Here is a 54,711-nt window from a genome sequence, read left to right as displayed (position 1 = left end):
AGTATGGATGGATAAACTAGCAGATTAACTGAAAAGGGCAGTGTGGTTTTGATCACACGTGATGGTAGAAACTTTGGAGAACACTCCCTGAAAAAAGCTTTGAAACTGGGATTGTGGAAGGATCTCATTCATTTGTCTGGTTACTATGAAACCAATGACAAGGCTATACATGCTTAAAACAACGTATATTTTTCAGTTTTTCAGATCTTGTCACCTCAAACATGAATATTCTGCATTACATACGCATAATAAATAAGTATTAATCCATTTGAAAACAGACATGGCTTGCTTTAAATGTATTGGTGCACCGAAACCCGGAAATAAAGCGCGTGAATCATGGGGGTTGGACCAACTGTGACAAATTCAAGAGCGGAAAAAAAAGTTCTCCTGCGAAGTGCGAACAAGTTTTAGACACACAAGGGAAACGTACGAGGACATGCTGGTTGACATGAGTGGAAACACACATCTATGTATAAGCTACGAATCTATGGACTTATAATAATTGGAAGAAACGTGCATAATGGAACGTATAATGAAAGCGCGCTCTTGAGAATTTAGGAAGAAATGAGGCCATAATTGTCTGGTATGGTTTGCTTAATTTTCTTTTACCATTACTTTTATGTTATTGATGAATTATTGTTATTATTTTATTTCTGCGACTCGTTGTTTCAAGTGAATTGCCTGAAAAACACAAGCATGGTTTTAGCTTTGAAACGATGCTTTTTTTATTTTTTTGTTTTCAGGCAACACCCGACTGATATTTATACCGAAACCATCCAATGGAAACGACTGGTTTAATTCATCCCTTCTAAACGATTCCTGATGTTGTTAACACCACAGCGTTGGATGTTTACAGCATAAAGGAGCTCTATTGTTCGGACACATCACGTAAGGAACTGTGTGGAATCAATAGAATTCTTCGCATCAATTGTGTTGTTTTAAAATCCCAAAATGACTGTCAAACTGGACTTTGAAGAGTGCCTGAAAGACTCCCCTCGATTCAGGTAAGAAAGCTTCTCTTTTTTTTCCTCCCCAGACTAATTGTAAAAATATTTAACTACACCAAATAATGTTAAAAAATGTATAACGAATGTCCATTTAATTATAGTTTTATAAAAGACAGGTCACGTGCAGCACATTAAAATTATAAACTTGGCTGTCATGTGCAGAATGGATGACGTAGCTCAGGCTTGTTCCAAGTAGTTCTAGGATCATGTCAATGGGTTCAGATGAATGGTTTTGGCCCGGGCGTGCTTGATTAAAACTGTTCTCAGAACAGCGTGAAATGCCGTTGCAAAGGCACTGGAAAGAATTTGCTGAGGTCCATACAAAAGGAATGAATGGGATAATGATTAAGTGGCGTTGTGGAGAGTAGGAGGGCACATTTTTCACCGTGATGGGACGTTTCTAGTACTGTCAAATCAATTAATCGCGATTAATCGCATTTAACATAAAAGCTTATGTTTATATAGTGTGTGTGTGTATATATGTGTGTCTGTGCGTGTCTCTGTGTGTATGCATATATGTATATTATGTGTGTGTACACACAAACGTTTATGTTACATGCGATTAATCGCGATTAATCGAATTGTCAGTACTATTTTTAACCATTCAAGCGAATATATAATGCTATTATATATCGTCTAGAAAATAATTTGTTCTTTCTCTTTGTGGTTTGCCTGTAGTTTTAGTGAGCATGGAAAGTTTGAGTGCCCTGTTTAAGTGGCTGCAGACGGAGCAGACTCAGAGGGTGTAGTTAGTTCAAGAATTAGGTCATTTACTTGCATAAACACACACAATTTCCCTTTTCATCTGTCATATGCGAATCTAAACATAGAGAACACGTGGAACTTGTCTACACCAAGAGTACTGTCATGCATGGACACTTTTGACCTTTAGAGAGCAACTGAAATTAAGTTTCCATGAAGGTGTACAAAGGCCACTGACATAAACACATTCAAGGCCTAGTTTACTTCAGACTGCGGCTGCCTCCGGTTGCTAAGTAGACGATGGGTAGTGGTTGGAGCAGGAAGTGAGACGAGAGATACTGAAATGATAAACAGGAGACAGGAAGTGTGTTTTAGGGGTTGGATTGCTGCGGAAACTACTACTTTTTCTTCAACACACAGATTTCTGCACAAACAAAAACATTTTTGATGAGTACACACATCCATGCAAGCTTTTGAGTATACTTTAATGCTGGAATACACTACTCAACTTTTTGAAATATGAACAGATTTTAAAACACAAGGCATCATACACTTGCCAGCTTTTTAAATGTTTACAGAGAAGAAGAAGAAACCTGGGCATCATACACTCCTCGGAGCTGTTCATGCCCTCAGACTTTGAACACGTCACAATATTCCTCGTTTAAATAATTCCCAACCAAGGCATATGGAAAATAAAGGTGTGAGGCCTGGTTGAGTTGCGTTAGTAGTGTTGTAACTCGTGTCATTTCCCAAACACGCTCGAAGCGGTTGACCAATCACAACATAGCCTACTGATCCAGCCAACCAATCAGAGCACATTGCGCTTTTCAGAAGGAGGGGCTTCAAAGAGAGTCAGAAACTATACAGTGTTACCAAAGTCCCTTTAAGTCATTTTACTCGGCAGCCATCTTTGAAACGCCTTCTGTAATATTGCGCGTTGCACTTTCTGACATTCATAAGTAATATGAGTGCACCATCTTTGGGTACATAAAGTCTTTGGGAGCTGTTCGAAAATTCTGAGTTTACAAGTTGTAATTACGAGTTCAACGAGGACGGGATCGTTTTTACAAGTAGGAATTACAAGTAGGAATTACGGTAATTCCTACATGGCGTGAACACACAACGCACTTAAACTCTCGCAATAACACGTGAGGAGAAGTTTGACAAATTAAAACAATATGTGCTCTTAAATAATCTCAACATATCAAACATGTTTTATATCATCCGACTGGATAGAATCATAGTCCGGAGCTAAAAAAACGGACTTTGTGCCCTTCATACATCACACGATTTTTTTTGTGTGTGAAATTGGTCTACTCCGACTGACCAAAATCTGCAGATAGACTCTGGGCCCTATCTTGCACCCAGCGCAATTGACTTTGTACACTGACGGATGTATCATTCCTATTTTGCACCCGCGCAAAGCGCGATTTTCCCTCCACAGAAGCACGTCGCTAAACTAGGAAATGAACTTGCGCTCCCTGGGCGGTTCAGTGCAAAAAAGGAGGCGTGTTCCGGCGCAAACAATCCCTTTTGCTATTTTGCCGTTCCATAAAACAATTGCGCCACTGACCAGAAAAAAACTAGTCTAAAGTTACTGGCGCGTTGCGCGTTGTTCATAATGCTATTTTAAGGGCGCATGCTTGGCCATAATCAATGTAGCGTGTGCACAACGCGCATACACTTTGATTCTCTCATCTAAGCAGCCGTTTTAATTTTTGCAAATCATACATTATTACGATAGATAGATAGATATAATAAAGTAATAATGATAGATAGATAGATAGACAATTTATTATAAAAGCATACATGTAGCTTACACATTTACCCAAATTATCATACGCCTGTTTAACAGAAGTTAATTTGGGTGGGTTTCTCCATCCCCAATGTCACTTCTCTGTGTTTTACGGCCCTGACGAGAACGTTGCTCTCCTCGGCTGTGAACCGCTCCTGGCGCACGCCTGGCAAATCCGCCGTTATAATAGGAATCCGCTTTAGAACAAGCGCGCCTGCTCTTAATGGGAATGTGAGATGACGCTCTGATTGGTTTATTTCATGTTACGCCCAAACCACACCTATGAATAATGAAGCTACTTCAGACCAACCCCTTTTAGATTTGCGCCTGGCGCAAGAGGCATTTATCCCGCCGGGAAAATAGCAACAGCGCCCAAGACCCGCCCACAAAGTTACTTGCGCTTTGCGCTTGACAGCACTTGCGTTTTAGATCGTTAAAATAGGGCCCTCTGACTCTCAAGTCAAGTCTAGTCCCCTTTATTTGTATAGCGCTTTATACAATACAGATTGTTTCAAAGCAGCTTCACAGTGATAATAGAAAAATGATTGCATTTCAGCTGAAGTAAGTTCAGTGTTGATTCAGTTCGTTGGAAAGATCATCAATTATTAAATTAGTTCATTTCATCTATAAAGCAGTTCTGCGAAAAAAATTATGTCATCATCCAGCTCAGTTCAGTTCTCATACAACAGCGTCAGTGCAGTCAAATCAATATTATTGAACATTTCAGCAACTACCATCGACTCCTTCAGACTATAAATTAGGGCAAATTTGGGCAAAAGCTGTGTAGTGGATTCCAGCCTTTACTTGGATAAGACAGTGTTCGATAAAAAGTCAATTTATTTTATAATCTTTCTCTCAGTTAGGCTACTGTTTAGCATTAATAATACATTTTTAAATGTATAAACATAAGCATTATGTCTGTCTGTATGTGTGAAAAAGCAGGAAACTACTACAAAGAGCTAAGCTATTTATCTGTGTTAATCTGACAACGCAGATAAGCAAACATTCATTGATATAAACACATTTGAATACACGTTAATGCACACAATCACGCGGCCCTAGCGAATGAAATAATAATACTTGGTTAATATGTTTTGTGCAAAATAACTGTAGTGTTTTTAATGGGTTGAGTTCAGATGAATGGGATTACATTCTTTATTGAGTTCGGTGTGTGAAAATGTATGTGCTATATTTCAATAGGGCAGATATCGAGAAGGTGGAGGTCAACGTCAGTGAACTGGAGACAAGACTTGAGAAGGTGAGGATATGCTGAGAGATTTACTATTAGTGCTGCATCATTATGACTAGTTCTCATACATACGAACAAACCACTAACCCTAGTTTTAAACGTCAGCACGTATTGAAACTCATTCCCTTGATACCTCAAATCCTGTGGCTTGTTGAGGAGACATATACTGCTTTTTTTCACCATGCTCATGATAAAACTGGTGAAAATGTATCCCATTGGCTTATATTTAAGTAGAGACCAAATTATCATGGAGACTTGGACCAGTATGCATCTGCCTAGCAGCATGCAATCAACAATTCAGAACGCATGCAACTTTATGGCAACATCCTGCCGTACCGGCGTCGAGTTTTGCATGTACAAGCACCACTCCTACTCACATTTTCTTCAGAAAATGCAAAAAAAAAAACTCTGCTACCGTTTTAAACCATATCAGACACCTAAAATAATATCCCAAATACTGCAGGGTTTATTATTTTGACCGTCAAATGCTCAAATCCTCAATTTAAAAAAACAAAGTCATTGTTCCTCTCTTTTGTGAAGTGATATAGTGTTATGCAGAGGAACTACAAAGAGGAATTGCCAATTGAAAAGGTTTTAACCACAATCCAAGATAATTTCCCCTTAAATGTATTAGACTGAATAGTTTCAAACCACAGAGACCTACAAATTCATCTACATAGTAATTTGTTAAGAGGACCTATTAGTAGGGAGGTTAAGCCCAAAAAATAGGCCTTTGACTTCAAGTCATGATGCAAAGGTCTCCTTTGGTATGGAAGTACCTTAGGGTCATACAAATAAATTTATCCTAAGACACAAGTGAGATCACACTTTGTATCAGAAATAAACATGTTTTTTCAAAAATGGCCGCCAATGCGCCGAAAATACTCTAGAGCCCATATCTTTGCTTCTGTTATCGCTATAATGACAAATTTGGTGTCAAAGTGTACATTCTTGGGGTCAAGGAATCCAATAAAATTGGTTTCAAGTTTAAAAAAATAATAATTTTCCCCATACCATGACAATTGGGGGTAAATATGCACATTTCACATAAAAATTGTCATCAGAGTGACTTTACTTATCTTTTCGTTCAAAAACTTTAATTTTGTATTTAAGCAGTGCAGCTACTTCTGTACATTACATTTGTCCTAAGTAGCATGAGATTTCGACCAGTCAGGAGTAGCCTATAGCATATCAGTTCCTGCAACAACACATCCCATCTGCACCAGGAGCTGTGACAGCTGTTGAAGGTCAGAGGTGACAGGTTAACACTTTGAGGTTCGTATGACTTTCTCATTAAATAATTTTTTTATTTTAATGTTAGATAACTAATAAATAGCTAGCTAGTTGACTATGGAAAAAAAAACCTTAGAGGGAAAACCTCTTTTCTCGAGAATACTGAAGCCAAAAATTATCCTTATAATTTGTATTAATTTAAAACACACTTGCTGCAGCTAGCAGACCTAGGCGAGGCAGCTCGCGCGCCTATTGGATGCTATGCGGCAACTGCTGCAACCTATCGAGGCACTGCTCGTGACGTAAGCACCAATGAGTGGGCGAATGGGCGTGGCTTATGCCTATATAAGCCAGAGCTCGATAAGATGCTCCTTGGTTTTCATCGACTGAAGCGAAACCAGATGGTAGCACAAGCACGGCAGGGTTACGCAACACTCATTCCCTCTTCTAGAGAGAACCGAGGTTACGTTAGTAACCGTGACGTTCTCTTACGAGAGTACTCTCGTGTTGCGTAAGCTAGCTTACGCTACGGGAATCCAATTTAAAACGCTGTGCGTGCTAAATCTACCACAACACTGACCCAAGGGCGAGCGCCCTGAGTTCATATGATATGGGGATATAAAAAGCCGACATTGGGAATGGGCTTAATAAGAATGATATAAGGTAAACGTGGTTACCTTAAATGCATAGAGGGTGCTTAACACGGTATAACAGTCAGGGGAGGCAATAGCCTGCCTGAACTGAAAACTTTGCAGTCCGCGGAACCGAGTCCGGCAGAACTGAGCGGATAAACTAAACTGACAACAGTCTAGCTTGGAGCGCGGGAACTTCCAGGTTATAGAACCCTATAAATGTAGACAGAGAGGCCCAGCCTGCCGCCATACAGATATCGTGAAGGGAAATCCCACTGGACCAGGCCCATGAAGAGGCATGCCTCTAGTGGAATGAGCTCTGACGCCCAGAGGGCAACGAAGGCTCTTAGATGTATAAGCCAGTGAGATAGCGTCCACTTTCCACCTGGAAAGGCTATGTTTCGAGACAGCTAGACCTTTAGATCGGCCACCAAACGAAACAAATAGCTGTCCTGACCGTCTGAAAGCAGCCGAACGTTCCAAGGGCCCTAACCAGGCAAAGGAGATTCACGTCAGACTCGCTGTCAGATCCGAAGAGAGAATGTCAGATTGAAGAGGCGGTGGTACCAGTACCAGTCGGTCGCCTTCCAAGGTTTCAGAGCTGCGACGCATTTCTGATTGACCCTGAGGCGAAACAGATCGGAGGCCCAAGCTTGAGACGGCACTCGTGCTTTCAGCCACCACTGCAGTGGGCGCATGCGAAGCATGCCCAGCTGGAGTACTGATGATGATGAGGCCATGAGGCCCAGCATCTTCTGAAATCTCTTGAGCGGGACTATAGTGCCGCAATGTTCAGTATGCGCTCTGGCGATAGTCGCGCTGTCATTGACAGCGAGTTCAGCTCTGTGCCCAGAAAGGATATTTCCTGGCTCTTCGCCCAATTGACTGTGAGACCAAGATTCTCGAGGTGTTCGAGTAATATGGTCCTGTGTTCTATGAGCTCTGAATGAGATCGAGCTAGAATCAGCCAATCGTCCAAATAGTTCAAAGCTGGCATTCCCTGAAGTTTCAGGGGCGCGAGAGCCGCGTCCATGTACATCATAATATACAGGATGCCAGGGACAGACCGAACGGTAGGACTGTGTATTGATATGCCTGGCCCTCGAAGGTGAATCTCAAAAATCGCCTGTGACGAGAGAATGTCAGACTCGCTGTCAGATCCACAGAGACTTGTGCTCTGAAAGGAGTGGCAAGTACTTTGGGGACATAATCATGTCTTGGTTTGAGGATGACCTTGGAGTCATTAGGCCCAAACTCAAGGCACGACGCACTAACAGAAAGTGCGTGTAAGTCACCCACCAGCTTGACTGAGGCGATAGCCACCAGAAAGGCGGTTTTCAATGAGAGATACTTAAGGTCCACAGACTGTAGAGGTTCGAAAGGGGCACCCTTCATGGCCTCCAGGACCAAGGAAAGGTCCGAGGGGGGGCGAGGAGGGTTCATCCTTCTAGCTCCCCTGAGGAAGCGGACTACAAGGTCGTTCCTACCCAGTGACTGGCCATGCGAATGTTTGACAAACGCAGCAATAGCCGCCACATATACCTTGAGCATGGATGGGGATCTACCCTTATCCAAGAGCTCCTGTAGGAAGGAGAGAACCTCCGACACCCCACAATCTTGTGGATCCAGGTTGCGAGCTGAGCACCAACCTGAGAACACTGACCACTTGGAACCATAAAGCCATCTAGTAGAGGGCGCTCTAGCTTGCGTAATCGTGTTTAACACTCCGTCGGGGAGACTGATGGGTACCCGTTGATGGCCCACACATGCAGAGCCCAAAGCTCGGGTCGTGGGTGCCAAATCGTACCCCCGGCCTGTGAGAGGAGATCTCTCCTCAATGGGACAGGCCACGGAGGCAAGCTCTGAAGCTGCATCAGCTCCAGAAACCAAACTTGGTTCGGCCAGAACGGAGCTACTAGAAGTACACAGGAACCGTTCTCCCTTATAGGCTTGATTACCTGTGGTAACAGCATGATCAGAGGGAAAGCAGGGCCAGTGATGGGCAGCCCAGCCGCCAGTGATGGGCTGGGCCAGTGATGGGCTGGGCCAGTGATGGGTGCTGAACCCATACAAGGATGCGTTCTGCCAGTGCATGAAGGTTCCGTGATCTCAGACTGCCCTGGCGATTTATGTAGGAAACCACCGACATGTTGTCCGTGCGGACAAGGACATGGTGGCCCTTTAGAAGGGGAAGGAAGAACCGCAAGGCGTTCTCGACCGCCTTCATCTCTAGACAGTTTATGTGCAAGCTCTTTTCTTGGCTTGACCACAGGCCAAAAGTCGGTCTGCCCTCATAGAGGGCGCCCCAGCCCGAATTGGAGGCGTCTGTCGAAACCACTATCAGTTTAGAGATTACTCCCAGGTTTACACCTGTCTGATACCAGTCGACCGCCTTCCAGGGCTCCAGAGCTGTGACACAGTTCTGAGTTACCTTGAGACGTAAACGACCGGATGCCCATGCTCGACGCAGGACCCACGTCTTCAGCCAGTGCTGTAAAGGGCGCATGCGAAGCAGACCTAAACGAAGAAATTATTAAGTTGTGAATGGACTGTGTGTTTGGCATGCGTTTTTTAATAAAAAATTGCATACTTCACCTCCAATTGTCATGTTAAGGACAACATTATTGTTTTTTAGTCTTGGAACCTATTTTATTGGACTCCTTGACCACAAAAATGTACCCGTTGATACCAAATTTGTCATTATAGCTATGACAGAAGCAAAGATATGGGCCTCTCAAGTATGGTCGGCGGCCATTTTTAAAAAATGTGTGTATATAAGATACAAAATGTGATCTCACTTGTGTCTTAGGATAAATTTATTTCTATGGCCCTAAGGTACTTCCATACCAAAGGGGACCTTTGCATCATGACTTGAAGTCAAAAGTCACTTAACCTCCCTACTATATTGTGCATTTTTACATTTCCCACTTTCTTTAGTGTGTAATGTTACTGTTTGAGCATGAAAAGGGTCTGCAAAGTTACAAAGCACAAAGTCACTCCAAAGGGAGTTCTTCTCTATGTCAGTGTCACTGTTTCTGAACTCCCTGAAACTCCCTTAAACATTCTTCCGGGAACGAACACTTCACAATATTCCTCATTTTTAAATAATTCCCAGGTCATACACAAAATAAAGGGTACGAGGTCTGGTTGAGTTGCGTTAGTAGTGTTGTAACTTGTTTGGTAAGGGGCGGGACATTTCTGAAACACACTGGAAGCAGTTGAGTTGACCAATCACGATACACCGATCCAGCTGACCAATCAGAGCACACTGCACTAAACAGAGCGATACTGACAGACTGGAAAGAGAGGTGCTGCAACGTTGTCAAATATGTGAAAAATAATGTGTTTTTTGAACATTCAAGCATGAAAACCTCTTCTAGTAGAGCCCAAAAACAACATCAAGACATTAAAAAGGGGCATAATAGGTCCTCTTTAATAATTGATCACAAACTTTGTTTTTTAAAGGTTTTTATGTGTATTTTAATATGTTATGAATAATATGACATTATAACATCCTGAAAAAAATGTGTGTTTGTATAGTTGGTGAAACAGTGCCACACTATGCTGGATGCAGGCCGTTCCTATTGCCTAAACAGTAAGAGCTTTGTAAATGGCCTTAAAGAGCTGGGACACCACTGTTCTGAGGACCAACCTGTGGGGGTGAGTCTATCAACAGTCCTGTAACGGACTTTAAACTAGCATTACTTACTGTACACAAGAACTCAAACAGGGTTAGCCACGTGTGCTAAACGATACATGTGACGGTAAATGAAGTATAGGAAGTGAAACAACAAGATTGTAAATTCCAGAACTGTACGGTAACGTTCAGCTGTACGATAAACTCCAGACCGATATGAGAAACAACGGCAATTACCAGTGTAGTGTAAAATATGGGATGTGAAGATATTAGTACTTTTTCCGATAGAGGTTTACCTCAGGTTGGAAACTTTAAGATTTGAAACAAAGAATTGAAAAATACTAATGTAAGTGCTAACAAAGCAGCACAACTGATTTATACATTGATAATAATCAGAAATGAGGTATCAAATCAACATATTAGAATAATTCCTGAAGGATCATGTGACATGAGCATAAAATTTGACAATATATTAAATAGAAAATAGTTTTACAGGTTAAACGCAGCCTTGGTGAGCATTAGAGACTTCTAGTAAATCTCACTGACCTCAAACTTTTGAACGGTAGTGCAAGTGTTTGCAAAATGGAAAAGGACAGTTCCTGTGTAGTGTGTAGCTATATGAGTTGAAATGATTGAGACTTAACGGAAGCATAATAGAGGCTGCGTTTCTTTCTTTCAGGAGTGTTTAGAAAGGTTTTCTAAAAAGCTTTCAGACATCGTTTGTGCTCAAGAGGTGAGTCAAGTTCTTCCTTTTTACTGTTACTGTTACTACTAGAAACCAGCGTGCCAACAATCTGCCTGGAGATGTGTTCCTGTTTTCACTTTTCCTTCGGCTCGTCTCCCATTCACATGAATTGTGTTTCTCCAAACAGGAGGTGATTGAAACCACACAAAAGTCTGTGAAGTTGAAGCTACAGAATTTTGTGAAAGAGTACGTTTTTCTTCCTCTGTCTTTTTTTTTTACCATGGCACATTTTCTTTCTTTTTTTTTTGTGTATAATATGAAGCTGTCTGTAAACATTTGCATGAACTTGGGAGTCTGAGTAAAGAGTAAGTCATGAATCATGAGAGAATTGATTGTAAAAATGCACTCGTTCTGTATCTCCCCTCTAAGGGATGTGAAGCGTTTCAAGGATGTGCGGAAGGAGTTCGAGCGAAGCAGTGAGAACCTGGAGACGGCACTGAGCAGGAACGCTCAAGCTCCACGCGGGAAACAGCATGAGGTGGAAGAGGCCAGCAATAACCTACTGAACGCACGCAGAGTCTTCAGATCAGGAGCCCTGGACTATGTGCAGCAGGTACAAACATAAATATGTCCGTGTTACAGTGGAATTATAGTTATAAGTACTGAGTGATATTAATTAAGTACTTGTACTTACTATAGGGTTCGGTTTAGGGTTAGTTGCATGTAATTATGCATAATTTATCGGTATTACAACAGTAATTACATGTAATGTGTAACAGAGACACTATAAAATAAAGTGAACGGTATCAAACACACTGTATACTTTCATATACAATGGCCTTAAGATGTATTCAGACACACTTAAAATGTCTAGATGTCTTTGCATTATATATTAAAATATCAAACCTAATGGTATTTATCAGAACATACCTTTAAAGCAAATGTTTTATAAAAACATTGTTAGGTTTCAATTGATAAAACAATATATATTGTTGAGAATGAAGAGAAAAACATCGTGGCACTTTTTGGTTTTCACAGATTTGGTTTGTTATCTAGTGTAATGTAATATATTTTTACTGTATGATTTAGAGACTCATTCTCAAACACACTCACCTAGTTTCATGCATGTGTCCTCAATTTAGTATTGTCTCCTTTGGGATATTTGTTTTTGCTTGTATTATTGTCATTGTAAATCGCCTTCTCTCTCTCTCTTCCTAATCTAGATTAATGTCATTGAGTCCAGGAAGAAAACTGAAATTCTTATGGCGGTATGTGTCATAATACAGAATGTATTTTATTAAAGAATCTTATTAAAGTGCCCCTATTATGCTTTTTTTAAAGGTTCCAAGTTTTGTTTTGGAGGTCTTCTGCAATATGTTTACATGCATCCAAGTTCCAAAAATAATTTTTGCATAATATATATTACACATCACTAGGGCTGCTCGATTGTGAAAAAAATCATAATCATGATTATTTTGGTCAGTATTGAAATCACGATTATGTAACACGATTATTTCACATGACTTTGGGAACGTGTTGCATTTATTAAAAAGACACCTTTCAACAATTCTTATAAAATAGAAATTTGAATACTTTTTGAACTATTAAAATAAATAATATAACATATATTCAAATCAAAGTATAAAAGTATTCAAGTAAAAATTATAACCACAAATAAATTAGATGCACTTCCACAATCTCTTGAAAACAAGTTTCTTTATTAGATTGTCATAGGTCACTCGTTGTTTAAAGGGATACTTCAGGATTTAGCATTAATATTTGTATTGGTAGAAAACCTGTAGTATTTTCAAATTACTGTGCTTCCCACCCTCATATCCCCCTGAGACGAGAGATTTATGTATTTTTTGTCTGGAAAAAATCCTCCGATGACGCAAAAATCGTCATTTTGCGTCATCGGAGGATTTTTTGGCCAGAGGCTGAAGACTACAGCCAGTAGTAGGGGCTGTCCCGCATGTCCTCAACCCGCCCATAGAGGGTGGGATCTCACTCACAGAATGGACACATAGTGTCAGACATCTTTTTTGGAAGCTAAGCTAGCAGGCTCTTGTTCTGTGGAGAAAGCTGAGTAACTTAGTAGGAGAAAGCTGAGTAGTAGGGGTTACCATTCATCCTCTTTTTCTCGGACATGTCCGACCGTCGAGATCGTACAAAATGTCTGGGATTCTGCTTTTGCTTTCTGCAGTCGCCATTCATTGTTTACATGCACACCTTTTGTTTCAATCTAAATGAATTCATTCCGATTGGTGAATCTGAATGTAGCGTTTACATGAACACTAAACAAGTGATCGGTTGATGTGCGTTTTAACATTGCTAAGAAAATTCCCGCTCCTCCGTGAGAGATACGAGACCGGTGCGCCTCACAGGTGTCGGCCGCTCATCAGTAATCACGCCCTCGGCCTCGTCCTGCTCGCCACAGTAAACGTAATGAATGGCGACTGTAGAACGCAAAAGCCGAATCCCGGACATTTTGTGCGATCTCGAAATCCCGGGCAGACTCATCACGGAGACTCACTAGTAGCCTAGACTTGTTGTTTAACTACTGCGCTCTGTTACCGGTAGGCGTGGCTTCCTAGGGCAGTGAAGCAAGTGCATTCTGGGAGTTGTTGTCTTTCATCCACATAAGCCAAAAATACATTTTCTGGCTTTTCTCAGTCTAGAAAGCTCCAAATTCAAAAATAATTTCACATTTCTTCTACATAAATGACCCATTTTAAATACACATTAATCTTTCCAGAGGTGAAGTATCCCTTTAATTTTCAAGTGGTTAAACAAATTTGCGGTGTTCCCTTGCATTGCAGCCACTATCATGTAGCAAATCTTGCATGTTTCTGCTCGTCGTCGGATTCCTCGAAGCCAAACTGTTCCCAGACAGCGGAGTTGGTTTTGCCTTTTTTGCTCACCAAACGCTGCTGTGGATGCCCTCCTTCTGCCATCTTTACTCGCGCTGAGTTTTTAAATTCCAGCGGATGATATACACACGACTTGCCTCCCTGACTGTATAAGCTGAGAGAGTTTATGGCTTCGGGAGGGGCGGATGTGCGTGTGTCATTCAGAACACAAGACAAAATAAGAGTGTTCTTGCAAAACATTTCATGACAAAATAAGTTTTTACCCGATTTTACTATTTTGGTGATCGTTGGGAGCAATTAATTCAATTAATTGCACAGCCCTACACATCACATAATTTTTCAAAGATTCTGCAACGGTTTGTTCGAAGTTCAGTCTCTCTAAACCCCTCCTTTGAACCCCTACTCTGCTCTGATTGGTCAGATGGCCCAGTCTGTTGTAATTCGCCTTTGGCTAAGCCACACCCTAGAATGTAGATTGACCAATCACAGCGCAGCCAAGAAGGTCCCACAGAGGTCCGACGCTTTTTCACAGCGCTCCATTGACTTTAACACAGGAGTCTCATATTTTTGGTCTCGGCCGGCTATTACCGTCGTAGTTTTATCAAAAATATGGTTAAACGTTGTGCCTGGGGCATTTGTAACACAGATACGCGTTTCCCAGAGAGGTTGGAGGGGGGTGTCCGTTTTTTTGTGTCGTCTAGCACACGCTGCTAATAAATACAACGTTATACTCGCGTAGTCCGTTTGCTGAGTAATAATGATTATAGAAGTGAATAGAGACCTACCCAGCTTTGCATGAACAGTGTTGCTCCTTGATATTGTTAGTCCCAGCCTCCGTCTCGATTAGTAGGATATGCGGTGGTTCATTTTTTGACTGTGACCGGTATGCTTTTGTTTTGCCTCTATTTGGATGCCTTGTTGTTCCTTGCGTTTCACCTGTATGTCGTGAATATAGCCTTCGAACGTATATTGCAGCCCCTTTTGCCTACTTCTATCGGACACTTTATTTGCTGCTTTATAAAAGTTTGATAAAATTTCAGCAGGAAGAGCTGTCACAGCATAAGCCATGTTGATACCAGAGCCCAGATGAAGTTTGTTTGTCGGACGTAGCAACAGTAACTAAGGGGGGCGGGGCTTAGCCAAAGGCGAATTGGTCTACCGCTTACAGCGGCTGTCGGAAACAGAACGCCTATTACCAAATCTGAATTTCAGCTCCGGATCTTTCTCAGCGCTTTATACCCAGTAATACGAACAATAACGATAGCTTCGGTTTTAGCATTTCAATTCCAGTGTGAGTCCTCGTCCTTTTGAAGTGCATCAAAGTGGATTCTCAGCGCTGAAAACAACGTCTTTTCAACCTGTCGACAACACGAACTAGGGATGTCAATTTTCACAATTTCCCATGATCGATTGTCGTTTAAATTAACGATCAATTAATCGATTAACCGTTAGCTTTAATACTGCAATATGTGTCTGCTGCAGTGGCATATGGCCAACAGCATGACAGGGTATGCAAATGCTGCTCAAAACGCTGTGTTCCTCACCAAATGAATGAGAAGGGTTTTAATCTAAATAAAGGGCTAGTAGGATTGTAAAATGTTTCGATGTGATTGATCATTTATTTAAATTACTTAGAAAATTTAACGACTTAAACAACGTGTCACCAACACCGTCTCAGACGCGTGCTTGTCAGAATGTGTACGCTCTTCCTGGAACAACGCGCTGAAACGTTACGCGATAGTTAAAATATTATTAAACTATTATAAAATAGTGTTCTCATGTAATGTGACGGTCCCAATCATAGTTAGCCGTGCATTGCAGCCTGAGGTGCGCGCTGAATGAACACTGGTAAACTGGAGCACTTTGCCTTTTACATTCACAAACAGCGATATTACACACTGCAGGAAAGGTGATATTTGAAGTATAATAGGGGCACTTTAAAATAATCAGGACTGAATGGTAACTTACAGTCACTTTTGCTTTTGTGTTTGTCTCTTTGGTAAATGTGTGTCAGATGCTTTCTCTTATGGACGCCCAGGCTCTGTTCTTCCAACAGGGCTATCAGTCACTTACAGAACTGGAAAAGTACCGCAAACTGCTGAGTGAAGAGGTGAGAATTATCTATCTATCTATCTATCTATCTATCTGTCTGTCTGTCTGTCTGTCTGTCTGTCTGTCTGTCTGTCTGTCTGTCTATCTATCTATCTATCTATCTATCTATCTATCTATCTATCTATCTATCTATCTATCTATCTATCTATCTATCTATCTATCTATCTATCTATCTATCTATCTATCTATCTATCTATCTATCTATCTATCTATCTATCTATCTATCTATCTATCTATCTATCTATCTATCTATCTATCTATCTATCTATCTATCTATCTATCTATCTATCTATCTATCTATCTATCTATCTATCTATCTATCTATCTATCTATCTATCTATCTATCTATCTATCTATCTATCTATCTATCTATCTGTCTATCTGTCTGTCTGTCTGTCTGTCATGTTTCAGGTGGTTTCCCCAACTTCAATCAGTCTAAAACTTATTCAACTCCCTGAATAGAATCCCTCACAACAGCACAAATCTGCAAAACATGTGTTGTCTCACAACTAATCAAGGGCTTCATTAGTTGCACCAGGTGTGCTTGAGCTAGAACACATGAAATATGTGAACTGGCTAGGTTTGTTGAGTGTCATGTTTGACTGCATGTTATAAATATGTCAAAAGAATGGTCCAAAAAGTTAAAAGAAGATATCATTGCCCTTCACAAACAAGGAACACGATACAAAAAGATAGCAAAGGAACTAAATGTTCCTAGAGACACTGTTGGAAGCATAGTTCGCAAGTTCAAAGTTAAAGGAACAGTTGTTACACTACATGGACGGTGCAGAGAAAGGAAGATATCAACGGCTGCAACCAGATTTCTGAGAAGGCAGGTTCAGAAAAACCCTCGAGTGACTACAAAACAAAACTTGGTGGCAACAGGCACTGAGGTTTCAGCTGCACAGTAAGGCTCGTACTAAACGCATGCGGTTTCCATGCCAGGACTCCAAGACGTACACCACTACTGACCCAAAAGCACAAGAAAAGTGCTCAAAATCAAATAAATAAGCCACAGAAGTTTTAGGATTCTGTTCTTTGAAGCGATGAAGAAAACGTCATGCCGTCAGTGAGGAAGCTAAGGCAGCGCACAAACCCAAAAATATGACTGAAGTGGAGGCCACTGCACATGAGGAACGGGCTCAGATTTCTTAGAAACGCTGCCAGAAGCTGGTGTCTGGTTATACATCTCGTTTGCTGCAGGTCGTAACAGCAAAAGGGTTTTCTACTAAGTACTACAGATGCTTGCCATAAAGGTGTTGAATACTTTTGAGACTGCAGAAGTCATTACAACTTGCATTTTCAGTTGAATTTGGGGAAACCACTTTTGTTGTGTTGAGCAATTTCAATTATTATTTTTGTTTGATTTGTTCATTGCAAACAGCTGAAAGTCTGTACATTTTGCAGATAAACCTGATTTGCAATGGGGGTTAAATCATTTTGATTACAACTATATCTATCTATCAATCGATCGGTTGATTGATCGATGTATATGTCATAAGCATGTGAAGCTGCTTGTGGCTTAAAAACGCACTGAAGGAAGAAAAACTGTGAAGTACCGAGTTGGACAAATGTAAAGTATGCTTTGAGGGAGAAAAACATAACACTGATCATCATGTTGTGAAGTAAAAAAGATTTCAGAGATCACATGATGGCCCATCATGACAGGAAGTTTTCTGCCAGAGTGAGCAACAACAGGAAACAGTTTGTATCACACACTGGTTTGTGGGTGTTGGCACATACTTTTGTGCTCACAGAACTGTAAAACTGCCTAAAAAATACCTCAACACTTTATAAGAATGTAAACAAACACCAACCCCAGTTTGTGGGCTTAAAATGTACATGCAAATTCTAAGATCTGCTAATATCTGCATGTTTTGAATTTTACTGGCAAGTTACCTGAGGTGAAATACTGCCTATATGATGTTTAAAAATTGTTGAAGATTCATGTATTTGTGTATAAATATCTGGACAAAGCAATGACTTGATGTTACTGAGGAACATGAAGTTGAAATGTAGACGTTTTAGACAGGAAACATACTCACCTTCTACTGGCCTGCGAAAACCACAAAACCTGCTCGTAGCTTCCTGTAAGCACAGGAAATGGTGAAAAGCTTAGCAAGACAAATGTCAAGAGAGATCGCAAGAGCCTATTCATAGCAGCGAGGTTCTTTCGAGCATTATACAGATTGCAAATGAAAAAAATGAAAACATTGTCACGGATAGAGGGACAACTTAAATAAATTAGATGTGGCGCTGGGATCGAGACGTGTTTTTTCCAGTATAGTGTTACGGAATTGGGGACAAGCGGAAAAGCAGTGAGAAAGCAAGGAGTGGAAAAGATTGGAACTTAGAACTTAGATTTCCTAAGAACAGGAAATTCCATGGAATATAACAAGCGAAAGTGGAGAAGGTGATCTTCGTGACCTCTTCTTGAAATAGGTCAGGAAGTTGAGCAAGTCCCAGCGTATCTTACATCCTTTCCTATTCAGTTAAGCCCTGAGTGACTTGCACGTTGACTCGTCACTAACTGTGGTCCAAAAACCCGCCGCACCCGAGATAGACTACAATTATAGTGGACTTATCATCACAACTCTTGACAAGAAAGGTCACATAATAGCTATATACAGCAGTGGGAATTTAGGCTGAGCCTCAGTGCATGTGTTTATAATTGAGTGATATACAATTAAACTTCCATTCTGAGATCTAGTTAAATGGTCCAAACCTCAGTCTCAAAGTGATTCCATCTTTTCAGGATTTTCTGTCCTATCCGCCATATGCTCACATGCCGTTTCTGATTTTCTGCTCAAATCGGATGTTTTGTGAGATTATCACATGATTTTTTTTAAAGTCTGGCCTGTAAAAGATACTTGCTTGAAAGGGTAATGATACCCTGGCTGATTTGCATGCGTAAATAACCATTGTAACGTCCACAGAAAATGTCATAATATCATTTAATATAATATTTAGTTTTATGCATATGAAATTAATAATACGTAGAACTTCTTGTCTTGCATTAGCAATACCCGCATTAGCATTTGAACAAATTTATGTGTATCTTTCTGCGTAGAATACATTTATTTAAAGGTCACGTCAAGGATTAATCAAGCTTACTTTTATGATTATTGAACTTACATCATTCCAACCTTACTTTTCACAAAGCAAACAATCTGGAAAGAGTCTGATTTATTTCTACATAAACCCAGTGTTGGTGGTAACGCATTACAAGTAACGAGTTATGTAATCAGATTACTTTTTTTAAGTAACTAAGTAACTCATTATTTTTGAATTTACAACAAAATATCTGAGTTACTTTTTCAAATAAGTAACGCAAGCTACTTTTTCACATGTATTGACTGACAGCTCGTCTGTCCCCGTGTTGAAAGAAATCGTGAGTAAGTGCAGATTCAGTATTACTCAAAATAAATAAAACATTTGCAAACTCTAATTAATTCTATCAGGTTGCACAAATATACTGGTGTGAATTTGCATTTCCTTCAGCCTGAGGCGTATTCATTTCACTTTGGTGTGAAAGGGATTTTAAATTCGCCAAAAATGAAAACTTTTTTGTTATCTAAAAACAGATACGCATAAAAAAAACTGATTTGAGCCACTGTGGTGTACAGTGCTCCTGTAACTTTGATTTAGATCCAAATAAAGGAATGAACTATAAAATGTGACTATCATTTCTCCTCTTTTTGTCTAGTATACTCAAATGGTCCTGAATTCTGCAAGAGAGAAACGGGACATGGAGCAGAGACTCGGTACAGTCAAGAAAAAGGTAGTAAGACGCTCTCTCTCTCACACACACACATGCACCATTGTATCTCTACACAAAGACACTATACATGTATCTAAGGGAAGATATATATGTGTGTGTGACTGTCTTTAGGATGTGTCGTATGATGACTCCATTATGGACTTCAGCCCAGATGCACCCAATGGCATCGCGATGGAGGGTTACCTCTACAAGAGAGCCAGCAATGCGTTCAAAACATGGAGCAGGTACAGCACTCTTCCAATATCTGCAGAGCAATCTATGATCTCAATCACAGGAGGATTCTCGTTACTTAATCAATACTATTATTAATAATATTAAAAGTAGTAAACTAAATTTAGTAGTAAATGACTAAAAAGATAATAAATGACTAAACGCTAATCATAATTTAGTGGTTTACTTTGTGGAGGTCTATGATTATGCATTTATTTTGCATTCAATTCTTTAGCTATTTGTAAAGCTGTGATGAAGGATAATTATTTTATTTTGTGAGTCTTTCTATCTTTGTTCATGTGATTCTTTGTAACTGTTAACCTCTTTGAAAACATTTTTTATCTTTTAATTAAACAGAATTCAGTTTCACTCATTATTGGCAAATATTCTTCTTGAACCTCATTTTATATTTCATATCATACATTTATATTTTGCGGTAATGTATAAAGCAGAAGTGTTTGCTCTTTCACCTGTTAGCCTTTTGTATTTGTGTGTCCGTTGAGGGGGTTGAGTGTGATTTCAAAGGCTGTAGGTCTGTGTTGAATAACAATCATTTGTCTGATTGCATTATTAATACCTTACATGGCCATGGTGTGTGTGTGTGTGTGTGTGTTTATACTTCAGGCGCTGGTTCTCCATTCAGAAGAACCAGCTGGTTTACCAAAAGAAACATAATGTAAGTATCAGATTGTCTAACATAAGGATCACGTAGCATTAACCAACAGAAGTAAAGCCACAAATTTTGTGAATTGGAAAGAATTTAGAGGCTGTTTAAATGGTCTCTTTTTTTTTTTCTTTTTTTTTTTGGTGATCTTAGAAACACACAATGCGTTTGTTTTATTTAAACAAGCTCTCTGTCTCTCTGTAACAGGAGCAGATCACTGTTGTTGTCGAGGACTTGCGGTTATGCACAGTGAAGCCCTTCAGTGAACAAGACAGACGATTCTGCTTTGAGGTTGTCTCTCCCTCCAAGTGAGTCTGTGTGTGCGTGTGCGTATGTGTGTGTGTGTGGAGTGCACTAAACTGTCAGAACTGGCCTGACATTTATATTTTTGAGCATGCAGCATTTTTCTGATTCATGTAGTGTTTATGTTCTTGCTGCAATTTGTCCTGTAAATATGTTATTCTGCATTTAGGCAAGTCTGTACATATCCCATTCTCCAAATGACAGGGTGTGTGTGTGTGTGTGTGTGTGTAGGAGCTGTTTATTACAGGCTGATTCAGAGCGACAGCAGCAAAGCTGGATCAGCGCTGTCCAGAACAGCATCGCCTCAGCATTCCAGGACAGAAGAGATGACAATCTTAGCTCTGTACGTCTCACACACACACACATACACACATACACACACACACACACACACACACACGTTTAACTAAATATCTAAGTGCAGACATTCCATCGAGTTCTATAGATTTATATAAAGCTACTTATTATTACAGTATATTACTACTGGTCTAGGTATGTCAAAAGTACCAAGTTACAATAAATAAATAATATAACGATATCAATCTTTCTACAGTATTGTTTGTACTGAATACCTGTGCATTCACTGCTGTCTGGCTTTGCAGCATTCACAGGCATATTTGCACGTATGCTCTGAATAATCGCATCTTGCTGTGTGATGTGGTTACATGCAGCATTCAAATGGTTTCTTGGTCAAAATGCCTTGAGTCTTGGCAACACAGTTGATTTATTTGAAAAGAATGGAAACGGCTGGGCAAAGAAATCTCATATGTGACCCTGGTCCACAAAACCAGTCTTAAGTTGCACGGGTATATTTGTGGCAAGAGCCAACAAAACACTAGCCTAGAAATCTAGACGCACCCTAGCGGCAGCAAAAATTATTTTGCAGCAAAGTGTGGTCTAGCAACTCTCCGTTGGCTTTTCGAGCTGGAAAAACCAAACCCTGGTCAGGCCAATCACATCGTGTATAGGGTTGGTGGGCGGGCTTGACAATGACGGTAGAGATGTGATGGTTCCGCGTGATTTCCCTGCTAACGTTACTTGAAAACAAAGAAGATGCTGCTGGCGAACAGCGGTCTTTCGAATCGGATTTGCCCGCGACTCTGGAGGACTTGGAGTTAAGAGAACGTCACTTAAGTCATTCTTAAAACAGGAAGATGTGTTCGGAGTTTTGACGATCGGATACGGCAAAAGTTTAATATATCAACTAGCTCCGCTGGTGGAAAAACGCATGGGACTCACACAGCCACAGCCGTTCGTTGCTCTGGTTGGTTGTAGCGCTGTCCTATTGCGTGCCGAGGGATATTGAAAGACAACCGTTTATCCCGCCCCTCGGATTGAGGTATGCCAATTGTGAGTTCCCAGACCTAACATCTTGATGTAGGTCTGGCTTGCCAGGCTAACAAAACACTGTATGGGTCAAAATTATCGATTTTTCTTTTATGCCAAAAATCATTAGGATATTAAGTAAAGATCATGATCCATGAAGATATTTAGTAAATTTCCTACCTTAAATATATCAAAATGTTATTTTTGTAAGTGGATGCAGCACAATCGCCAGCAGAAATGGAAACCTTTAAAGGCGATTTTCTCAATATTTAGATTTTTTTGCACCCTCAGATTCACGATTTCAAATAGTTGTATCTCGGCCAAATATTGTCCTATCCTAACATGCTTTTGTGGTCCAGGGTCACATATATCATATATAACAAAATATTAAAACTGTGTTAAGCCTTGCAAAAGCAGGCGAAGAGACCTGCCCCTGTCTAAAATGGCATCAATATTAAAGGGATAGTTCACTTTGAAATAAATTTTTGGTATGTTTTAGCTTACCTCAAGGGCATCCAAGATGTAGGTGTCTTTGTTTCCGCAGTAATTTCAATTTTGATAATTTTAGGTCAAACCGTTCTTGTCTGTCAGTCATATAATGCAGGTCTATGGTCACCACCTCAAAGAGCATGCACAGAGAAGTCCAAATTAAACATGATTCAATGACTCGTAAATGTAAGTACACATTGATGGCCTAAGACATGAAACGAGCGGTTTGTGTGAGAAAACGAACAGTATTTATATCGTTTTTACCTCTTGTTAACACAGCCACGTCCAAGTGATCTGTGGGCGTGGGCGCTTCGGTCTGTGCATTACAAGAGGTAAAAACGATATAAATACTGTTCGTTTTCTCACACAAACCGCTCGTTTCGTGTCTTAGGCCATCGATGTGTACTTACATTTACGAGTCATTAAATCATGTTTAATTTGGACTTCTCTGTGCATGCTCTTTGAGGTGGTGACCATAGACCTGCATTATATGACTGACAGAAAAGAATGGTTTGACCTAAAAATATCAAAATTGAAACTACTGCGGAAACAAAGACACCTACATCTTGGATGCCCTTGAGGTAAGCTAAAACATACCAAAAATTTATTTCAAAGTGAACTATCCCTTTAATCAAACTACACTATTAAGAGGTATTTATTTTGTTTATTCCTCACTGTTTACTTGAAAAACATGAAGCAAAGTTTACTTTGCTTAATTAATTGAGAAATATGTGAAAAGTATGTTACAGTTTTTATTTAGTTTGTTCAGTTAGTTTTATTAATAGTCACATTTTTAAATACAGTAGTGTGTTCAGTACAGTAGTATATTCCGGGGGTTTTTTGGGTGTCGAAAATGGCCTCAAGAAACATGAAATTTCAGTGGTATTGGTATAAATTACAGAATTTTTGATTTTGTGACAATCCAACTACAGTCTAGTCTCTTGTAGCCAGACTCCATCACAGCTTTTATGTTTTAGGCCATCTGACTGACATGTAAAGCAACCAATCACAGTTAATGTTTCGGAGCGTGAAAATGTAACAATGTCCCAACAATAACAGACTGGCGTGTGAAACTCTTGAACGTATTTTAGAGTCATCATTTTGAAAATCCAGCGTTTAGTTGATCCTGATAAGCGCTCATTGTCACAGTTGTAAACACACCGGCGTTCTTCTTCCATGAGGGGGTTTGGCATCAAGACGGCTTTGTTTCCAGGTGGACTGTTAAACAACGCAACACACATCTCCCAGAAATCCTGTAGAATTCAACCAATAAGATTTTGAAACTCCTGAACTGTTTCCTATTTTATGTGTCTTATGCATCAGACGTTCAGCCAACGGTCCAGATTGTTTTATTATATAATATACAAATGCTATATTATTTTTAGTATTAAATATTGTATATATTTATAGTTTAGATATAATAAACAAACCGAGAAAAAAAAAATTCACCTCTCAGCTTTGTTTTTGAAACCGCACATTTATTGTACACTTCCACACAAGCAGAATAAGCTAAAATGCAATATTTTAATGAAGGCGATAAATGTGTTAAAAGTGGACACGTGTGTGTTTAACAGAGAGATCGCTGCAGCTCAGTGTCTGCGGGAAGTGTGCGTCTGAGTGGAGGGGAGCCGGAAACGTCTCATCGGGAAGCCCTGGAGGAGGTGCAGGCCATCTCCGGGAACGGACAGTGCTGTGACTGCGGGGAGCCCGGACCCGACTGGGCCTCTATTAATCTGGGCATCACACTGTGCATTACATGCTCTGGCATACACAGGTAACACACACACACACACACAGCTATATAACGTATCATACGAACATGCGTCTGAATTGGGTTTCGTGTTTGCAGGAGTTTAGGTGTCCACTTCTCAAAGGTACGATCCCTTACGCTGGACTCATGGGAACCAGAGCTCGTCAAAGTAAGAAAGCATGCATGTCATGCTCATATATTTATGTATGAGATAAAATTGTTTTTTTAAGTATGCACTTTGATTAGTCACACCTCTCATTTTGTCCATTTCTGCTTCTTCTATCTATTTTTTTCATCTCTGTATTTCTACAGCTCATGTGTGAGTTAGGAAACTCAGCCATTAACAAGATCTATGAGGCGCGTATTGATGAGATCACAATCAAGAAGCCCCACCCCTCTAGTCCGAGGTACAGTAAATGCAGTGTACTAGTTAATTGGCAGTTTTGCTGTGTTTTCTTTCATCAGCATGTCTATATGAAAGATGTTTTTATATGTAATATATTATGTGTGTGTGTGTGTGTATATATATATAGTAGGCTTGTCAAGCGATTACATTTTTTTAATCCAATTAATTACACGATGTGGCGATTAATTAATCGAATTAATCGTAAATTAATCTCACATCAAATTTGGCTGAGAAATTACCCCCAAAAGAACATTTATGGCCCTATTTTAACGATCTAAGCGCATGGTCTAAAGCGCAGGGCGCAAGTTCACTTTGGCCGTGTCCGAATCCACTTTTGCTAGTTTAATGACGGGAAAAATGGTCGGCGCTCCCGGCGCATGGTCTAAAAGGGTTGTCCCTATGCTCTTAATGAGTAATGGGTGTGTTTTGGGATTTACGTGCATTAAACCAATCAGAGTTTATTTATTTACTTTTATTTTATTTATTTGGCATGTGTGTGTGCTGCTGTGCGTCCCTGTGTGTTTAATAAGCAGAGTGTACGCGCGGTGTGGCCCGCCTATAGGCGCACATTACTAACGCGCTCTTTAAATAACAAAAAAATATATACTGCGCCATTCACCAACAAAAACCTGGTCCAAAGTCAATGGCGCAGTCTATTTCTGTTGCCTCAAAATTGCAAAGCACCTTTAATGCGCCTGAACACACATCGTTTTCAGACCAGCACGCCCATCGGCGCACAAATGGGTGCAAATGCATTTGCTATTTAATAAACGTGGCGCAGGACAGGAAAATGATAACTGCGTCGGGCTGAAACTAGCAAAAAAACACTTGCGTCGCACTTGGCACTGCATTGCGCCGGGTGTAAGATAGGGCCCTAAAAGTCATTATTGTGTTAAATGAGAAAAGTTAAAATAGACATTAGAAAAAGTAGCTTTAGAAAAAAAAATATTTTATTTGATTCAACATAGAATTTATTACACATAAACTTTTAGGCTTCAACGGCCATGAGGGAAATGTAAAGAATTTTAATTTTTGTGTGAACCATCTCTTTAATGTTTTTTTATTTTTTTATTATTAATATGGAAATATGACTTTTAGTTTTTTTTATGAAATGATATACTCTAAATAAGAAACTGCCAGTAGGTGGCGGTAAATCTCTAAATGAGTAAGTCATTGAGTCATTCTTTCATTCATTCAGTTTAAACACTTGATTCATTCAGGAATTAAGTAAATGACTCTCTATGAACAGGCCATTGAATCATTGGGTCATCTGATTGATTCGGTCAGAACGTGTATTCATTCAGATACGACGCACAACAGTTCTGCTCTGGCTTTATAGGTAATATTCTCATTGGCAAAATTGAGCAAAAGCAGATAATTTTGCGTATAAACAGGGTTCCCACTGGTCCTTGAAATCCTGAGTTTGTGAATCTGAATTTCTTTTTCAAGGTCCTGGAAAGTAAAAAAAAAACAATACATAAATACAGGTCCTTGAAAGTGCTTGAATTTATTTTGTGCAAGAAATTTTCTGGAAAAAATTCCAAATTATTCCCTCCGGTCCGCTAATGTGTTATTTTGCCAACACTTCGTGGCCTATGCATACTAGCTTGCTTGATTTACATTAGCTACGCGCATTTATGCGTTACGTTAAAGGGGTCATATAATGCCATTTTTGTACAAGCTAATATGATTCTTTAGGGTCTAAATTAAAAGTTTGTAATATACTTTAATTAAAAATTCTCATTAGTATTGTAAGAAAACACTTATTTTACCTGGTCAAAAACAGCTCTGTTTTCAGCAGGCCGTTTCAGTGCATATGACTTTAAATGATAATGAGCTTTGCTCACTCCGCCTCTCTGTTCTGCGCATACACCGTTTGTAACACAATAACACAATAACCACGCGTTGTTCATTATAAACGTGGGATTATGAATTATATTGAGAACGTTGTACATAGAAAACATGCTGTAATGTACCCTGAGTGTAAACCGACGCATTCATCGTGAAGCGTGCAGCTAGTGATTTGCAAAGATTATATAAATATTAATATAAAGATTAATAAAACGTTACACTCACTTTAGTTCTTCTGAAGGTTCAGCAGGAAGACGAATAGGTTCCGATCCTTTATTCAGGTGCAGCTTCTCAGCAAAACCAGCTTTATACTGACCCTCGTTTATAAAGCAGTCTGGTATGAGAAATGATTCGCGCAAACATGAGAGCATTGACGTTGCTCGTGGGGAATATTCCCTTCGAAAACAAACTCAGCCACTGCGTCTTCAGCGGTTCGGATTTAGGAACATTAAAATGACTGCTGTGTTCGTTATTACACCCAAGAACAGAACACCACAATCGCTTAGACGCCATTCTGCTCATAGACAGTGCTCCAGCATATCAACAATGACCGCGCCGGTCCGCGCAGACTATGATTGACAGGACGAGCGAGGGCGGGTCTGTGTTGAATCACAAGCTGTCAATCAACAATCGCGGGAGGGGCGTCCGTTTTATTGACGTCACAAAAACGAACGGCTCAATTTGAGGCAGGGGAAAACATATAAGGAGATTAAAACAAAAACACTGGATGGATTTTTATCATTATATGATGGTTGTGTACAGGCACTGCCAACACACATTTCAGTACAATCAACTTGTAAAAGTGCATGTACCATTATATGACCCCTTTAAGTGTCTCCCGCGTGAGGTACTTTGTTTTGTACATTGCTATGATGTTCAATGTATCACGATGTAACCTTGCTCTCACTTGAAATGTGTCCTCACATTAAGTCCTTGAATTTGAGGGTATTGGACCTGGAAAGTCCTTGAATTTGAAGATAACCAAGGTGTGGGAACCCTGGTATAAAATATAACACAATATTAACTTATTATTTATTGTACTGTTGTATAAACTCAATATTACATTTGCACTCGTGCTATTCGAGACAAAAACAGCACTCGTGTGAAATTGCGCTCGTTACTCGTGTGATGTTGCTTAACTATCATATGATATAAATAATTTTGCCTGGATATCTTGAATTTTAGGGACATTTTAACTGCAATGTATAGGCTACATCACGCAGTAATATGTAAAGTTAACATGTTAAATAATTGAAAGCCCTTGTGTGTGTGTTTTGCTGTGCTAGTCCACTAAAACCACAGAATTTTGTTTAGAATATATAATCTGTGTGTGTGTTTTGCTGTGCTAGTCATTACTAAAACCACAGAATTTTGTTTAGAATATATAATCAGTGTATGTTTTCTTAGGCAAGATAAAGAGTCGTGGATTCGCTCGAAGTATGTAGAGAAGAAGTTCATCCACAAGCTCCCTGAGACTGGTCGAGCCACGGTCCTGCGGCGCTCCAGTGCCCGACGAACCCGAGCGACCACGCAGGACAAACCGAGCACACGCCCTGCCCTCAAACCCAAACCCAACCGAGCCACTCTGCCACGACTCACAGGTACACAGACACACATGCCAACAAACTCACTGCATGCTATAATTTACACACACATATATATATGCAGAGTCATGCACCCAAGAACCAAGAGTCTGTATTTATCTTTTTGATTCTCTGCTACAGCTCAGCATAGAAATGCGTACACAGGGTTATCATCAGATACGCTACTGGAAATAAAACGAAAACGGATACAGATTCGGTACTCAAAATATTGGTTTAAACATATTTTCAGAAACTGTAATAAAACAATGAATGCAAAGTAAGATAAAAACTTAAATGCTACTAAACTGAAAATAGTGGTCAAAAAAACGAACTGGCATGCAATAATTTGATCTGTGTGGGGGAAGACGATCCCACATGCAGATGCTGATGAGATGCCAGTAAAGTTACTGATACTGATAAGAAAGATGGACTCAGATTAAACCGCAGTGACTGGTGGGAAACAGCAGAGCACTTTTCAATGTTATAAACAAACTTTTAAGTAACTCGCAGTTAAATCCATCTCAGAGCATTTTATACTGTACGTTGCTTTAAGTTCAAGTCAATTTTATGTTCTCTTGTATTTTTATTGTGCCCCATTATGCTATTTTTAATTTTGTTTTAGAGGTCTCCTACCATATGATTACATGCATCCAAGGTCAAAAAACTATTTCTCATAATATACACTTCACATCACCTCATTTCTCAAAAAGTCGGAAAGCCGTTTGAAGATTCAGTCTCTCCAAACCCCTCCTTTCCGCAAGTCTGCTCTGCTCTGATTGGTCAGACGGCCCAGTTTGTTGTGATTTGCTGTCAGAAACGAAATGCCTATTACCATATCTAAATTTCCGCTCCGGAGGCTTCCTTAGTGCTTGCATACACATACGAACAGTAACGATGGCGTCAGTTTATCCGTATCAATTCCAGCACAATTCCTCGTCCTTTTGAAGTGCAGCAAAGTGGATTCTCAGCGCTGAAAACAGCGTCTTCTCGAATATGAACAACACAAACCAAACTCTTCCAGTCTCAGCTACAACTACAGTGTTTGAGGGTCAAAGTACAGTGGTGTGAAAAAGTGTTTGCCCCCTTTGTAAATATGATCAGAGATGGCTGTAAAAAATAAATCTGCATTGTTAATCCTTTTGATATTTTATTTAAAAAATTTGAAAAAATCTAACCTTTCATTGAAGTAAAATAATTGAAAGTTGGCGGAAAATCACATTATGAAATAAATGTTTTTCTCCAAAACACGTTGGGAACAATTATTTGCCCCCTTTTATTAAATACTTTTTGCAACCTCCTTTTTCCAACATACCAGCTCTGAGTCTTCTCCTATAATGCCTGATGAGTTTAGAGAACACCTGACAAGAGATCAGAGACCATTCCTGCATACATAATCTCTCCAGATCCTTCAGATTCCCAGATCCATGTTGATGCTTCGTCTCTTCAGTTCAGCCCACTCATTTTCTATGGGTTCAGGTCAGGGACTGGGATGGCCATTGCAGATGCTTGGTTTTGTGCTCAGTGACACATTTTTGTTTTGATTTTGATGCTTGTTTTTGGATCACTGTCCTGTTGGAAGATCCAACCACAGCCCATTATAAGATTTCTAGCAGAGGCTGTCAGGTTTTGATTTTTTATCTATTGGTATTTGAACGAATCCATGATGCCATATATCTGAACAAGATGTCCAGGACCTCTGGCAGAAAATTAGGCCCACAACATTAAAGATACAGCAGAGTATTTCATTCTACACATGGGGTACTTTTTATACCTGTATGAACCTAACCCATCTTAAGTGTTTGCTGCCAAAAAAGCTAATTTTTTTGTTTCATCTGACCATAGAACCCATCCCATTTGAAGTTCCTGTAGTGTCAGTTACTTTTCAAACGTTCTATGGTCAGATGAAACAAAAAAAAAAGAGCTTTTTGGCAGCAAACACTTAAGATGGGTTTGGTGCACACAGGGATAAAAAGTACCCCATGTGTAGAATGAAATACTCTGCTGTATCTTTAATGTTGTGGGCCTAATTTTCTGCCAGAGGTCCTGGACATCTTGTTCAGATATATGGCATCATGGATTCGTTCAAATACCAATAGATAAAAAATCAAAACCTGACAGCCTCTGCTAGAAATCTTATAATGGGCTGTGGTTGGATCTTCCAACAGGACAGTGATCCAAAAACAAGCATCAAAATCAAAACAAAAATGTGTCACTGAGCACAAAACCAAGCATCTGCAATGGCCATCCCAGTCCCTGACCTGAACCCATAGAAAATGAGTGGGCTGAACTGAAGAGACGAAGCATCAACATGGATCTGGGACTCTGAAGGATCTGGAGAGATTATGTATGCAGGAATGGTCTCTGATCTCTTGTCAGGTGTTCTCTAAACTCATCAGGCATTATAGGAGAAGACTCAGAGCTGGTATGTTGGAAAAAGGAGGTTGCAAAAAGTATTTAATAAAAGGGGGCAAATAATTGTTCCCAACGTGTTTTGGAGAAAAACATTTATTTCATAATGTGATTTTCCGCCAACTTTCAATTCTTTTACTTCAATGAAAGGTTAGATTTTTTCAAATTTTTTAAATAAAATATCAAAAGGATTAACAATGCAGATTTATTTTTTACAGCCATCTCTGATCATATTTACAAAGGGGGCAAACACTTTTTCACACCACTGTAGATGTTGTTCACAGGCAGCCACTGAACACCATAGACTGGCATTATGCAAATTTGTTACATTGTTACGTTGGTTTGTAACAGGAAGTGAGACAGTTCAACAGTTCAGAATCAATTCTTTCTTTTAGGAGACAATAACTTTATTTGTCATGCACTTTGATCTTAAAACAGACCTTTTACATTCACAAACAGCGATATTACACACTGCAGGAAAGGTGATATTCGGAAAATGTTGGACTCTTAAACATTGCTGTTATTAAAATAATCAGTGCTCGTCTTGCAGTGGATACATTGGAGTTGATACGATGTTTCCTTTGACTGTGATTGCTGTGTAAATACGATCAGGATATTTCAAAAGTGTTTTTTTTTTATCTGTTGGTTCCTCAACTAATTCCTTAACTAAACACAAAAATATGTTTATAAAATTAAAACTGTTACTATAAAAAATAAACTCAAACTAAACTGAAATGTATAGTAAATCTGAGAATAAAAACTGATGCCAAACTGTAGTAAGTAACCTTGACACAAACACACACGATGACCCTAGTAAATTGAAACAATGAAAATAAGTGTCTGTTCCAGTTTCTGCTGATCTAATCAGTTACTTGATGTTTCCCCTACAGGCCTGAGCCCGAGTGAAATAATGAAGAACCATTCCAGCTCCCATAAAGGTTACACACACACACACAGATATGATGTTCACATATCCATTTGGCCACACATACACTCCTTACTGACTCTCTCTCTCTTTCTCTCTCTGCACAGAGAATGATGAAGAGGAGGATCTGAGTGGTCTTCATCCCGGGGCTTTGCTGTATCGATCTGTGGCGATGCAGAATTTCCCTCTCATGGCAGACGCTCTGGCGCACGGCGCTGATGTCAACTGGGTCAATGTGGCCGAAGACAGCAGAACTCCACTAATACAAGCTGCTATGGCTGTGAGTGTGTGTCCAGCGTTCATGTTTTGAGTGTGCATTACAGTGAATAATTACTGTGTATTTCTCCCTGCAGAATTCCTTGGCAGCCTGTGAGTTCCTCCTCCAGAACGGCGCTAATGTTAACCAGGTGGACTCGAACGGGAGGGGACCACTGCACCACGCTACCATACTGGGACATACAGGGTAACACACTCAGACAGTAGGGCTGAGGGAAAAAATAGAGATTTTCATATTGATATCGACTCTTAGAATTTCTTTTACTCAATGCCAGCGTTTCCTGCAAAACTTTTGAACGGTGGCGCACCCTGCTGTTGAATCTGTGTACCACAGCTGAATCTCCACAAGGCCCTGTTTACACCTCGTGATTGGTCGATCGGATCACAAGTAGATGAGGGAGACACTCGTTTACATCTGGTGTTTTAATATAGATTTATTTACAGGTCAAGTTTCGACCGCTCAGGTCTTCATCATGATATTGCTAGAATAACCGTTTTACATTTAGTGTTTACTTTAGTATCCACAGTAGGGCTGCAACAACTAATCGATAAAATCGATAATAATCGATTATGAAAATCGTTGTCAACGAATGTCATTATCGATTAGTTGGTCTGCTTACGTCACGGGGAGCGTTTACTGGTGATTGGTTGAAATAGGCCAATCAGGATGCTCTCTGTGAGGCACACACACGCAAGGTCTCTCTCCCTCCGTTGCTCTGCCCCGCGCTCGCGCTACACGGTTTGGAGCACAGTCTCTTCTGTCTCGCATGCGCGCTCTTGCTTGCGCGCTCAAATCCCGGGAGTTTGAACTAATTTGCGAGTAGTGTTGTCACGATACTAGAATTTCTAACTTCGATACAATACCTTGAAAAATATCGATATTCGATACCATTTTCGATACCACGGAGAAAAAACTGCCACAATATTAAGGGGGTATTTTTTTAATTTAAAGCTAAATATAACAAGTCTAGAACATGACAATGAGGTATATTTTACATGAACAAAAATGTCCTGAGTTCTATTTGTTTATATTTTTTAATTGGACCAGAGCTAACATGATGTATTTTTATTACCTACTGTTATCAAAGATTAAAATATAATGTAACAAAAAAGCACTTAACAGTATCAAATTGGAGGATAGAGAGTCAGTAATGATAAGATTAAACATTCAATTTTCAGTTAAAGGCATGTCATTATTGAATTCAGAGATGCCATTGTCTAGCTGTTTAGTTTAATTAATATCTGTGTAATCAAATTGATGATAATCGCTAATGAAGGAAAATTGCAGAATTAAATAATAATTTTTTAATAAAGTTAAATAGGCACCAGTTAATTTACATTTGACCACAGTTACAATATTTACTTGTCTAAGATTCCTCAGTCAGATTATGTTAACTTTAAGAATTAAAACGAGACAACACAGACTCTTATCAACAACAATACTAGGCCATCTTGGTTAATGTTTCAGAAAAGTTCAAATGAGAAGAGTTACAGTGTTTCCTTGAGGATTTTTTTTAGCAGTGGGGGCAGGTCTGTCCAAACAACAAACACCCCTGATGCTGAACATATGCTGCTAAATAGTAGCCTACCCCTGGAGCCTGTTCCTTAAGTCTGTTTTCACCTGTACAATAATTTTAAAAAATGAGTGATGTGAGGGATTATTGATAGTCAAACAATCTGTTGGGTGCCCGCAGCCCGCTCGCGTGTCCGCGCTATTCTCCGACATGCCCGCTCGCGGTGTTCTTTATCAATCAACCAAAGCCGGTCGCGGGGGCGCCGCCCTCGCCATCTTTCCATTCACTTCACTTTTGCTATTTAACCAGAGCGAATGAGACGAGTGCGTCACGTGTGGTGTTTGTCAACGCGCCTTTTGAGAGAAGTGAAAGTGACTGCTCGGCTAGTATCGATACTTCGGGAAATTAGTATTGGTACCGTTCAGATATTTCAGTATCGATATTTATCGAAATATCGATATTTTTGACAACACTATTTGCGAGCATCAGGGAGCATATCAATATGCGGGTGACTCCCAGAACTTCCGGGAGACTTGGGATGTCTGTATTTTGCGTCTCGAGCATCAGGTTGCGCAATCAGTTTGCTCGCAACATAAGTGATGGGTTAAAATAGTGCTACCGCAGAAATATTAAATTAAAACGGTCTTTACAAAGCGAAGCACTAAATATAAAGGCAGTTAATAACAGCAACAGTAAAATATTGTTTTTTAGTCACTGTAGCCTACTCAGTGGTTTTCAGCGAATGTTTGTGCACTAATGCATCATTTTTCCTGTCTTTTTAACCAAGCCTGTTAGCTTGCTGCGTACCTCCATTACGTTCTCTTTATATAGCATTTGTCTACTATTACGTTTTAATTGTTTTTCAAACGCGATCTACTGCGGCTCTATGTTCACACGCTTGTTTTCAGTCTTTCTATATTTATTTTTTACAAATTATCCTTATAATTCAATTAATTTTAAATAAAAATTAAATGAATTATATATTTTAGATCTTTTTAGTTTATATCTTCACATCTGAACAACATGTCTGTAAATTTGTTTTAACAAAAATTGTGTTAAAACAATATGTTGGATATAAATGTTTTTTTTACATTAATCATGGTTGTCAACTTGCCATCAGCAATTATCATTAAAAACAATGCAAATATTGATATTTGTAAAACTCAATGTGTGGCTTTTGCACTTTTTAAAGTACACTTTTACACATAAATATCCTAATTTAGGGTTTTAGGTAACACTTTATTTTACGGTGTCCTTGTTACATTTGTTACATGTACTTACTGTAGTAATAACAGTAAATTCTGCATAATTACATGCAACTAACCCTCAACCTAATCCTGCCCTATTCCTATAGTAAGTACATGTAGTTACTTAATATTATTCTGTACTTAAATATATAATTACACTGTAACAAGGACACCTAAAAATAAAGTGTAACCGGGTTTTATTTAGTCATAATAAACAAAAAAATCGAATTGAAATTTTTATCCGATTAATCGAAAAAATTTTCGTCCAATTAATCGATTATCAAAATAATCGTTAGTTGCAGCCCTAATCCACAGAGAAGACATGTTTTATTAACTTAGGAGATCAAGTGAAGTTAACGGTCTGTTCTAAAATCGTTCTGAATATAAAAGAATAGCAAGAGTTCACACCACAACTATAACAATAAAACACAGTGAAACAATATTGTAGAAATCACTTTTAGAATTATTATTTTTTTCCAGCTGATGGATGATAGAAAAAAATTGACAGCCAATCAGAATCAACCAGACTTTTAGAATCAGAATCAAACAGAACAATATGGTCGTAATTAATGTGTTAGTGAATGAAGAGGTGTTAGTGAGGCCAGCAGGGGGCGCTCACCCTGTGGTCTGTGTGGGTCCTAACGCCCCAGTATAGTGACGGGGACACTATACTGTCAAAGAGCACCGTCCTTCGGATGAGACCTAAACCGAGGCCCTGACTCTCTGTGGTCATTAAAAATCCCATGGCACTTCTCGTAAAAGAGTAGGGGTGTAACCCCGGTGTCCTGGCCACATTCCACCCATTGGCCCCTGCCATTCATGGCCTCTTAATAATCCCCATCCACTGAATTGGCTCTATCACTCTCTCTCCTCTCCAACTATAGCTGGTGTGTGGTGAGCGCACTGGCGCCGTTGTACTGTGGCTGCCGTCGCATCATCCAAGTGGATGCTCACACTGGTGCTGGTTGAGGAGAGACCCCCTGATATGATTGTAAAGCGCTTTGGGTGTACAGTAGTACATATGAAAGCGCTATATAAATGCCTCATTCATTCATTCATTCATAATGTAGTCTCGAGATGACAACACGTGACGTTATATTCAGAACTGTTCACGTCTTTGGACTGGGAATTATGCAATTCTCTGGCAAAACTATTAACGCCTAAATGAATCTGCAGAGGTCAGGTAGTACAGGTACGAGCTCTCAGAAAATTCCCAGATTACAAGTTGTAATTACGAGCTCTACGAGAGCGTGGTCTTTTTAAGATGAAATCTTGTAATTACTACATGGCGTTAACGCACATTAATATAGCTCGTATCTATAGATCATTATAGTTATCGTACTTGGTGTGACGGGTTCTTAAATCCATTGGACTTATAAGCTAACAGCTGTTCTGCTGTATTTCTTCTTGCACTTAGCTTTGAGGAAAAAAAGGTAATGCTATAAATTCCAGAGCTATTTAAGCAAGTCCTTTCAAACACGATGGTGACGTGCAAACTCTGTTCACGTGTAGCAGGGTCACTTTGGAAATCTGTTATTCAAAGTCTAATTTAAACTTTAAAATAAACAAACTCGTAGGATTTTGACAAATTAAACAAAATGATGGAAAATTGCTTCAAAATATTGAAGATTCTGCACTATTTCTGTGTAACTAAGCAAATTCGTGATTAATCAAGTAATGTTTGATCATCAAAGCTGTTATGAACTTTTCAAATATGGTTATGTGTATTTATACATTAGAATCACATACAGTGATTAACCAGGAAACCTAAAAATGGCACTTCGTAACATAAAGGTTGGTGACCTCTGACCTAACGTGTGTCTGTGCTGTCATAGGTTGGTGTGTCTGTTTCTTAAGAGAGGAGCGGACTACAACGCAAAAGACATTGACGATAAGGACCCAATCGGCATAGCCATAGATAACGCCAACGCCGACATCGTCACGCTGTAAGTAGTCTTGGATGGATCGAGAGTGTCCGCTGAAAACCGCACTAATCCGTTTACTGCACATTTTGATGAAGCGCTTCCTGCTAATAACTCCATTAACATTATCATCCGCTGTGGTTTTCCTCCCAGACTCCGGATAGCCAAGATGAACAAGGAGATGCGGGAGATGGACGGCACTCCATCAGGTCATTCTGAGGGGCGGGGCTTTGGTGCTGGGGGTGGGGCTGGGGCTGTGATTGGACACACTAAGAAAAGCTTTCAAACCATCAAGAATCAGCTGAGCGGTCGGGCATCAGCCGGCCAGAATTAACCAGCTGTACATTTAGATGACAAAACAGAGGAAACCTTGAGTGTAACAGAGAGTTAAAGGACAGGATGTGCACTTTGATGAAGCACTTTAAAACATATGGAAACACTGAATGTTAACACTACGTTTTTAATAGCACATAATGGTTTTGTTGGGAACTCCAAAACTGTGTTACACTATTAGTTCACCGCTGACATTACCAATGGTAGAGTATTACATTGACACTAAAAGAAACTGTGGAAAAGAATTGGACTTCATTTCAGGCATTTTAGTACCTGTGCTAATGTTTTGATTAGAAGTTTTATAATATTTTGGTATTAGTACTGATGGTTTTGCATGAGTCATGTACTGTGACTGTATGCTTTTACAAAAAAAATCTTTTTTTTTTTCTTTTTTTTGGTATGGCTGGTGTTTATTCGTCTATTAGAAACACCTGAAGTGGAATGTACAGTGTTTTTTAATTTTTGAGCTAGTATGGGTTTGATTTATTTAATATCTGGTGAGATCTGATTAGGTTTGTTTGTTTTTGACATAATGTAAAGGATAAACTCAGCCGGTCATTACAGTGCTTGCAAGATATCACCATGCTGAAATGTTTCCTCTTCTTTTCTTTCTTCTTCTTTTTCTTTACAGATTGCTCCAATTACATACTTTGACTTGAACTACTTAACATACAGATTCTATTCAGACCTAGTTTTGTATAAAAACGAATTTAGAAAAGCTCCCATTGATTATCTATCTATCTATCTATCTATCTATCTATCTATCTATCTATCTATCTATCTATCTATCTATCTATTTGTCATTCTGTCTCGTTCTTTCCATCTCCCTGTATCTAATCCTACCTTGCAAACACTAGTATTTCCTTCAGAAAAGCGAATGATTCGGCTGTTATGGGATTGGCATATGGACATTTGGCATTGCATGAGGAATGACCACCATTTAAGCAACATGTTTACAGTTAACCATCATTAAATGCATTAAATCAAAACTTCAGACCCTGGTGATCATTTAGACAGAGCATTATGATCAGTTTTAATATTTGGCTTTCCAATATGAAAACGAATAGGACTCTGTTACTCTGAATCAGTGCAGTGCCAGATGTTTGCAGGTGTGCTTTTTCTGTGGTGCTTATGCTTTTTACGTTTATGGCGGTTTGTCCATATGTGTGTGTCTCTGTATACAAATCAGATTTTGCTGTGGTGTGTTTGTGCGTCTGTGTGTGTGTGTGTGTGTGCGCATGTCCTGAGACGGGTGGCCAGGTGTCTCCTGCTTGCAGTGTGTGTCCTCTGCACTGCGTGCTACAGGTAATCCTCTGTTACCGTACGTACTTATGTATGAGAAACAACTGCACTTATGTACTATTACAAATCTAACTCTTCTCTTCTGGGTGCTGGTGTTGACATCAGGCTGATTCAACCATCTTGTTAGACCTTGTTAAACTCTGTTTAACTCCAGGTTTTCCATCTTTAATCATTTAACACACACACACAGGGGATATAATTCACACTCTCATACAGTATATGACTGTTGTAGCTACATACTGTTTTGGAGATCAAATGCAATGTGCTGTAAGATTATTCAAGTCTTACATCTGTAACAAATAAGGATGCAAAAGAAAGTATGTTTTGCTGATTGCTCAAAGGGGCTCTATGTAGAAATCAGAAACGCGACACCGGTGGCTGTTTAGTGAAATGCACTCGAACAAGAGACTGAACGTGATTTAATACTCGCGGCGAATGCTTTGACAAAACAAAGTTTAAAATACCTATACTTTTAACGAACATCCAGACTCTGTCCTTTTCTTTGCATGACACATTGATATGATATTACAGTACAGAATGGCTCTAGTCTTTTGGCATTATCCTGAAGAGAGACACTCGACTGAACGTCTTTTGATTTTCCCGGCAAAAACTTTCACATAAAAATCAGTCTACATGTTTTCATGGACAACCTAGGAATTCGGAAAAGGTCTCGTTTTTTTTGTTTCTTTACAAGCCGTTCACACATCGGCAATACCAGTCTATGGGCAATACCAATGCAATTAATAAATAAAAATCACATATAGCCCCTTTAAAGTTGTGTTTCTTATTCCTAGGAAAATATTCTAATAGTAATTTTTCTGTATTTTCTCCTCCTGTAGGTGATGAAACCTATCATGATATCTTCAGGGATTTCTCCCAAATGGCTTCCAACAACCCAGAGAAGCTGAAGCGCCGTAGCGCTGATATGAAGTAAACCACCTGACCACTAGGTGTCAATGTTGCACCAATATACACATATTGGCGCTCCAGTAGACGGAATGAAGTTACCACATACTATTGTTTTTCTATTTTTTTGCTGAAACGTCACCCGGCTGGCTCCCACAGTGAACACCTCGTATGAAACGCTGCTTCATTTGGTTTGTCTGGTGCACTTGATTGTGGGTCTAAACATCTGGGTTTTAGCATATTTATCCCAGTTTAGGCTTTAGGATGTCATCAATAATATTTGCTTATCTCTTTGGGCACAATCCTTATTCCTTTACCTTCGAGCTTCTGTATCCAGATCATTTATCATTTGAGCAAGTTTACATTCCCAATGTAATGAAAGCATCAAGTGGAACTCATAAAGCCAGAGTAGTGGTGAAGTGGATGCCTTTACGTTTCTCATTTAAATGGCTATTTGTCCCTCATTGAATTGATTTTCATTGGACAAGTTGCTATTCATTTCTTTTATTCACTATGTTGTGAGCCACAGTGTTAATCCAACTTGAATGTAAATGTTACGTTGGGTGAGAGATCAGTTTGCTTGGTTCTCCTGTATATTTTTAATTTCCATTTTCTCTTTTTATAAGACCAAAACAACACGTTTGAAATGATGTTTTGTGAGCATGCGATGCTCTAAGCAACACGTTTGAAATAAATTAACGTGAAAATGGTGGAATATGTAGCTAAATAAATAAATGATTCATGACTCATCGTGTGACTTGCATTTCTAAGCTTTGCTACTGGTTAACTAGGATGCAGAATTGTGCAATGAAATACCGTTAACACACTTGTCTTTCATAAATATAATCTTATAGAAAGAAACGTTAAAAAGTGACTCAAGACATTTATAATGTTACAAATTATTTATAATTTAAACAAATGCAATTTTTTTCTATTCATCAAAGAACCCTGAAATATTTATATTTATCTTAGTTTCCCCAAAAAAATGTTTCTTGAGCAGCAAATCGTCATGTTAGAATGATTTCTGAAGGATCATGTGACACTGAAGACTGGAGTAATGATCCTGAAACTTCAGCTTTGATCACAGGAATAAATTACATTTGAAAACATATTAAAATAGAAAACAGTTATTTAAAAGTGTAATAATATTTCACAATATGACTATATTTGATCAAACAAATGCAGCCCTGGTAAGCTTAAGAGACATTTTAATCAACCACATTAAAACACAAATCTGTCTACTCAACACAGATTTAATTGTTCCAATAAAACCCAACTGTCTTAACCGTCTATGGTCTTACCACACAGTGCTCTTCCTGGAAAATGAAAGCATAACAGGCACATGAATATCGGCTGTTAGTTACCCTGGTAACAGGTAAAACCACCTGATCGGCTCAGATTGGAAATTCCACTCAACCTTCCAATTAGATCAAAAGTCAACGAGCATTCTAAAGCTATAAAGTGCAAAGAACCAGATGATGTAATGTTTAATGTCATCGCCCTGCTTTGGCAAACCAATGCTACTACTAGACCAACTGTGATTGAACTGCATTGCTGACTTTATAATGCTACTGAACTGATCCAACCTCAAGAAGAGTTTCACTTCTCACGCTATGCCAGCAAACTGCAGTCTATAGGCTAAACTGTGTGTGTGTGTGTGTGTGTGTGTGTGTGGCCAATCTCGGCAATAGGAGCCTCTCGCATGAGAAAGCAAAGTCTGGCAGTGGCTGAGCTCATTGACTCTCAGTCTATGAAGATTAAGGCTCACGTGTTTGATTTTATGAAAAGTGTCTTTAAAACAGCATTACAGACTAGTATTCAAAGGGGTTTCCATGTGAGGTAGAGAACTAACAAGGTTGAAATTAATATACAATAGTAAATCTCTTGTATTATGTCAAATAAAATGTTTAAACAAAAAAAAAATGCTTTGAAGAACACAATTTGTAACACTTTGGTCAATGATTCATAAGTGAATTTGTTTTTAAGTCAGCGACCTCGGTGGATAAAGTATGTCAATATTCTGAGACCTTGAGCTTGAACATCACAGTGAAACCCTTCGCATTAGGCAAAATCCCCAACATAAAATATTTTAAAATATGCACAGCTTTAAAGATATCACTGAAATACACAAAAGATGCAATTTGACCCCGAAAAGACAACATAAATTGTCTCGGACAATGCAAAAGAACATCTTGCAAAACATATTTCTCCATATGCAACACAAGAACAAGAAAAGTCCAGCTGTAATCAAGTAAATGTAAGTAGTGTGTGTGAAAGAGTGAAAGATTGATGCTCTACCTCACAGGATTAGCATTGCTACGTTAGCATTAGCTTGCCTTCCTGTCTTTGTATACTATTACTAGCCTCTAGCATCAAACAAGGTAATGTGTTGCCTTTATCTTAGCTTTTGCTTGATGTGACAACATGTCTGACATGTGATGATGACCAAGCAGTTAAAAGCTTGGAATTGAGAAAGTTCTTGCTAGCAGCAAACATGTTTGACTAGCCTTGAATACAAAACGCAGCAACTGTGATTAATAAAAACCACAAACCTCATTTACTCCACGAAAAATCATTATCAGATTCCTGTCAGAGAGTGCCAGAGGTCAAACATGACTCCATAACTTACAATCCAAAAAATTATAATAAAAATAATAATTTATAAATAATCAGAATTTCTGCCAGCACACTTCTCCAAAATAAAACTTTAGCGTTATGGTGTCAGATAGTAATACCATTGTATTTAATATGCAGTCCCCTCCATAAATTCAGAAATGGCCAAGCAGAAGTGGACTTTTAGGACAATATCAGCACAAATTATTTTGTGATGATTTTGCATCGACTATAAAAAGATATTTTATTAAATACAAATTTTGACTTCTACAGAGCCCCAAAAGGGACATGGTGAGCGGGAAAAACATGAGATGGGAGGAAATATATATATATATATGTCAATGCTTTTGTGTCCTCTAGCAAAATTTTAGCGTTCCCCGACAAACTTTGCATTCGCTCGCAAAGAACGCCGCAAAACATTCGCCAGAGAAACCAAAATATTTAACCAAAATATATACTAACAAAAATAAACAATAAAAGTATCTCAATGACACTAAAATAACCCTGCACAGCTGCTGGTGTTTGTATATTGCCACTGTTATATAATCAAAAATAACAGCAATATTGCTCGTCTTCAATGTTAATTAAAGCTACTTTATTACATTTATGTCATGATGAAGATTTATGCTGATATTGTCCTATTGTATAACTTTGAGAGCATCTCCAAAAAACATGGTTTTACCATGGTGTATGTCTACTTGTTTATTAAAGGAATCATTAAATGAACAATATTTGTGACATTAAGACAGATTTGTATTTCACTTTTAAGTTTACAAGTTCGGCAGACTGCAGCTTTTCAAACTCTCAACATCTGAGAACATCCTTTGGATTGTCTTGTTACTATCCAAAAAGCAGTAGCAAATTTCACCTATATATATATATATATATATATATATATTATTTGGCATTGGGTAAATCACACTAATTTGTACTTATACCACATTTTGCAGTAAAACTTTTAGTGGATCATTTCATAACCATTTTGGCCTAGATTCAAATACAAACATTTGCGTATATCCTGTTTGAAATAATGCAAATATCCTTTCAAAAACTAGCTCTACCACCATTCGGTATTTTCTAACATCACAAAATCATAATGTTTCCTTTAATTTAGTCAGATGAATAATTTCCTGAGGTATTTCTTCTCGCTCTTGCTCTGGATATGTAACATCTCTCTTAGAACAGATCTTTAACTCTTTTTCTGAGTTCGAGGTAGTGGGTTTGAGTAGTCCATCTTCAATGGAGCAATCCTGAGACTTCTTCTTTGATGGCGATGGGGGTGGAGGGGCCGTACAAGACCAGAAATAGGGAAGAGTCATTGTAACCAACGTACCTAACACGAGGAAACTACCAGCAATGATAAAAGATGCTGTGTATGTTCCAGTGTAGTCCTTCAGCCAGCCTAGGAGGGGAAAAAAATGGAGATGGAACAATCATTTTAATGCTGATTGGGAATTTAAAAAGCTGTATCAATTTGGTCTAACCGATTATGCTTTTTTTTCATTTTCAACTGTCTTAAATGTGTAATGTTGCTGTTTGAGCATGAAAAAGGTCTGCAAAGTTACAAAGACAGTTCTTCTCTATATCAGTGTCACTGTTTCTGAATCCCTGAAACGCCTCTAATGTAGTCTTGAGATTTCTTCCAGGAACGAACACGTCACATACGCAAAATAAAGGGGCGGGACCTGGTTGAGTTAGTAGTGTGTTGAAACTCGCAGTTATGGTGAGGGACGTGACATTTCCCAAACACGCTCGAAATATGGTTGACCAATCACAACACACTGATCCAGTCGACCAATCAGAGCACATTGTGCTTTTCAGAAGGAGGGCCTTCATAGAGACGGGAACTAAACAGAGTGCTACAAAAGTCTCTTTAAGGCAAGTTAATCATCAATGAAATCTCACAACAACTGTTTCATAAATTTAGGTTCTAAATGCTCAAGTCATGACAAAATGCGCATGTGCATCCTTAAGCGCATCTCAGAACACTGACTGTTTCTAACAGCAGCTCCAGTGGCTTTACCAATTGGCAATTGGCTCTTTTATATAGAAGGCGGGACTTATTCTGCCATATTGTGGGTTGCACTTTTTTTTAATGCACATGTAAATTACATGTAAATTACTACATTTTATGTAGTAAATGTAGGTTCAAACAAAATATTAATTACTGCAATCTAATTGATTTAATTAAAGCTGCAGTCCAGCGTTTTTCCTCTTTATCGCCATCTCTGTTCGAAATCTGCAATTGCAGTCATTCGCGGAATTATCAACTTAACGTGAGTTGCACTTCAACACCCCTCGGCACTGCACAGCACGGATGAACAGTGTTTGAGGAGACTGTGAGGCTGTCAGTCACCGCGCCGCTGTGGATGCATTCAGAATCACAGATTATTCTTTTGGGAAGTATGACCAACATAAGAATTTTCACTGGAAAATGTCATCTGAACAAGTAAGCAACATCCACTTTTGTTCTGGTTCTGACATTGCAGTAAATCGTGCTGATTAAGTCTTAAGGCCTGTTCACACCGGGACGAATTTCGCGCGCGATATTCGCTGACGTTTAACGCCTCGTGACTAAACAAAGGGCGCCAATGTGAGTGTGCACACCGACACGAAAAACGGCACGCGTAAAAGCGTCATTTTTAAAAAAAAACGCCTCGGGTTCGTTTTTTTAGTTTGACGCGCCGCGTCAAAACTATACGACCAATGAGATTGGCGCTTTTGCTCACATGTCTGGAGCTTCTGAAGTTACAGTAAAACACAACTTGGGGGCGCTCAAACACAAAACGGTCTTGCCGAGCACACATACGTAACGGCGAAGAAGATATACGCCAAGCGTCTACACTGCCGGGAAGAAATAAGACGAGGAAGATGCAAGGCAAGATGAATGTAGAGCCGCTGGTCTCGTTGGTGTCGGAACATAAAGAGCTATATGACAAACGCGACAGCGACTACAAAAATCTTGATAAAAGAGAACTGTTATGGAGTGGTATTGCAGAGCAAATGGGCGCCATCTAATGTCAGGGAATGAATTTGCATGTTCACTCGGCTCATCGTCAGCGAAAATTGCTTGGGTGTGAACACAAAAAACGTGTTGAAAAACGCTGGTGAATAACGCACGCCGATATTCGTCCTTCGTGTACGAGCCTTAACAATCGCTTATAAGTTATCATATCACGCAAAACCGTGCAAATTATACTTTGTTCTCAAATTGTTAATGTTAACAACGTAAGCATTGCGTGACTACATGTAATGTCCTTCCGATATGTATCCTTGTTTTAGCATGGGCCGGTTGTTGCAGTCTCTAATTTCTGTAGCCACTCCGAAGTCCGAACGAAGTCTTTTGCATTTTACAGCGGGTGAATCTGTTGTCACTGGTGATTGTCGTTTGAACCTTTCTGGATCCACCATCAAATTGATAAGTTTAATTATATCAAGTGCTGTGAGAAAAGGCTATAAATCTCCACCTCCAGCATCCTCACACGCAATATAGCCTACTAGCCGAGACTCCTTCTTTATGTGTACAGATGTGTGTGTACAGATGTGACGTAATGACGCAAAGACATGCTCGAATCTCCCGCGGAAATCCACCAGTACCACTGGAGTTAAAAACATTATTACAAGCTTACCCCCTTTGAATCGAGCTAAGGCAACACTGAACACTGGCTAGTAATGTATTTTCTCAAATATGTATTTTGGATATTTTTAACCCAAAAAAAGCTACGGACTGCAGCTTTAATGTTTAACTAATTAGAATGAATATTTTAAAATTAATTTTAAAAAATAGGTTTGGATGAACGATTCAACGACTCCGTTGAATAAAGATTTCACTTTTTGAACGGATCTCTTGAATGAATGATTCAATGACAAATACATTTTTAACAGTCACTTATCGGCACCCAGTGGCATAACAATGTAACCGATACAATCGTATTTTGAAGCTCCATGATACTTTCAAAAGGGGATTTGCTCTATTTTGATCGCTACCACAGACATTGATGTTTATAACCGAACAATAAACTTTTATGTGATAATATGAATATTTGTAACAGATACTGTGTGGTTGAAAAGACTGTTTGTGAAGCTGTTTCACACTTATACATGACAACTGCTCTCTCTGGGTTTCCACTCTCTGCTCTCTCTCAGATTTGACAACGTTTAATAAACACGGGTTAATCGTTGTCATTTAGGAATAAGATCCCGTGGGTGTTTGAATCGAGATCGCGATCTTTACTGATCAATCATGCAGCTCTAGAAGAGAAGTGCTACAACAAACATTAAAGGCAAAATAAGGTCCTCTTTAAATAAAAGGATTGTGATCATCTTATGAGCTCCTACCAGACAGTGGTGCTCCCAGCAGCCCTCCAACGCTCTCAATGAGCTGCAGGAGACCGAGGGCTCCCAGCACTCGCTCGATGCCTACGATCTCCGGCACCACCGCGAAGGCCAGCGGCGTCATCGCCCCTGCGCAGAAGCCATAGGCCACACTGACAACGAGCAGTCCTGAGTAACTCACAGCAGCGGGAATGAGCATCAGAAACAGGCCCAGTAACCCAGTCCACAGCACCAGCATGTGGGGCATCCGCATTCTGCCCAGATCCGAGGCCCAACCGGAGGCTACGCGGCCCACGATATCCGCCACACCGGTTACAGAGATTACAAAGGCCGCCTGGTACTCAGTGAAATCAATGTTACGGCTGTGGGCCACCAGATGAACGTAGGGGATGAAGTAGCCCGCATTGAAAAGGGTGATGGCCGCGGCGTAAGTGAGGAAGCCTCGGTGTGACAGCAGGGAGAGCTCAAAACACTCGTAGATACGGGAGGGGGAAAAAGAGCATCTGTTGAGGTTGGTCGAGTTTTCAGTCTGAGAAAAGGACAAAAAGAAATTATTAATCACTGTAATATTAATATTAGGGGTGTAACGGTACATGTTTTAGTCCCCGAAACGTCACGGTTTGGTGAATACAGTCAGTCACAGGTGATCCACACTCCAGTCCAGAGGGGGGCGCGTGCGGTAATGCAACGGTGTTTGCTATCCGCCATAACAGGAAAAAGAGCAGAAGAAGAGATGATCTACTCACCAATGCAAAGCAAGAGTTCAGATGCATGCAAGAGCTTGCTAGTAGCCTATACGCTGAGTTTCGATTCACTTTGGTGACGCGCTCCACGAACCTCACGGAAAGGAAACCGGGACGGCAGAAAGCGACATCCTGTTTGTTTTCTTTATTATACAAAAACCAATGTTTTGCTTTTATTGTGAGTGAACAAAAATAAAAAATAGACCATACAGCTTCAAATTATGTCTTACTCTTATCTATGACCATAAATGACAGAGTATTTTAAGTTGTTTTCGCTGTTATAATGAGACAAAATCATTTGGCAATGTGATTTGTGCCGTGGGGGGTGGGGGGATTTAGTTGGGCGGACATGTAAATGCACCGAACTCGTATCGAACCGTGAGCCCAAAACCGAGGTACGTTCCGAACCGTGACTACTGTGTACCATTACACCCCTAATAAATAAAAATAATTTATTTTAAATAAAAAATTTATATAATTACATAATTCTAATGTTTCAATTATGAATTGTTCAATTTATCAATATATTAATGTAATTATATATCAGAACACATACCTTTTCCACAACTTTTGGATTCCCCAGAGGTCGAATGAGAGCTCCACAAGCGATCATGTTGAAGCTGAAGCCCCCGAGGATAAGCAACGCCCCACGCCAAGCGTAAACTTCCACTAGATATTGAAAAAGCGGGGAGAAGGCGAAAGAGGCCAGACCAACGCCTGTGAAGCCCAGGCCCATGGCTAGAGATCTCCGCATGGTGAAATACTGCATCACTGACGCAACAGTAGGGGTGAAGACCAGTGCCCAGCCTAAACCTGACAAAGAAAAACAACACCAATCAGGATCCTGGAATTGGCTAATATTAAGGACACTGTTTACAAGAGCATCAACCTGAAATGAATCCCATGGTCATGTAAAGATGCAAAAGAGATGTTGCCTGGGAAGCCAGAATGAATCCCAGGCCTGAGAGGAATCCTCCCATCATAACAACTGGACGAGCTCCATACACATTACATGCGGCTGCAGCTATTGGACCTGTGTGTGGACATGCGCAGTTAACATGTGCCAAGACAAAATGTGGTTTTACCATATTGTGTTGGTTGATAAAGACATGTGTCATGATGAATGAATTTGTGCATATGAACTTACTCATTAGCTGTTGCATGGCCAACCCAATGGATGTTATCCAAGACACTGCCTGAGCACTCTCATCGAAGTACTGCACAAACTCCACGAAGAAGACGCCTAGACTGCGGATGATCCCAAACACCAGGGCAGATGTCACGAAAAGAGACCCCACCACCACCCAGCCCCAACCCCCATCAGGTGCCGCCATCTGCGGGGACGACTGCTGCGTTTCCTGCCTCTCTTGGGGCTTTTCCATCTTTGCACTGAAGAGACAGATTAAAGAGACCATGATTTGAAAGTCTAGATGTTGTTTTTGGGCTCTACTAGAAGAGGTTTTCATGCTTGAATGTTCAAAAAACACATTATTTTTCACATATTTCACAGTTGCAGCACCTCTCTTCCCAGTCTGTCAGTATCGCTCTGTTTAGTTCCTGTCTCTATGAAGCCCCTCCTTCTGAAAAACGCAGTGTGCTCTGATTGGTCGGCTGGATCAGTGCGTTGTGATTGGTCAACCGCTTCAAGCATGTTTTGGAAATGTCACGCACCTTCCCATAATGCAAGTTTCAACACACTACTAACGCAACTCAACTATGCCCTGCCTTGTGTATGCCTTGTGTATGAAATGTTAGATCTAAATATGAAAATGAGGCAATTTAAATATGCACTAATTTGCATACATTTCCAGAAGAAAAAAATCTGAACACTGAATTAAGCCAGGTTAAAAACATTGTTTAAATTTTATTGACGTATTAGAAATAAAGGATTTTTCTTTTTATCACTCCATAAATCTGAAAATACTCAAAAGCCAGCAAATAATAAAATGGAATAAAATGTTGTATAAAATCAGGCGAATTACATATGTAAACCCCTCAGTAAAAGCCTTCAGAATATAGATATGAATAAAACTGTAAAGTTTGGTGTATGTAAAGGTGCTGAAATGGAGATCAGTGCAGGAGAAAAAAAATAATTTTGAGAAAACGGCCTTTAAAGATATTTATTGTAATTGAAATCTACAGAAGCAAATAGATGAAGCAACACTTAAAAGTGTACTTTGGATGTTTTCTTTCCACTAGTTTGAAACAACACCTCATGAAAACCCAAATAGCCCAAAATTCACAGATAAAAAAAATAAAAAAATTAAAAACAGTTTAACCTTTAAAAATTTTGACATCTACTACACAGGGTTGTGTTTCCTGGCAAATAATCGGTCTCTAACATACGGTTCATGGTCTCTTTAACATTTCCCAGAAACTAAACCTGCCTGTTCACTGATAAACACCGCTTTACAGTCTAAAACCAAGATGTTTTATATTCATTTATCAGTCAGGTGTCAGTTCTTGTCCTGGTTTGCCCTATACTTGTGTGGATGTCTAATAAACACATACACACAAGTATAGATTACTGCTATTTCGAACAAGTCAAGTTTTGAATGTAGTCCCGAAATAAAAATGTTGATCATGAGATGGACTCTGAACTGTCAGTGATTTCAAAATCTGATCTAATCCAAATCTGATCGCTTTTAAATTAAATTGAGATTAAATTGATAGATTAAATTGAGCTTATTTTAATATTAAAACATTGGTAGAAAAACAAAATGTCCTACCAACTTAAAATACATTAAAATATTTGCTGTTCATAAAATAGTGATCATTCTGTATATACAAAATAAAATACTATTATTAAAAGTGAGTAAATAATGAAATTAAATAGATTCTAGGTTACAAATATCAAAAAAGCACATCTTGTTATTATTATTATTATTATACTAAACTTGAATTATACTGTAAAAAATACTTTCATATTACATATACATATTACATAAGTATTTTATGTGTGTATAACTAACCAGTTAGATCATTTTTAGGTATTTTTTCCATTACATTGCAGGTCGATATAGGCTTGAATTTTAATTCTGGCCTTTATGGTATTTTTGCCATAATTTTTCTACATCTTGTAGTGTACTGTGAAAGAACAAATATTATTTTGCAGGGTCAGTTTCCACCCCTATGCACTTGATTTATGCAGTTAATGATATCCAGAAAGCACGGTGACCAATGGTTGATATGATGGTAATATATATATTTTTTTTATTAAAATAATTTTATTTTAGCATCACGTTTTATTAAAATGACTAAAATGTTTACAGTTAACACTTTTTTTGCAACCAAACATGAAACTCCATTTCAAATGTTCAATGTGCCCGTGCAGGAGCATAAATATTGCACAATAAAAAAGGAACTGCAAACATAATCATTAAAAAAAAAGCATAAATTAGTGTCAGGCTGTTTTGTGACGATTATTACGTAACGCCATTATGCGTTTATATCCACGTTTATATCAAATTATTTTGAGAGACTGCTCACTGCAGAGCCATGGGTGGAGTGTGAAGTATGTCCAACTACAACTTAACCCTACTCATAACTCTACCCATGTATGACATCACTTTGTAGGCCAAAACGCGTAGGCAAGTTAGCATTTCAGCGCTTCCGGTTCCATCGTCAATGGGTTTTTTGAATGGGGTTTTGGTTAAATGGCTGAAATGAGGTCTGTGGTGAAAACAAGTTCAAGACACTTTCACGTTTTATTCCACAACATAAAATACATCAATATTACGGTACCCCACTCGTGATTTTTTAAAGCTGTTATGTGTCTTGAAAAGCGGTTGCTAACAAGTGGCTAAATGGGACTACAGAGGCAGTTGAGAAGATTAAACGTCATTACGCCGAACAGGTAAACACATTTTGGTTATAATTGTGCTCTTATAAACTATTCTAACTCACACGTTCTAGGAAAATGTTTTTTGATAAAACTGAGAGAATTGTCGGAAGCTTAGTGATGGTGACGTTGAGTTCGTGAGACGGTGGTGTAGTTAGTTTATACCGGTAGTCTGCCTTTAGCTTTTTACTTCTGACTGCATTTAGGCTTCAAAAAGTTGTTCATCTGTAAAAAAAAAAAAAAAAAATCGTGAAATCATTAACTTTTGTTGATCACAGAGCTTGTTTTTAGCAATAATTCAAAAGCCTATGGGGAAATCCTATTGGGTTTTTGTTGAAGGAACAGGTGATGCTAACAGCAGGTTGGCCTACAAAGTGACGTCATCCCTGCACTTGAATATTTTTATTTTACAGATGTTTATAATGTACTATAAAATTTGAGGACCTGTGAAATATTGTCAGATGTTAATTTGTGCTCGTGTACATTTATGATGAGAAACATTATGAAAAAAATATGTGAAAAATATGTAAATTAAAATGATTTTAATCATTAATCGTTGCTTGATGTTAAATCTAAGTTTTAAAATACCGGTCTACAGGTAGGCCTACATACTCGATCTCCGGATGTATAACATTTATTATTAGATAATGTAAAAAAATAAATAAAAAATCTGCTCACACGTGAAGACACGCCCAATGCAAATCAAACAACCATATGGTTTATAAATATTAATTAGGTAACGCACCAATACATAATATTCAGGAAATCACTCTTGTTGTGCAGTGACGTAGCTCACCCATTCAATCCTGTGTCGCTAGCATTGTTAATATTTAGCACACGGGATTTTACAGTGTCATTGACACGATTTATTCATGATTTGATGCCCTTAATATCGATCAATACAAACGCAAACAGATTAACTTGATCTTGCAGACCAAATGTGTTATTAATTACAGTAATTACAGTTTAGGTATATATTTGTATTGTGGACGTACCACACAAACATTATTTGGCAGTAGTAGATGTGTCACAATCGGTTACAATGAAACACTAAACATTTTAGACAAACAGCGTGTAACATTGCTGCTTACTGAATGACATATAAGTTAATATACAATCATTTGTTAGAGTAAAATATCGTAAAATGGTATCCGTTTCAAAATGCGATTGTTTCAGGTGAATGTGTCCAGAACAGATCAGTCGTTACTTACCCATAACCCAATCACCCCTTTTCCTTTCGAGTCATGATGATTAGGTCAAATCATAAACATCTTCTTTTTAAATGCATAGACAACCGGTAAATATTGGTAAGCACATGTCGATGGTGGTTTCCGACTTATTCATTAATTCACCTGCTGCTTGACAACATGCAGGTTTAGTTTCAGCGAAGCTCCGCCTCCAGAGCGCGCTCACGAGCTAGCAGAAAGTTTAAAAAATATTCAAGAACATAGTCTACATCGATCACTTTATGAACTACACGTGCAATGTTAGGTTCCAGTAAGTCGACCATAACAGCACATTCAGTATTCTGTCATGCATTTAACTGTTACTGTTAAAGATTAACGCTCTCTATGCCTGGTATGAACTAAAGGCCCTCTAGCGATAGTTTCAGTTAATGGTTAGAGCTATTATATCAGTTAAACACTTTAAAAATGCTAAAAAGAACAATTAAAACAGCCCAGAGTTGTTTACGTGGGGGGGACAAAATGTGAATGTAGAGTAAAATCTATATTTTAACAATAGTAAAAGTGTGTATTTGTATTATATCATATATATATATATATATATATATATATATATATATATGTGTGTGTGTATGTATGTGTGTGTGTGTGTGTGTGTGTGTGTGTATGCATAGGCCTACTGTGTAAATACATATATGAATCATACAAAATGCATGTTTTTTTTATTTAATACTGTCCTGAATTAGATGTATATAGTTATATATTCTCCAAGACAAAAAAATTATAGAGTTTTTGAATTTATAAAAATGAGCCCGTTAACGTACTTGATTCTTAAATACTGTGTGTCGTTACCTGGATGATCCACGGCTGTTTTTGTTGTTGTTCTTGTCGTTTTTGTTATGTTTGTTGTTGAGTCCCTTGTTTGTCCTGAGCCCAATGTTCTTCAGAAAAATCCTCCAGATCCTGCAAATTCTACCAGTTTTCCTGCATCTTTTGCATATTTTTTGCATATGTTTTGCATATGTTTTCCAAAACTGTATGACTGTATGATTTTAAGATCCATCTTTTCACACTGAGGACAATTGAGAGACTCAAACACAACTATTAAAAAAGGTTCAAACATTCACTGATGCTCCAGAAGGAAACACCATGCATTAAGAGCCGGGGGGTGGAAACTTTTTGAATTTGAAGATCAAGGTAAATTGTTCTTAATTTGTCTTCTGAGAAACATGCGAGCATCTTCTGTTGCTTCCGAATGACAGTACTAAATAATAAAAATTGATATTTATACAAAATAAGATTTTTTTTTACATCTTCATCCTGTTCAAAAGTTTTCACCCCCCCTCCTCTTAATGCATCATGTTTCCTTCTAGAGCATCAGTGAATGTTTGACCCTTATAGTTATAGTTCACCCAAAAATGAAAACTCTGTCACACCTCAAGCGAACATGCTTTTACTACATCTGATGTGTGAGTTGATCAATGTTTATATGTAAACAAAAGCCTACATTAAATCTGTTCATCATATAAACCAATCGAGTCTCTTCAGAAAAACACTGGACTAAACCGCTCAATTCATAGCATATAATGGATTAGTTTTACGACTTCTTTATGAATTTTTTGAAGCGTCAAAGTGGTCGTTGCGAAATCTCTCAGATTTCATCAAAAAGATCTTCATTTGTGTTTTGAAAATGAATGAAAGTCTTACGGGTTTAGAACGACATGAAATTAATAATTCAACAAGTAATTAATGACAGAATTTTCATTTTTGGGAGAACTATCCCTTTAAGTGGTAAAACTTTCATACACAACTACACATATGGACGGACAGGTAGTGTGTGTGTGTGTGTGTGTGCATGGCCGGTTTTTGTTTAAGGCCGGAAACAGGTGCCAGTCGCTCCATTGTTCGTATTTCAGCAGCACCCGTAGAGAAGCTGAGGCGCTTTAGGGTGAGTCGAGGGGTCACAGTTGTGAGCTAATCGAAGGAAGGAAAGGCTAAGAGGTGAATTCTTTGTTCTTCTAGGCAAGTTAGATTTGAACGTGTAGTGAAACATTTCTATATGCTGCTTACTAAGTTGACTACTTTATAATTGTGAGACTCTCCCACTGTTCATGTGATTGTGAAGAAGCAGGATTGTATGAGAACAGCAGACACACACACAATAACAAGAAATTAATTTAACTTTAATTTATATAAAATAGGTCTTGTCTTTGTCCAGCAAAAGAGCGCAATTCAATTTTGTTTATATCATTATCCTCATCATCATCACTCTTCTTTACATGTATATTAGTTTGACTAGTGAGTCCTCAACCTGCTTGGACTCTCGGAAACTATAATACATCATGAAAATCTTGAAATGGCCTCTTAAACACAAGTATCATTAAAAAAAGATACATTGAGAGTCTAATTCTCTACAAATTTTCATCTTGTTACTTAAACACAAATAGGCTCCAGGCCTTTTAAATTAGTACATTACAATACTAAATAACTGGTAAATATTAAGCAACTAAGAGGTTATATTTGAGTTTGACATTCTGGTGATTGGACCAGAATGGATTCAAATAAGAACACTATTTTGGGCAGAACAATTAATAAAGAAATAATAATAAATAAACAGATATTAAAATGACAGCATATTGATTAATAAAAAATCATAACAAGTCATTTTTCTCTTCTTTCTCAAACATGCTTCATTCCTTTCTTTCTCAAACATGCTTAATTGCACTTCTGTTCTTCTTTACCCGTCTTCCCTTCATAATCTTTCCTACAATCTTGCAGAATCCAACTTTTAATATCAACTCATTTTTACCTTCATTCAGCCCTTACATCTCCAATCTGAACTCCTAATAAACATCTTCACACTCTGCCACAAACCA

At 38.8% G+C, this 54,711-nt stretch overlaps 2 protein-coding genes across 2 annotated transcripts; one reads left to right on the top strand and one right to left on the bottom strand.

Moving 5' to 3' along the window:
- Nucleotides 1–720: 720 nt before the first annotated feature.
- Nucleotides 721–39,573, top strand: acap1 (ArfGAP with coiled-coil, ankyrin repeat and PH domains 1). The gene is made up of 23 exons (XM_056259336.1): nucleotides 721–1,004; nucleotides 4,705–4,762; nucleotides 10,159–10,278; nucleotides 10,935–10,988; nucleotides 11,128–11,186; nucleotides 11,370–11,553; nucleotides 12,164–12,208; nucleotides 15,825–15,920; nucleotides 19,629–19,703; nucleotides 19,815–19,927; nucleotides 20,538–20,589; nucleotides 20,785–20,885; nucleotides 21,112–21,223; nucleotides 24,270–24,469; nucleotides 24,545–24,614; nucleotides 24,758–24,852; nucleotides 28,110–28,303; nucleotides 31,585–31,632; nucleotides 31,727–31,899; nucleotides 31,973–32,082; nucleotides 36,492–36,602; nucleotides 36,732–36,787; nucleotides 39,053–39,573. Exons 1-23 carry the CDS (start codon nucleotides 952–954, stop codon nucleotides 39,145–39,147), a joined length of 2,274 nt encoding a protein of 757 aa, XP_056115311.1. The 5' UTR covers nucleotides 721–951; the 3' UTR covers nucleotides 39,148–39,573.
- A 2,988-nt stretch (nucleotides 39,574–42,561) lies between these two features.
- Nucleotides 42,562–52,038, bottom strand: slc16a13 (solute carrier family 16 member 13). Its single transcript, XM_056259335.1, has 6 exons — nucleotides 51,863–52,038; nucleotides 47,958–48,199; nucleotides 47,700–47,843; nucleotides 47,367–47,623; nucleotides 46,071–46,596; nucleotides 42,562–43,134 (listed from the first exon to the last, which is right to left on the bottom strand). The coding sequence occupies exons 2-6, from the start codon at nucleotides 48,190–48,192 to the stop codon at nucleotides 42,824–42,826; spliced, it is 1,473 nt and encodes a 490-aa protein (XP_056115310.1). The 5' UTR covers nucleotides 48,193–48,199; nucleotides 51,863–52,038; the 3' UTR covers nucleotides 42,562–42,823.
- Between the last annotated feature and the right edge of the window lie 2,673 nt (nucleotides 52,039–54,711).

Source organism: Rhinichthys klamathensis, unplaced genomic scaffold, assembly GCF_029890125.1.
Source record: "Rhinichthys klamathensis goyatoka isolate OS25496 unplaced genomic scaffold, OSU_Roscu_1.1 h1tg000165l_1, whole genome shotgun sequence".
NCBI classification, from domain to species: Eukaryota; Metazoa; Chordata; class Actinopteri; order Cypriniformes; family Leuciscidae; genus Rhinichthys; species Rhinichthys klamathensis.
Note: the sequence above shows the minus strand (reverse complement) of the source record. Positions and strands in the feature narration are given on the sequence as shown.

What these genes read in the sequence shown, in the direction of transcription:
- acap1 (XM_056259336.1), top strand. Translation starts at nt 952, where the DNA reads ATGACTGTCAAACTGGACTTTGAAGAGTGCCTGAAAGACTCCCCTCGA. An exon ending in TCGGTACAGTCAAGAAAAAG is followed by an intron (nt 19,704 to 19,814) that starts GTAGTAAGACGC and finishes GACTGTCTTTAG; the next exon opens with GATGTGTCGTATGATGACTC. An exon ending in CCCCACCCCTCTAGTCCGAG is followed by an intron (nt 24,853 to 28,109) that starts GTACAGTAAATG and finishes ATGTTTTCTTAG; the next exon opens with GCAAGATAAAGAGTCGTGGA.
- slc16a13 (XM_056259335.1), bottom strand. Translation starts at nt 48,192, where the DNA reads ATGGAAAAGCCCCAAGAGAGGCAGGAAACGCAGCAGTCGTCCCCGCAG. An exon ending in GACCATGGGATTCATTTCAG is followed by an intron (nt 47,624 to 47,699) that starts GTTGATGCTCTT and finishes TTTCTTTGTCAG; the next exon opens with GTTTAGGCTGGGCACTGGTC. An exon ending in GCTGGGAGCACCACTGTCTG is followed by an intron (nt 43,135 to 46,070) that starts GTAGGAGCTCAT and finishes TTCCCCTCCTAG; the next exon opens with GCTGGCTGAAGGACTACACT.